This window comes from Apodemus sylvaticus, chromosome 3, assembly GCF_947179515.1.
Source record: "Apodemus sylvaticus chromosome 3, mApoSyl1.1, whole genome shotgun sequence".
Lineage (NCBI taxonomy): Eukaryota > Metazoa > Chordata > Mammalia > Rodentia > Muridae > Apodemus > Apodemus sylvaticus.
Window position 1 is genome coordinate 57,001,873 of NC_067474.1, and position 68,967 is coordinate 57,070,839.

The window sequence follows — 68,967 nt, forward strand, 5'->3', positions numbered from 1 at the left end:
AGGAAAGAGGCAGAGATAGGATGATGAGAAAGTGGGTAAGAGTTCGGACAAAAGTAGAGGATGTGCGGGGAGGGATAGATGGCGTTAGGAAAAGGGGCGGGGTAGAGGGCTGGGGTGGCGGGCTGTTTGAAAAACTACATACCTCTGAGCTTAGGCTTGGTGGTCCCAAGTCCTTAGGTCAGGATTTTTACCTGGGTTGGAGGGGAAAGTATTGATTCTGACCTAGGAAATGGTTTTGCTGTTGATGAGCCAGGTTGTAGGTGCTAAGTGAGAGGCCTTGTTAAGTTTGTTTGAGAAGACTTGGGCACCTACAGACCTTAGCAAAGGGACTCTGGCCTGAGTTGATTAAGGGCAGTAAAGGGAAGGAACAAGAGAGGTCCAGGGTCAAGGAAGGATGTGCTCTAGAACCCAGGGGAGGCTTCGATCACCAGGGCAACAGGAATGCTAAGTAGTTTCCAGGGCAACAGAGGTCTTCTGGTCATCTGCGTGGGTGACGTTTCCTGAGAGAGCTGCTCTGGATCGAGGTGGGATCAGAGTTGAGTGATCTCTCTGTAGGTTGTGCAAACATAGGAATGGGAGGAACACGGCCAGAGAGGAGCCTGGTTTTGTGAGTTTCTGGAAGGTTCCTGTACCATGTGTGAGCGGCGTTCACGGGAGTTGTGGACCTGAGAGGTCACCGCGGCTGGGTGGTCAGAGTGAACAGAGGCTCTCAGGTGGGCAGCGCAGCGGGCTCTAGTTAAGAGGCCAATAGAACTGGGTAGGGGCGGGCTTTGGTGAGAGGGACCAATCGCATGGGGCGCGGGGTGGGGCGCCAGGCGAGCGTCACGCCGAGGCCGCCGCGGGGCCTGCTTGTCGCCGGTTCAGCGCAGCCCGGAGTCGCCCAGGCCTGAATTCCTCTCCGGGTCCCTACCCGGGCCCCAAGCCCGCGAGGACGCCAGAGGCCACCCCCCGGGGGTGGGGAGCGGAGCCGCGGGTCAGCTCTACGAGCGTCCCGTGCTGGCCTGGCCGGCCCCGCCCCCGCCCCGGGCCATGGCCCAACCCTTGTCCCGGCCCCTCATCCTATCCCAATCTCAGCCTTGGCCTCCGGCCACGCCCTCGCCCCGCTTCCCAAACCTGTCCAGGCCCCGGACAGTGTCCCAGCGAATGCCCAGGTCCAGGTCCCCGCTTCAACCCCGGTCCCTGCCCCCAGCCTGGCCGCTCTCTCCGCCTCGGCCCTTGTTCCACTCCTTGTCACAATTCCCAGCCCAGCATCTCACCCTGCCCCATTCCCAGCGTTTGCTTAAGCCTCTGGCCCAGCCCCAGCCCCAGCCTTTGCTTCAATCTCCATCACACCCACTCCTTCCATCACACCTCCTGCCCTTGTTTGAGCCCCGGTGCTCAGTTCAGCGCCACCCAAAAGCTCAGTCTTTGCCCTCATCTCTGTGTTTGCCCAAGTCTCTTCCACTGGGCCCCCGCCTCTCTCATACTCTACCCCTCTCCCAGCCTCGACTCAGGTCTGGGCTCCAACTGCCGCCAGCCCTATTGCTGCTGTTGCTGTTTTCTGTCCTTGGTCCAGGGGCTGGTGAGTGCAGAAGCGGAAAGGTTTGAGACAGGATGGGATTGGGGGGGGGTGACTTGGAAGAGTCGGGAGAGGTGGGACTTGGTGAGCTCGGTCACTGGGGAAGAAATGTGTGTGTGTGTGTGTGTGTGTGTGGCGATAAAGGTGAGAAGGGTGCTTACACAAGAGATGGGTTGGCAGCCTTTAAGAGTGGGTGATACAGAGGCTCTCAGGTAGTTCAGCAGGTGGCTAATAGTCCTCAAGAGACGGGGAGATCGCCTTTCCAGGTGTCCACCCTGACTCCTTGTATCCGGCTTTCTCTGGGAAGTCTTGGGGACTTTGCTCCTTTTGTTTCCAAAGTTTTATGGAGATGACATAGTCCCACCATAGAAGCTTCTATTGTAGCCTGAGACGTGGAGACACTGTAGCCTAAACCTTTGAAATAACAAACACATTTTTTTTTAAAAAAAAAAGGGGGGGGGCTAAACAGCAGTTTTGAAGACAATATGTTGCATTAAATAGATGGGCATGGATTATTTGCCGATATAATGAGCTTTCTTCTTATGCTGGGCCTTTCCCAAGCAAGTATCGCTGACTATGGATAGTTCTTGATACTTTTAAAGCATGGCTGAACCTCAGCACAATACTGAAGATGGGGAAACTGAGGCTCAGCAAGGAAGCAGTTCAAAGTTGTATTCTACATAAATGGTCGTAGTGGGGCTAGAAAAAAGGTCTCCTATTCCCTGTGTCAGACCAGTTGTCTCCCTCCGCTCCTCCTCTGACCACAATACCCGACTGAAGAATTCCTTCATGGGCCCACGACATAATGTAATCTCTTTCATCAACTGTTTCTCACTTGCCAGGTGCCCACCTGCATGCATCATCCCGTCCAGGAAGCCACTAGGTTAGTTAGTAGAGCGGTCTGGCCTCTTAGTGGTTGGAGTGAGAGAAGCAGAGAGGGGCCCATCATGAAATGGCCTCAGCCCCACGCCGCCTTGCTGAGTGGCTCTGTAGAGAGTGGAGGCTGTGTCTCCACAGCCTTTGGCAATAACAGTTAGTTAGCCGCAGCTGTGGGTGGAGGAGGGTTCCAGTGATCTCCGTGGGCCTGCTCAGTGTACAGTCTTAGATCAGTGCCACCCTAGGGTCGCAGTCCTGTAGAGATGCGTGGGCACTGTGGGCTTGTGTGTATCATAGGGACCTGGGAATGGTGCATGTGTGCCATGGATGCATGCTTACGTGTTGGTGACATGCATTTTATCTCAATATTCATGAGCTGATATGTCTTTGGAGTGCATATCTTATGGTGTGAGGGTGAGGGAATGTTACATGGCCCCCACACTTCTCAGCTTGGCTCGCTCCTCTTAGGAACATCACCAGAGTGCTACTTTTAGAAGTAGGTAATTCCTAGGCTTGAAGGAAGCGTTAGAGGTGTGTGTGTGTGTGTGTGTGTGTGTGATATTTGTGTGAATGCTCACATCCATGTGTGTGTTTACTAAGGCCAGAGGCTACTTTATTCCCTGGAGACTCTCTCTCATTGAACCTGAAGCGCCTATTACCCACCTGCCTCTACTGCACATGCACAGGCACATATGGCCATGCTAGGCCCCCCTCCCCCTCCTCTTCCTCTCCTTTCTCTTTCTCCTCTTCCTCTCCTTCCTCCTCCTCCTCCCCCTCTCCTTCCTCCTCCTCCTCCCCCTCTCCTCTTTCCTTCTCTTCCTCCTCCTCCTCCTCCAAATGTGGGCATTGGGATTTCAACTCAGGTTTTCATACCTACATAGCAAATACTCTTACCCACTGATCATCTCCCTCGATCTTGAGAGCATCTTATTCATCGTCCACCAAGTCTCCTGGAAGGAAGGACCCAGGGTGGAGGGGTAGACATTCATTGTTGACTGCAGTGCAGGATCGACACTTGCAGAAGAAGCTGGCAATTAGCTTTTGGTTTTGGTTTTGATGAGGAGTTTGCACACACACACGCACACACACACACACACACACACACACAATTTAGGTGGTGGAGAGGCACCTTCACATTATTGTAGAAGGGACATCAGGACAAGCTCATTTAGTCTTGGATAGACATGCTTTCTCTGGGACATGGTTCAGGTAGGCCCTGTTAAAATTCCAACTCAAAGTGAGACGTTCCCAAGGACCCACCCTGCCTCCAACTCCTCCCGCACTACCCCCAACGCTCCAAGCGTCTACTAACTCCTTTTCCAGCAGGTACATCTTGTGACCCCCATAGCCTCTGCCTTCGTTGAGGTTGGCTTAGGCAGGTGGATTTTCCAAGGCCAAGCCAGCTTTGTGCTTGTCTCATGCTAACTTTAGGAGGATCCCTTCCCTAACGCCAGCAGAGGGCGCTCCAGAGCTCTTATTTCCTATAACAATAGCATTCTAGGCTATTGAATGCTGAGCCTCTGGCTCCCTGTTGTGAGAGGCAGGATCCCACAAGCTGTCTTCTGCATTACATCAGTTAGTCCACTGCACTGCCTTCTCCTTGAGAGCACCTCCCTGCTTTTATCTGAGTGCAGTTCTCTTTCATCACCCACATTTTTCCAGATGCCCCATCTCCTTTACTTTAAATACCTCGTTTGTGGGGTCATTGCTGCCATCTCCAGACAGAGAGGTTATCAGATTGGGAAAGCCTTGTGGGTGTTTCTCTAGTTTCTGTAGCTGAGAACCCTCCCTCCAATTTCTACTCTGTCTTGAAGATGATTGAATTTCCCCACTTTTTTACCTGTTTAGGGACATATTCCTGGGCTTCTTTGAAACTGTTCTGAATAAGAGAGGGGGAAGGGAGAGGAAGAGAAGAGAGAGAGGGAGATGAGTGAGCTCTGTGTGTGGGGGCAGTTTGTCTGCACGTTGGAGCACCCTCTCTTACCATCTGAGCTATGGATTACCGTCACTATGTGTCTGTCTGGCCAGGTCCTCTCCTGCCCACCCTGGCTCTGCTCCTGATAACAATGATCAGGGAATCAGCATTTGAGATAGAGATAACCCACCTCCTCCCCACCCCCAACCTGGCCTCCTCCAAATAGTTGCAAGTGACTTGGGTGCCACTGGGCCCCCAAATGACTGCCCTCCAGGACCTCCCTCGGGGAGAACGTCATTTTGACCCTAGAGAGTCTGATCACTCCTTTCTTGGGCACTGCCATGGTGGCCTGCCAGCCCCTGTTCTTGACTCTGCCACCCAAGCAGCTCCCTTGCCGCCTCACCACACCTCCCCTCCCTTCTGCCCTGAGCTGGTACACAGACAGCTCTTGTGCAGCTTCTGAGAATTTTTACTGCTCCTAACCACTGGGGAATAGAAAAGGGCAGAAAACAAACAAGTTACACAGTTCTGAGCTGACTCCCGAGCCCCACAGGTGGAGTTCTAGCTTGCTCAGCGGCTAGGAGCCTGTGCCAACATACACACACACACACACACACACACTGCACACACTGCACACACATGCACACAGTGCACACACACATGCACATGCACACATGCACACACATACACAGTGCACATATGTGCACAGTGCACATATGTGCACAGTGCACACACATGTACACAGTGCACACACATGCACAGTGCGCACACATGTACACAGTGCACACACATGCACACAGTGTACACACACACACTTGCACACTCTGTTTTGTTAGTCTTGGTGGGTGGAGTTCAATTCCTTCTAAGTGAGTGAGCTTCTGTGAAGTCAAACGAAGGGCTGTAGGTTTAAATCATCAGGGTTTCGCTTTTTGCAATATGAAGTTTTAAGAATGAGGCTTTTATGAGGAATAAGCCAGATGACTCTAGGGCAGCACAGGCCACAGCTCCTGGCCAACGGAAAGTGCTGTTGACTTGGTCCTGTTGCTGAGAACGTGGCCGAGCTGCTACCTGATGAACCCACTGCTTCCCTCCCCTCTGCTCCCAGGAGGCCTTTTCCTGACTGATTACTCCACCTGCTCACCCCGCAAGCTCAGCCCGTTTCGATCCTTTGCCAGCACCGAGCTCTTCCACTTCCACGTTCCTGAGGACACATTCTTGGCTGTTTGGAACCTCATCATCTTCAAGGAGCAGGGAGGAACCTTTGGGGACCACTGCCCAGACCAAAGCGTGACTGTGTGAGTGTGTGAATTACCCTTCTGTAACCCCACTCTCCAACCCTAGTTGTCTTCCAAATTGAATAAGACTTTAAGTGGTCTAACCATGCCCCTTGACCCTGACCTTGACCCATGTCCTGGTTGACGGTGCCTGGAGGTTATGACCTCTGTCACCTGAGCACTCATAACTGCTGTGAGTATCTCAGCTGACTTGTTGCCCTTATGGACTTGACCCTGACCTGCAATCATTTTGGGGTGTCTCAGTATAGGGCATCTGCTTGTTTCACTAGTGATGAGTGACAGTTCCTTTTTTAGCCTCTGTCTCCCAATTCCGACCCCTCTGTCTACCTTTCTCTCTTCCTACTCCTTGTCCCCAGGTATTTCCGATCTGGAGCACCTCCCGTCATCAACCCGCTGCACACCCACTTCCCAGCAGACACGGCTGTGCCTGGTGTTTTCTCACTGACCCTCAGCTGGACGCTGCCCAATAGGACCTCAGGCATCTTTAACGTCAGCAGCCCCTTACCCGGGGACTGGTTCTTGGCTGCCCACCTTCCCCAAGCCCATGGGCACATCTCCGTCAAGGTGGGTGGGTGCTGCCAGGGGCAGGACGAGTCCTATCTTACCCTTTGTCCCTGCTGAGTACTCACGACATCATAGCCCTGTTACCAGGGTGAGCAGCAGCACCGGGGTGGGGGTGGGGCCGTGGCGGGCTACTGTTGGAGGGAGGGGGTAGCTGATGGGATGGTCTATAGTAGGCAACTGGGACATAGTGATTCTAGGAAACTAGAGAGAAGTTACAGATTCTGGAACGAGGCCCTGGAACTGGGCAGCTGTATTCCTTCCTGTTGGAGGGCATTAATGTTAATGAAGGTGGTCACAACTATCTGGGCCTGTGGAATCTGCTGTACAAACCCAGCACTGGTTTATTTTGTATTTTGATTGATAATAGCCCTGGAACTTCTCTCCAGCCATATCCTCAGTCTAGCCCATGTATCCTGGTCTCAGGTCTCTGTCCTTTGCCCTTTGGGAAGCCATAAGAGAAGCTTTTCCTAATAAAAGCTTTGGATAGCTGATATCTTTCCTGGCCCTTGCCCCACTTTCCTCTGAATACCAGCACTGATTTTAACACAACAGAGATTGTCAGTCTGAAGGGCAGGTCCAAAGGTCAGGTTTGGAGTAAATGAAAACAGCACAATGTTTTCCTGCTGCTCTTGTGGAACCCTCCTTGTAATAAGGAAAAACATAGGTTTCCAACTGCTGCCTGTTTTGGTGGAGGGGCATCGTGAAGAGCTGGGCACTGTTGGTCGGGTAGCCTTGGCTTTGGTAAGAGGGAAGGGCAGAGCAAGAACGGAATAGGAACTGATAGAGACCAAGGGCGTCACAAAGCGAGGGAGCCAGTGCTGCTCGGTGCTGAATGAAGACGGCAGAAACGCCCAGCCAGGGGGTTGTTGGCTCTAAGTTGGTAAAATATCTAGCCTAGTGTAGGCTGAGTTTTGTGAAGTTGGGGGCCTGGGAGCCCTCTGGAGGAGGCCATGCTGGGGGCTCACCTGGGAAAGTCTCTGGGCTCGTGATTCATATCAGATAAAAAAGGACTTTTCCTCTAGGAGGAATGTCTTCATAGATCTTTGGCCAAATCTCAAAGAGCCTGCCAGGCTCTTGTCTCACTTTGTAAGAACTGACGGGAGAATCCCCTAGCCCCTGTGCGGGTTAGCCACCTTTCCAAGCGAGCAGGACGTACCCGCAGCCCCGATTGGGTAGGGATTGCTGAGCTGAGGCTGGGGAAGGAGTGCCCATGGTTGCTTGAGCATTGCAGGACAGAGCCAAGCTGCTCAGACCATCGCATGATTCACAACGTCTAGACCACTGGGTGGAGAGAAAGTAAGCAGGCCTGGCGCACATGCTCCCCTATCTAGAGGGAGTGTGCAGTGCCAGAGAGGCTAGATGGCCGCTCCCAGCAGTGCGTGGACACAGAGAGAACGTGCACAGTTGAGTCTTTCTCACTGGATGGACAAGGATCTTGGGGATGGTTCTTCTAAAATGTTGATTACCTTCTAAAATCTTACACGGCCTTCTGAGGATTCTTAAACCTAGAACATTCTTTTGCATTCCCAACTTGTACCTTCTTTGCATCATGGTTCTTCAGACTTACTGTAAGGCATAGCAAACAGAGGGAGTGGTGTGGGCTTAGGGATAACCTGGGTGGGGCAGGAAGAATTCCCGTGAGAAGAAGGCAGTACTGTTTCTGGAGTCCTCCTGACTTTGGGGATGAGCCTAGTTCTTTCTTTATCCCTTTGCCCTTCGGCTGCTGTGCACAGGCCTTGAGTTGGATGCCAGGAATACTGAGGTAAATAAGAGATGGCAAGATGTGGAGAGTGCTTTAAAAGCACAAAGAGAGGTGGCTAACTCGGTTTGGCAGTATGGCGGAGATGGTGTTCAGAGATTGTGAGGCAGTGAGGTCTGATGGGAGGAATAAGTATTTCAGAGGTGGGGGTAGCATGGCCGGAGTTGGGGAGGCATACTGAGGAGGGCAGCTCTGTGAAGAAGGTGGAAGGGTGGGCAGAAGCCAGACCAAAGACGGCCTAGAAGTGGGCACTGTACCCCGAGAGTGACAGGGAGCCCTGGGAGGCTGCTTTTCCTTATTCCTGACCCTCCCCTGAATCGTGTGTCCCCAGCACCAGCACAGCTGACACTCTGTAGTTCTGTGGCCTTTCTTCCACCTTCTTTGCTGCCCCAAGTGGACCTCACGGCTCCTCTTCTCCTTGCCCCGTCTTCCTGTCAGCCTCTCATCTCTTTCTAAGGCTCCTGTTTACCAGTCTGAGATGCTAGCTTTGGGGTTGTGGAACCAGCTAGCACCTAATAGTTCATAACAAGAAAGTTCTCCCAAATAGCTGGGCATAGGTCTTGAAGACCTTTTCTTTCCAGTCTAAGATCTGGGTGTAAATAAGATCAGGTAAAGTCATGAAAATGCCACGCTGGACAGCACAGATGCAGATAGTTTAGAGGCAGCATGCCGAGTCGGACCAAGCCTGTCAGCAGCTCAGCCACGCAGTAGGTAATATCCACCAGGCACCTCTGCTTCCTCTCCCATCTAAGTCATCTTATTTATATTTCAAATAGGTGACATATGTACCTGATACAGCCTTTGAAAGGCGCAAAAGACCCACAGTGGAAAGTAAGTCTGCCTTCCCACCTGCTAGTTCTGCATTTCTCTCCCTGTAGACACCCAGATTTCCACTCCTGCGTATGGTAGTCTTAGCTTCCTGATCTGCCTCTTGGCAGTTATGACCACTCTCCTGCTCTTCCCGATCACTGTCCACTCCTCTGGCTCTTTTCTATCATCTCTGCTTGATCTAAGTGTGCAGTCATGACTTGATGCTTGGCCCCAGGAGAACTCCTTTCTGAATTTTCATTCTCTTGTTGGCATCTATGGCACAGTTGTTTTAAATACCATGTATGGGTTGATGCCTCATAAGCTGGTCCTATATTCTTCAAATCTCAAACTTTATATCTATCAGCTTTCTGATATGTTCAATTGCTTGTCTAAAAAGTCTCAAGCTTAACACGTACAAAGCAGAGCAAAGGCCGGAACTCTCACTTCCCACTTCTTCCCAGTCTCAGCCTCTTCTTCCTGGCTGCTTCCTTCTCAGCGAGGACAGCTGCTACCCACCAGTTGCTCTGGTCTCAAATGTGTCAGTCCTGACTCTTCCTCTTCTCTGACGTCCCCATGACCAGTTCATAAAGCCTTGTTCCTCTGCACTGCCCATCCGCAGGTGTATCTCCACTTCTCCATGAAGCGCCTCCCTGTAGAGTTCCCTACCCACCACCGCAGTACAGCAACCTCCTAAACAGTCGCTCTGCTTCCTCTGCCCCAGTCACTTCCACAGGGATTCGTGCTGACTGACTGAGGGCCAGAGCGCTGTGCACTCCTGAGTGGGCATCTTCAGCTGTAAGCATGTCTTGGCGTTTCTACTGCGGTGAAAGAACACCATGACCAAAAGCAGCGTTGGGAGGAGTGGGTTTCTTTCAGTTTACAACTCTCAGGCCACACTCCATTGCCGAGGAAAGTGCGGGCAGGAGCTCAGACAAACCAGGAGCCTGGAGTCAGGAGCTGCTGCAGAGGTCCCGGAGCAGGGCTGCGTCCTGGCTTGCTCTTCACGGCTTGCTCAGCTTGCCTTCTTATAGAACCCAGGACCACCAGCCCAGGCTGCCCCCACCCACAAGTGATTGAACCCTCCCACATTAATCACCAATCCAGAAAATGTACCCCAGGCTTACCTATCTAGTCAGGGCATTTTATTAGTTGAGGTTTCTCTCTTCTAAAATGACTACTGTGTATCACATTGACATAAAACTAACCAGTACAAGCCCCCGTGGGGCCTGGAATTTCTTTAAAAAACTTAATCCAATTGGGCATGGCGACTCATATCTGTAATCCCATACCAGAGAGACTGCATGAATTGTAACCAGCCTGGACCACAAGGTGAGTTTAAGGCTAGCCTAGACTATAGAAAAGACCCTCTATGCTCTCTAAACAAAAAAGAGAAGATATTCTCTCTGTCCCACAAAGTATGAGGAGTTCTCCATAGCCCAGAGTCCGGCTACTAGGCCTTCTACCTTTCTTGGTCTCTGCTTCATGCTGAGGAAATCTGGATGTTGAAAGAACACACCAGAGTCACATGTGTCCTGATAGTTCCTGAAACCGGCAGTAAAAAATGGAAGTAGTGTTTCTTTCTCTAGACTGTGAGGCAGGGAAATGGGGTAATCCTGGGTGTGAGATTGGTACAGATCCCTGCATTGGTTTCTAGCCAGAGTGTTTCTGATTCACAGGGTTTTCCATCAGAAGTGAAGGACCTCTGCTTTGGATGTCAGAGATGAGAAATTCTGTACAATGGGGTGGCTCGAGGGAATGATCTTTTGACCCCCATCCTTCAGCTAATGGCTGGCTGTTGTTCTGCCCCTCAGATGTGCCAGGTGTTCTGCTGAGTGCTGAGCATTCAACCATGAGATGGCACAGAAAAGTGTGCGGCTCTGGGTGCGAGTCCTCCACTGACGTAGACCAAGGCCTCCTTACAGCACTGGGGACTTAGCCCAAAGTACATGATTTGGCTGACTTCCTCCATGGCATAAATGTCAGGCCTGGAGCTTCTCCCCAGGACAGGCTTCGGAGGCACATCTTCATCAGAGTGGCCAACAGAACGGGTGATAGTCTCCAGTTTATTGAGCCAACAGAAGGCCATTACCTCATTTAGAGAAGCCTTGTTAGGAGGTCTCATGTCCCTTAACCGATGGTTGTTAGGGCCTCTAAGATGTGGATGCTGTGGAAGGGTTAATTAACAGTGACACTAAGTATTGGGGTTTCTGGGAGTATGGCCTCAGGGCCGGAGAATGAAAGGGGCTTGTAGTTTGTCCAGTACAAGAGAAGCCTTGGAAAGTATGGTAGCTGTCCTTCAGTGTCTGAGGAAACAGGCTGAGGCTGAGGGTCATGTCAGAGGGGACAGATTTTGGCTTCATAAAGGTCAGTGCTGTCCACAGCTGGGCTGATTCATGTGTTTGGCAAACATTCATGGCAAGTTGCACACACCACATTAAGTCTGTGCGTGGAGAGCCAAGTCCTGTTCTCAAGTTTCAAATAGTCTGCAGGTTGGAGAGTAGTCCTTGCTGGTGTGACGCAGCAGAGGGCAGACAGGCACACACATATCAGGAGGGCAACCTGGCAGCAGGAACAGTTAAAGGCTTAGACTAGGGAGGGTTGGACCAGAGACCTAGACCAGGCTGCCCAGCTCCCCTAGAGCCAGTGTTCAGTTGCTGTTGTGGTGATGTGTGGGCAGACCAGGAATGTCTAAGGGGAGGGGTTGGCTTGGGCCTGCAGCAAAGCCCAGTTATCAGTTGGGTCTGAACTTGAGTCTCCAAGCTTCATTCAGTGCTGAGGCCTTGAAGACCTAGATAGGACAAAGGTGGTAAGAAAGGACTGTGCCGAGAGCGGAGGGATGGCTCAGTGGGTAACACACTTGCTTTATAAGCATGAGGACACGAGTTCAGATCTCCAGAACCCTCACCAAGCTGGGCAGAGTAGCCCACATCTGTAATCCCGTGCTTGGATGGCAAAGCAGGGCTGGGCGTAGGAAAACCTCCGGCAGGTCCTGCACCAGTTAGCCTGGCTCATCCGGCTCACAGAGCTGGTAAGCAAGGGCGGAGGCGGAGACTAAGGCCTGGGTTCCCCTCTGACCTATGTGAGCACACAGAGAGAGAAGGCACTTCTCCCTGAAGAGCCTGCGTCCATACTGGGGTATGTCTTTCTTCTGATTGCCTCTCTTTCTCCTAACCCTTGTAGTTAAGCCTGTTGCAAAATATTTTTTAATTCAGCACAATTGTTAATAAAATGACTACTCGGGTAGGAAAAGTTAGGAGCTTAGAGACCAGTGTGGGAGACCTGGGAGCCAGAGGCTAAAGAGATTTCTTCAAGACTCCTCCCGTGACTTCTGTGAGCCTTGGTTTGGTAGCGGCCTCAGCGTTTCTCCTGTTCCTGTGGCCTTTGTGTTTCAGGGTCTCCAGGATGAATGTCAGTACCTCCTTCAGCCGCAGCTGATTGTCCGACGACTGCTGGCCGTGGCTGTACTTGTTCCTGGTCGACCCTCAGAGCAAACCCTCTCCTCCCATAATCGTTCAGCCTTGTACAAGTAAGGAAACACTCCGAACCTGGCCCTGCCCTTTCCTCCTGTGATCTTACACAGGGACAGTCTTGCTTTCCCGTTAGCCAAAGTGACCCAGAATCCCCAGGGTGGATCCAGGGAGATATCTCAGTCTCCTCTCCCCTAGCACAGAGACACCTGAGCAGGCTCCTGTCCCCATGCCCTTTGCCCCCATTCACTCCCTTGCTTCCTCTTGTTGTCCTCCCCAGTGTCTCTTACCTCTCTGTCTTTTCTTGTCCCCAACCTTCCTCTGCCCAGGGTCTTTGTACCAAGTTTCACTTACAGGGTTTCAGCCCAGCTGGTGTGTGTAGGGGGTCGAGGGGCATCTGTCTGTCCCCTGACACTGCGCCTACGTCCCAAGGCTCCACCCCTACACAACTCAAGCTCCGTGGCCTGTGGAGGTGCCTCAGTATGCCAGCTGGAGCTGGCCTTGCCCCCCTGGGGCCACTGGGTCTATGTGCGTGTGGAGACACCATCCCGCGGTTCTGGCAGGGCCATCCGTTTCCAGTTGTGTGTGCGGTTACAAGGTCAGAGTCTTCACCACCTCAACTCCCTAAGCTATGTACTGACCCATGGCATGGGGCATGGGCATGGCTGTGCTCTGTGACCCTCAGCTAATCCCCACAGGTTCCCTCCCCGGCCCAGGTACCTCCCTACTCCTGACGTCCCACCTCTTTGCTGCTTCAGACCATGGGGCCCGCCTTCACAGTGTGTCTTAGACTAGGGCAGCTAAAGGCTGTATTATTTTTCTTGACTTAATCTCATTTTCAGTTTCCTGGGGTGGACAGGGACAGCCAGGACTTCCGGAACTGCCCTTGCATACAGTCGCAGGTCATTAGGCCAGCATGCCACATTAGCTTACATGGCAGTGTTTCAGCGCCTCCACCTTGGCAGTTGAATAACTGTGACAATCAGGAACCATCTGGGGTCTGCCTTTGACCCTGGCTGCCTCCCTTTCCAGGCCCACCATCTTCCATTTTACACTCCTTCCCCCCTCCACTAAGGCCTGTCGTACCTGGTTCTGGTGTCTGGTGGGGCCACATGGCTCTGCAGGTCACATGTCTCATCTTTGGTTTCCTCTATTTCACAGAGTGTCCACAACCCAGCCTGTCTCGTGCCTTGGTCCCTGGGGCTGCCATGAACATGCCCCAGTCACTGGGCACCCAGCCACTGTCCCCGGAGCCACCATCCCTGGGGGCTCCTGTAGAAGGGTCTGGAGCAGTAGCACCGGCCGAGCACTGCTGGCCAGTGCGTCCAACTTTGCGCAATGAGCTGGATACCTTCTCTGTCCACTTCTACATCTTTTTTGGTCCCAGCGTGGCCCTTCCACCTGAGCGCCCAGCTGTGTTTGCCCTGAGGCTGTTGCCAGTGCTGGACAGTGGGGGCGTCCTCAGCCTGGAGCTCCAGCTCAATGTGGTATGTCCTGGAAGGGGTGTGTCCCTGCTGGGGAGTCTGCTGGGGAGAGTGGCAGGAAGTCGCAGGCTCTTTTATGCTCTCCTTCAGTTGTCCACAGTTCTGGTCAACAAGTGGTCTGGGGATTCACTGCCCTGTGGTGGCTGCACCAACCGGGCCTCAGAGTGGCCAGGCCTGTGGGTGACCTCCTACTGGAGGCTGACCTCGGTGGTGGTTCACTTGTGTAACAAGAGGCTTATCCTTCGAGGCTGTGCGACCTGTGTTTAGACAGCTGATGCTATCCTGATGCTCCACCAGGGTTGCTTTCATGAACTCCCACTGAGCCATGTTTTGTCTAGAAGTTGTATCTAGCAAATCCACATGTGCTCTTGTTCTTGGTAGATTCTTCTAGAGTAGTTTTGTAGTTATAGAAACAGTGAGCAGTAAGTAACTGATTGGGTCTGGGAAACTAGCTCAGTGGATAAAATACTTGCCCTTCAAGCACAAGGACCTGACTGCATACATTTATAATCTCGGCACTGAGGAGGTAGAGCAGGATAGTCCCTAGGCCAGCCTGGCGTACTTGGTGAGTTCCAGGTCAAATCAGAGGCTGTGTTTTAAAACCAAGGTAGATAGCATTTGAAGGATGATACTTAACATTGACCTCAGACTTCCACATGCACATACACGAACCTGCACACACAAACACAGTTACACACACACATACACACATGCAAAGATAGTAGAGACTCCACATATGTCTCCCTTCCCCATGCAATTTCCCTTATTACTAACAAATTACCTTAAATCTGTGCATTGTACAACCCTATCCTATTTTAACAACCCTTCAGACATTTCCCATTGCTCCCAATAGCTGAAACCACCTCAGTGTCCTGGGGCCCTCGTGTTTGGACTTCTCTCCACCTGACACTCATTCCTTCACTTATACTTTGAGTGGTCATCCTGTCTCCGAAATTCAGTCTGTCTGTCTGTCTGTCTGTCCCACTATGTAGCCCTGCAGGCCTGCAACTTGCTACATAAACCAGGCTGGCCTCGAACTTACAAAATTCTGCCTGCTTCTGCCCTCTAAGCATTGGGATTGAAGGTGTACAACTGCACCCAGCTAAGTCTTGCATTCATGCTTCTTGATAACAAGTTTATCCCTGAGTTGTTGCATTCCTCTGAGCTCACCTAGGATTGTGGTGCATTGTGAACCCTGGGTCCTCTAGTCTCCTTTTTCCTAGGTATTTATCCCCCCCCACCCCCCGGACTATCTATCTGGAGACTGTCTTTGGCTAGTCCTGACTAATGGTTGCTGAGTATGCTTCTGCACCTTGCCCTTCCTGACCTCCACTTAAAGAAGCGACTGACACAGCAGTTGTGTGGTGCTCAGTCTTGCAGTGGAGGATGGGTGCACATACACAGAGAGGTGCACATACACAGCATTGTTTAGTGAGAATTTAGCTGATGAAGGGCACATGTGATGATGTACACAAGAAGGACATGTGTGATGGTGTACACAAGAAGGGCATGAGTGATGGTGATGGTGTACATAAGAAGGGCACGTGTGATGGTGTACATAAGAAGGGCACATGTGATGGTGTACACAAGAAGGGCACGTGTGATGGTGTACATAAGAAGGGCACATGTGATGGTGTACACAAGAAGGGCATGTGTGATGGTGTACACAAGAAGGGCACGTGTGATGGTGTACACAAGAAGGGCACGTGTGATGGTGTACACAAGAAGGGCACGTGTGATGGTGTACACAAGAAGGGCACGTGTGATGGTGTACACAAGAAGGGCACGTGTGATGGTGTACACAAGAAGGGCACTGTGATGGTGTACACAAGAAGGGCATGTGTGATGGTGTACATAAGAAGGGCACTGTGATGGTGTACACAAGAAGGGCACTGCGATGGTGTACATAAGAAGGGCACGTGTGATGGTGTACACAAGAAGGGCACGTGTGGTGGTGTACATAAGAAGGGCACGTGTGATGGTGTACACAAAAGGGCACGTGTGATGGTGTGCATAAGAAGGGCACGAGTGATGGTGTACACAAGAAGGGCATGTGTGATTGTGTACACAAGAAGGGCACGTGTGATGGTGTACACAAGAAGGGCACGTGTGATGGTGTACACAAGAAGGGCACGTGTGATGTGTACACAAGAAGGGCACGTGTGATGGTGTACACAAGAAGGGCACGTGTGATGGTGTACATAAGAAGGGCACGTGTGATGGTGTACACAAGAAGGGCACGTGTGATGGTGTACACAAGAAGGGCACTGTGATGGTGTACACAAGAAGGGCATGTGTGATGGTGTACATAAGGGCACTGTGATGGTGTACACAAGAAGGGCACTGCGATGGTGTACATAAGAAGGGCACGTGTGATGGTGTACACAAGAAGGGCACGTGTGATGGTGTACATAAGAAGGGCACGTGTGATGGTGTACACAAAAGGGCACGTGTGATGGTGTGCATAAGAAGGGCACGAGTGATGGTGTACACAAGAAGGGCATGTGTGATTGTGTACACAAGAAGGGCAAGTGTGATGGTGTACACAAGAAGGGCACTGTGATGGTGTACACAAGAAGGGCACTGTGATGGTGTACATAAGAAGGGCACTGTGATGGTGTACATAAGAAGGGCACGTGTGATGGTGTACATAAGAAGGGCACGTGTGATGGTGTACATAAGAAGGGCATGTGTGATGGTGTACATAAGAAGGGCATGTGTGATGGTGTACATAAGAAGGGCACGTGTGATGGTGTACATAAGAAGGGCACGTGTGATGGTGTACATAAGAAGGGCACGTGTGATGGTGTACATAAGAAGGGCATGTGTGATGGTGTACATAAGAAGGGCATGTGTGTTGGTGTACATAAGAAGGGCACGTATGATGGTGTACATAAGAAGGGCACGTGTGATGGTGTACATAAGAAGGGCACGTGTGATGGTGTACATACATAATCCCAGCACAGGAGGCAAGAGGATTAGAACCCCGGCCATTTTGTGAATTTCAGACTAGGACAGCCTGGGTTATGTGAAATGCTATCTCAGAAATTCCAAAAATAATAGTGAAGAATTTAACTGAAGTCCTCCCCACCCAGCTGCTGCTTCCCTGAAGACTAACACATTGAGGTGCGCTCACAAGTGTGGGACCTCCCTGCGGTTCCTTCTTCAATTATTTTTCTATCATGATTTAAAAATTTCTCATATGCATTTATTTTTATCCTGATTTAATGTATCAGACTGCCTCAAATCCTTCCTTAATGAGAGGAACTAATGGTATCCTGTTTCCTGTTTCTTCCTCATAGACTACTCCTTCCCTCCACACCTGGGCACCAGTGCCCAGTTCCTCCCATACACTAGATAGGATGAGCCAAGGTGCCTTTCCTTCCAAGGAGGAGATTCAGAGTCCGGGCTGTGAGGATCTGGTGGATTTCATAGGCCTAAATAAGAGCCCAGTTTGACGGGTTGATCCCGGAGAAGTGGGCCCACTGTCCAGGAGGAGAACCTGATTGTCTAGTCACAGGGAGTGGGGAGCTGATAGCAGGGTGGTGTGCCCACCCATCCCAGGGTCTGACAGCCTCATTTGCATACACACCTTGCTCAGACCTCTCTGCGCCAGGAGAATGTAACAGTGTTCGGATGCCTGACTCATGAGGTGCCCTTGAGCCTGGGGGATGCTGCTGTGACCTGTTCCAAAGGTGAGGAAGGGACTGGGGAGTAGGGGGGCTGGGTGTTCTCACAACAGGGGGCGGCAGCGGGGAGGGGGTAAGGCAGTTCGGGTGTTTCCAGAGGTGGGTCCTGACTCCTTGCTGACCACGCCTCCTCCTCTCTCCTGGGCTCTTCTACCTTTAGAGTCCCTGGCAGGTTTCCTTCTCTCGGTCAGTGTCACCTCCAGAGTGGCCAGGCTGCGAATCCCATTCCCACAGACGGGGACCTGGTTCCTCACCCTCCGTTCTCTGTGCGGGGTGGGACCTCGGTGAGCAACATGGGGCACAGTTGGGGCTGGGATGGGGCGGCCCTGGCCTCAAATAACCAGGAGTATGTCTGCTTGCAGGTTCGTGCGGTGCCGCAATGCCACGGCGGAAGTGCGGCTGCGCACCTTCTTGTCGCCATGTGTGGATGACTGTGGGCCCTATGGCCAGTGCAAGCTGCTGCGTACCCACAACTACCTGTACGCGGCCTGCGAGTGCAAGGCTGGTGAGCGGGCTGGGGCAGGGAGCAGGCCGGACTGGGGCTTCCTGGGCATCGGGGTGTCCAGCAAGGGCGCCCTGAGAGACTGGATATGGGGTCAGGGTGGGCACAGTTGTCTGCTGTACCCACGGGTGCCTTCTGTCCTCTCCTACCCTTCCCCCTCCCCCGGCAGGGTGGCGGGGCTGGGGCTGCACAGACAGTGCGGATGCGCTCACCTATGGATTCCAGCTGGTGTCCACACTCCTCCTCTGCCTGAGCAACCTCATGTTTCTGCCGCCCGTGGTCCTGGCCATTCGGAGCCGATACGTGCTGGAAGCTGCAGTCTACACCTTCACCATGTTCTTCTCCACGGTAGGCAGGGGGGGCATCGCGCCACTGTGGTATCTCTTTTTGAGATAGAGTTTTAATCTATAGCCAAGGTTAGCCCAAGCTCCCCATGTAGCCCAGGCTGGCTTTAAACTCTTAGTACTCCTACCTTAGCCCTTCTGAGCTGGGATTACAGGCATGTTCCAGTGATTTCTGTTTGTAGCATGTTCTTTTTTTTTTTTTTTTTTTTATATAGAATAGAGTTCATTCAGGGCAGAGGATGGGAGTTACAGAGGCAGAGAGAGAGAGAGAGAGAGAGAGAGAGAGAGAGAGAGAGAGAGAGAGAGCGAGAGAGAGCAGAGAGAGCAGAGGGCCGGCCATGACCACATGGAGAGAGGGGGGAGGGGAGGAGAGCCCCAGAGGGGCAGAGAGGTGAGAGTGCCAAGAGCAGCATGTTCATTTTTATGACATAAAAGCGTGTCCTCCCATTCAGTCACTTTGGCCTTTTTGATTTCCATGAGAACTTTTGGAAGGCAGAGGGGATCTTTATATTGAGGAGTTTATCAGAAACCTGCTTTAAAGTCTTGAGAACTTTGTCCTGAGGCATGGGAAATGGCAATGTGATATAAAATCCCAGCTCAAAGGGCTTATAGGGTGCTTGTTTGTTTTGAAACAAGGTATTGGTGTGTATAGCTCTGTCTAGCCTGAAACTCTCTGTAGACCAGGCTAGCCTCAAACTAGCAGATCCATATACCTTTGCCTCGCAGTGCTGAGGTTAGAGGTGTGCATCGCCACGCCCAGTTAGATGTATAGTTTTAAGTCTCCCTGTTCCCGTTATGGAATCCTAGCAGTTCCTGCTCTGAGATTTCCAGCTTCCTATAGGCAGAAAGGTCCATGCTACAAGCAAGCCTCTCTGATGGAGTGGCCGAAGTGCATCTCCTAGTAACTTAGCTCCCTAATAGGTTTGTCCCCAGCAGGGTCTGACACCTCTAGATCTTGTTTTTTGGCAACTTGTGACACACAAGGACTGCCTGTGAGCACTTTACAGTGCTTTACACTTTACACTTACTCTTAAATGGATTTTTATTCTCCATGAATTTTGGCAACAAGAATATCAGAAAAGATCTCATCGAAACGCTAGCTTAGGGAGCAAAGAGCCTGACAGCCTGAACCCCACCCCCGTGACCTACAGAGGAAGGAGGGAGTGGCTGCTGCGGCTTGTCCTACATACATACTGTGAAATAAGTATGTCATAAGCTCACACTCATGAACACACACACACACACCACTATAAAATGTAATTAAAAAAGCTGAGTATTGCAAGTGTCATTATGTGCTTCCTTGGTGTCCAGATCACAGAAATTGTATTCAAGGCAGAGGAGAAAACAGGGGACATATGTGTCTAAGCAAAGGTTGTGGGGTCTTCCTGGGTACTCAGCTACAGAGGAAGCTGTAGCCAGGGACCAGATGGGACCAGTGTACCCCAGTTTAGCTGGCTCCTTTTCAGGCCTGGTCTGATAGCTCCTCTCTCTGTATCAGATTCTGTTCCTCCTTAAAGCCAGGTGCCCTGCCACTGTTACTCACAGGCTCCTCCCCCAGCTGCTGCTCTGCGCACCCACTCTTGACATCATGGAGGTCTAAAGTGACTCGGAATTAATAAGAGCACCTTAATGTAGCAGTGCTGTAAAAGACACAGTCATTCCTTGTACTTTGTACAAGTATTCTGTCCTGGAATATTCTAGGCAGATGCCTTCTCCTTAGATATAATGGCATTTGAACCTGAAAAGAGGCCTTCCCTCTGGAGGGACTGGAGGAGCCTCACAGGCCTTTCATAGCACAAGAAGAACACCCACTTTTTTTTAAAAAAATGTATTGTTTTTATTTTGTGTGCATGAATGTTTGTGTACCATGCAGTCAGTGCCCATGGAGGCCAGGAGAGGGCATTGGGTCTTCTAGAACTGGAGTTGCAGGATATGTTGAGCAACCTTGGAGCTCCTGGGAACTGAACTGAGGTCCTTTGCAAGAGCAGCTTGTATGCTTAACTGCCAAACTACCTCTCCAGCCCCAACCCCCACCCGTCGTAAAAACAAACAAAACTCAGTGAGTGTGAGAGTAAGCTTTAGGTGCTGACAGGAAGTCCCTCCTCTAACTCAGTTCTTTCTGGGCACAGAGCCCTAGTGTCTTTTCTTTCCCATTCTAAACTAAGAGTGTAGACTTACTTCACAGATGTGCCTATTGAAGGACTCATGGGTTAGTTTGTAGTTGACGGTACAAGAATTGTCCATGAATGTTCTCTTCCTTGTCTTAAGACCTTCTAGGATAGCTCACCCCAGGAAGTGGTGTGCTGGTGCTTATCTGGGGCACAGGAGCTGGCAGCAAGTCTATGCATCAGGACTTTATAGATACAAACTATTCTCTTAAAAGTAGGCCCAAAACATAGCACGTGATTCTGTATATAGTCAAGCAACTCAGATAATGAGATCAGAAACCGATGGCGACTGAACACGTGCTTGTAACGTTGCTGATTAAGTCCCATGACTGCACCAAGACGATGCACGGGCATTCAGTTCTTGGGTTGTGTGGCAGATGAAGGGAAGTCAAGTGTGCTGCCCGAGGGGAAGTGAATGGTGGGGCCTAGGCTGGCACTCAGCCTGGCCCACAGCACTGACCCACAGCACACCCGTGTCGTCAGGCCCTGGACACGGGTCCACACGCTTCTCTTTGACTTCAGCTTCTCAGAACGCCTGGAGACTAGAGAAGTCTCAGGAGCTAAGCGTAGCTTCTGGCCAAGGTTTACAGCTGTCCCCCCTTGCTCCTCCTCCTCTCCTTCCCCCTTTCCCTGGAAAGTGAGCCTAAGCTCTAGCTGAGCCATATCCCAAACCTCGAGACTTATAAGATAAGAGTCAGTCACTTAGGAAACCTCACCAAATTAAAGCACGTCAATAAGTAAGTGTTACTTTAGCTGGGCAGTCCGTGCCACATTCTTTTACTGCTGCCTGAGTCCTATGATCAGGGCCTGAACGTGCGGATGGCACCCACATCCCAGAGCTGTGTCCAGCCTTGCTTGTTGACTGCTGACATCCTGGCTTCAAGCCCCACTCCTTGTCGCCCCTGCTGTTCCTCAGACCATCACAAATACTTCTCAGTGACTCTTGGTGAGTGGTCTTAGGACAAATTGACTTAGGACACAGAAAATAAGTGAGCAACACTTAATCTCCCCACAGCCTGAGTACAAATACCCTGGTCTCTGCATGGATTACAGATGTTTGTGCCTTTATGTTGATGTCTGATATATATTTATATCTAAAAAATGTAAAATTCTACAATTTAGTTAATTTTTCCAGATCACCTAGGCCCCTCCCCCACACCCCTGCAGAGAAGCCGTAGGAGAAAGGCCCCGAGGCTCCCTGAGGCATGTCCTCAGATCTGGGGCTCCCCTTGACTCTTTCTTGTCTTGCTGTGCTGTGTCCTCCCTTGTCTGATTCACCACAAGTCCCACTTCCTGAATCTGCTGAGCTTCTTTTCTGTGTGGTCCAAAGGGAGGTAGGTGCAAGACCTTGATGAGGCCTGAAGTGTAAAATTCCTGCTTGAAAAATAAAGCTAAGCCAGAAACCAGTGTCTGTCAGATCACCCAGGGGCTCAGAGTGTATTCATCTGATTTTGAAGGAAGAGACCAGCCAAATAGCTGCCTGTAATCCTAGCACACAGGACGCTGAGACAGGAGGATTGCTGCAAGTTTGAGGTTAGCTTGAGCTGCCTGGTAAGTTCTAGGCCAGTCTGAGCAACAGACTCAGATGCTGTTTCAGAATGGGTGAGACCTTGTTGGGGACAGATACTTAGGAAACAATACCCGGTCAATTCATAGTCAAGCGTTAATTCTTCGTGGTTGAGGGGAAGAAGGTCATGTCCCTTGCTGCATGGTATCCTAGAGAGCCACCCTGCTCCTCATGGCCACAGTGCCACTCTTCATAGCCCTGCCGTGCTGCTGTCCTTGGCCACAGGCACCACCTCATTTGCTTCCCGCCTGAGGCATTGGGATGGGGTGGGGGTGGGGTGGGGAGCTGTTGAAGTGTTCCTCCTGAGGTAAGCTATGAAGGTGCAGCCTAGGTCAGCCCTGAGGTTACCTAAGAGACCAGAGCCAGATACTGGGAGGCCTGAGAGGGGGCTGCTGATGAGAGTCTGTAAGTGTGAGGGTAAGGGGTGGGGCTGGCCTCACCTTGATATCTCAGCCCCTGGCTGGGTCCACACATATTCCAGAAGCAGGGCAAGGACAAGGACGATGAAGGGCCAGTGTCTGAGCTGCCTGACACATTTGGCTGCAAAGCAGACCAGACCTCGCTGCCATATTCTTCTCAAGGATGAGAAGAGTCAGGGCTGGAGAGATGGCTCAGTGGTAAGAGCCCTGGCCACTTTTACGGAGGACTGGGTTTGATTCCTAGCATCGCCATGGTGGCTCACAGCTAACTGTCTGCATTCTCTGCTCTCTTGTGCCACTGCATACATGTGATGCACAGATATACATACAGGCAAACGCCATACAGAGAAAATAAATCTAAAAAATAAAGGAAGGAATGAAAGAATCAGGCATTCTAGTGTTGCTCACCTGTGACCTCTGACCTCTGGATCGCTAACAGAGAAGTAGCTCTGTGGGGTCCTTCTTTGGTGTCCTAGCCCTGGACTTGTGGCCTTGAGGCCTAGTAACACCTGCTATGTCTTCTTACAGTTCTACCATGCCTGTGACCAGCCAGGCATTGTGGTTTTCTGTATCATGGACTACGATGTACTTCAGTTCTGTGACTTCCTGGGCTCCTTAATGTCTGTGTGGGTCACCGTCATTGCCATGGCTCGTCTGCAGCCTGTGGTCAAGCAGGTAAGTGCAGAGCCTGTCCTGGAGGCAGGCACAGCTAACTTGTTTAAAGCCCGCCCATGCCTGAGCCTTCCCCGTGGGCCACACTCCGGCCCAGCCCTGGAACCCTCTCTGTAGGTGCTCTATCTGCTGGGCGCTATGCTGCTGTCCATGGCTCTGCAGCTGGACCGCCACGGCCTTTGGAACCTGCTTGGACCCAGTCTCTTTGCCCTCGGGATCTTGGCCACAGCTTGGGTAAGAGTGGAAGGGCCAACGAGGGAGCAGGAGAAAATGCGGGGCGCTGGCTATTTGGTCCCCAGTTTAAGGTAGCCTTGCATTCTTTCACCATCACCTGCTGTCCACAGTGGCCACTCAAGTCTTGGCAGGTGCTACCTAGGGTTCATGGGAAGTCTGAACTGACTCTGGCTTGGATTCCAGGGCCTTGTAGTCCTGAATCCCACTTCTCTGCTTTCTCCAGACAGTTCGCAGCGTCCGGCGCCGGCACTGTTACCCGCCGACATGGCGCCGCTGGCTCTTCTACCTGTGCCCGGGCAGCCTGATTGCTGGCAGTGCCGTCTTATTGTATGCCTTCGTGGAGACCCGGGACAACTACTTCTACATTCATAGCATTTGGCATATGCTCATTGCTGGCAGTGTGGGCTTCCTGCTGCCTCCCCGTGCCAAGACTGACCGCCGGGTCCCTTCTGGAGCCCGGGCCCGGGGCTGCGGTTACCAGCTGTGCATCAATGAACAGGAGGAGCTGGGCCTTGTGGGCCCAGGAGGGACCACTGTCAGCAGCATCTGTGCCAGCTGAGAGGGGCTTTGGGCCAAGCTCTGAGGGGATGTGAACCCTGCCTAGGGTCCTCCTGGGGCTGTGGAGCCCACCTAGGTACAAGGGACAAGTTGTGTTTCTTAATGACACAGTCTTTCTCAAGGATGACTGTTTTCAGGGACCAGGAGGCTTTCCTAAGACATGGAGAGTTTCTTAAGAGCCTGGAGTCCTCCTGTGTTTATGGAGTCCTTTTTAAGAATGAGCTATGCAGGACACTGAGCCCCTGAGGACCAGGGAGTCCCTAGGGGTGTGGAGCCCTTCCCAGGGATAGGGGGCCCTCCCACAGACATGAGATGCTTCCCAAGGAGACACATTGTCATCAGCAATGTGTCATCAGTACAGGGCAGAAAGGAGTCCATCCTGGAGAAACAAGTCACCAGATTTTCCCAGTGGCTCAGCAATATTGGCCTTGGGCTGCTGTGCTAGACAGAAGGGCTGCGAGAGCGAGAGAGAGCGAGAGAGAGAGCGAGCTGGGACTGCCAGGAGCCGGTGGCCTGGTGTGGTGCAGGTGGAGTCTGCTGTGTCTCCAATGAAGTATGGACTAAGTCTGTGCTGCCTTTTTTTCCGTTATGGGGGTCAGGGTATGGGGAAATGGGGGGAAAGGGACACTGAGGAAATCCTGAGAGTGATAGGGACCTTCCTGGAGAAGATGCTGGAAGCTACTGTCTGTGGTTTCTGCCCTGTGGCTTGTACACCGGCATCCCTCTCATCTGGTCCCCCTGATTAATTCCAAATACTCCCTGATGCCCATTTCCCAATGGCTATGGATCCTAGTCTGGAGTAGTGAAGGGGTGTGTGCTTCATGTGTGTGTGTGTGCTTGCTGTGTAGACACAGAGATGAATTAGACTTCCCCCATGACGCCTACGCCCACAGACGAGGAAGCTGAAGTGCCAGGAAATTAGAGTAACAGGTACAAATTTCAGACGTAGAAGGCACCACAAGAATGGAACTACTATTTTAAGCTTCCATTTTTCTTGCATGCCAGAAATAATCTTGTATAAATTGAGATTTTTTTCTGTGTGTGTGTGTGTGTGTGTGTGTGTGTGTGTGTGTGTGTGAGAGAGAGAGAGAGAGAGAGAGAGAGAGAGAGAGAGAGACTCACTATGTATATAATTTGTTCTGGCTTAGATCTCAGGATCCTCTGGGCCCTGGGATTACAGACATGGACACCATACCTGGCAGTTGGACTTGTTTTCTTCCCATGGGTTTGTAACTGAGTTTTGAGGGTCTTGTTGTATGCTGAGATACTAGAACATTCTTTCTGGTCCCCAGTATCATACTTTCTGAGAGTGTCATCTTCTGAGAGTGCAGTCAACCCAGCTGGTTCCCAGTCATCAGTCAGACAGGCTGCTGAATGCTGAGAGGTTTCTTGTTCTGTCTGCATAGCCCCAAGTTCCTGCACCCCAGTTCTGTGCCACTTGAGATGTTCTTGATCGGCTGCCCAGACATTGCATGAAGCTGGTTCTCTTCCGGGGTCCTGTGCTAGGTTTTACTCGACAAGGCAAGAGATGAGTTGTTTCTTCCTTTAAGCTCCATAGATGGAACCAGGGGCTCTGCTCCTGTCTCCTTAGCAAACTGGGCCAGTGCTCACACGTCTTCCCCCCTCTTCTCCTCCCACATGTCTGTCAGTCTGGAGAAGGAGCCAGCCTCACCTTTCTACCAAATCTTCTCTCTGTGCCTTAAGTCCTTTCTATTCTCTTCACAGCCCAGGCCTTTGAAGCTCAAATCCTAGAAAATACCACTTTATTCTTTCCTCTCTGCAGTAAAATTTCTTCCCGAGGCACTGAGTACAGAGTAAAGTAGCTGCCCGAGTGCTGGAGTGAAGGTGTGCGGGCCGGGTGTCCATTCCTGTATGAAAAGTGCTATTCTTGGGCCAGGTATGGTGGTGCATGCCTCTAACCCCAGCACTCTGGGGCTAGGAGCTTGTGAGTTAACACGAGTAAGAGCCAGCCAAGGTTACATAGACCCTCTCTTAAAGAAAAATAAAGTAAAATAAAAAGGCTGGAGAAATGGCTCAGCAGTTAAGAGCATGCATTGCTGTTCCAGAAGACTCGAGTTTAATTCCCTGTATGCAGTTACTGGCTAAGATGCCTGTAACCACAGCTCCAGGAGATACACTACCTCTGGGCTCCACGGGCACCTCTCCACACAAGTGGCATACATTCACACAGACACAGACACACATATACATGATTAAAAATAATAAATTTTTTTTAAAAAGAAGGATTGCCGTTCCTTACTTTATATATGGCTGTACCACCCCTCAATACACTTGTGCTTGTCTAACCTTGGAGGCTAAGCAGGGCTGGGGCTGGGCACTGCTTGGGTGGGAGAGAAGCCATTCTCACCCTGAGATAGGCAGAACTAGTCATGAGGACAGCCGACCCAGTAGCCAGGGCTCGGGACTGACTCGACAGAAGGCAACGAAGAGGGAAGGGGGCTGGGACACCCTACTCTGTCTGGGGTTGGAAGGGACTTGTGAGGGGGGATCTTGAGTGAGAAAGAATTAAGTGGGTTGCCATGATGCCAAGATGTTGGGATCATTTCCCCGTGGTCATGAGTGCCCATCTTTTATTCCTGAGATACTCATTCCCTCTGGTCCCCGCTCACTGATGTACTTGGGGCACATGATATATTGTCCAGCCTGTTGCACACACTAGAGACTAAGGTCAGGGCATGTTTGGAAAAGGGTTACAGTGATGGGGAGAGAGAGGTAGGAAAGGGAGCTGTGCGGAGTGACGTGGTCTTGGGGAGGAAGGTAAGCAGCCAGTGGTGTTTGGTGCTCTTTACCTTTTGGGAGAAGGGAGTGAAACCATTCCCTTGCACACTGGAAGCATTTAAGCAGGAGAGCAGCATCACAAACTGGTTTGGAAGGCTGGGGTGAAGGGTGTGTCCGGGGGAGGAGAGTCAGTGAGAAAGGGGAATGGTGGGGCTTCTTACAGTGAGGGGAGGAGGCTAGTTTAAGAGCCCCAGGAGGCAGACATTAGAGCATTAGTGCATGTGTGGGCTGTGGGGTGCGGAAGGCTAGGACGACTGCTTTCTTTGACTTGGATTACAGCTCTAGTCCCTGAATTGGTGACACTCGGGATTGAGGATGATGACTACAGTTTGAGACATTTAGAGTTAGAGGTATTTGTTGGAGTACTGGGGAGTCAGCAGTAAGACAGGACATAGCAGCTGAACCAGGCCCGGAGTCCTCAGTTGTCTGGGACCATCTGAGACCCAGCAAGCCTGGTTCAGCTGCTATGTGCCCCAAAGGAGCTCACGCTCGTGCTGGTGACATGAACGTAAGCATGGGCTCAGTCCCAAATGATGACCCCTACAAAAGAAGACAGCCCCAGAACACATGGAAAACATGTGAGGGAGACAGTGTCTACGGTGGCCTGGAAACTTGCCCTTGGCATGATTCATGAACAGCATGTGCAAAGACCAGAGGGTGGGCGTGCACAGATGACGTAAGTAGAGGTTGCCCACGTAGAGGAGAGGAAGCCATGCTGTAGAAACAGGGCGGGGCCACACTCCTAAGGCCCTAAGGACTTAGCCATAGGATTTTAGACTTCATGTTGTGAGAGTGGGAAGCTGTGAATGGTGATACAAGAGGTTTATTGTAGAGATCATGCGTGGTTAACTTATTAACTACCCATGGGAAGATAACAAGTTAAACATGACCCCAAAGAGCACTAAACTGCATCGGCACTGCTTTAAGGAATGCAAACAAAAGCACTTTGTTTTGATTTTAAAAATTTCTTATTTGAGAAAGGGTCTCACTATGTAGCACTGGCTAGCCTGAAACTCACTATGTAGACCAGGCTGACCCCAAACCCATGGACATCTGCCTACCTCTTCTCCTGAGAGCTGAGATTAAAGAATGCACCACCATGCTTTTCTTTCTTGGAATGATTTGACCAACAGAGAGCCAAAATTTGAAACCTTCAGTGTCTTCCTGTGTCTTCTGTCTGTAGTCTGTGGTGGTTGGGCCTATCTATAGTCTGACTAGTATGGATGTGTGTCTGATGTCTGGCTGTCCTTGTTTTTTATCTGTTCTATGTCTGAATGTGTGCCTGTCCCTGTGTCTGTCTGCTCTCTGGCTGTCCTGTGTCTGTCTCTAAAAAACTGGCTTTGAAGTGTATTTCTAGACCAGCACAAACAATATGGCATGGGACACAAATGAGGAGTTCTTACCAAAATCTTAAACAGAGTTTTAAAAAGGAAGTAACTTTACTATTCCCAACTGACCCAGGAAAGTAGACAAAACCACACAGAGGTTATCAACCTGTAACCGCACAGAGGTCATCAACTTATAACCACACAGAGGTTATTAACCTATAACTGCACAGAGGTTATCAACCTGTAACCACATGTTGCTTTCAACATTTATGTCAGGCATGTGCTTTAAAGTTGCTTCCAACCTGTTAGCTGGTTTTAGCAAATGATTACCACAACATGCACACAGCATTCTGGGTCGAGGGCGTGGACAGACACATAAGATTAAAGCTATATATTAGGTTAGGTTGAAAAGCTGATTGCATGGGGAATCCAACACCTAGTAGACTAGTTAATTACATTGTTCTCTCAAAAGTCAAGTTAAACAAGCGGAGCACACAGTAGGACAGCAGGCTAAGTACACAGTCTGAAATAATCTCAAGGCATATTTACCATGAGATCTGTCAAAAGTTCAGTCTTTGGGGGGACTTGTGATATTTTCCTAAGATTGTATCAGTACGAGATTAGACTTACACAATCATGGGAGTGGTTAGATCCATTCGTGCTGGAATCTCTGTGTTTGGCACTGGGCCGGAAGCCTTTCCAGGCCTGATGGTCTGGCCATCAAGCCACGGTTGTGAGGGAAGAGTCAGAGTTGAGGAAACAAAACGAAAACTGTGTCTGACTCTCTCCAAGCTTAACTTCGCACGTGGCCTGCAGGGGAAGTGGGCTTTTAACCCAGAGCTGCCCTTGGCCCTGCCTGAGGACAGCTCAGGGAGGAGATCTGGCTACAACTGGATTGGCTGCTCACGGTTGTGACTGAGGGCTCCTGCAAGGGCTGGGTGTTGCCCACTTTGGCTTCCCAGTTTCTGTGCTGTTTCTCATGGGCCACTCTTAACCAAACCCATGCAAAGGCAAATTCTTGGAAGCACATTTCCAGCTTAGTTCCGCTGTCCTGGTACGAAGCTGCCCTTAGTTACTTTGCTGGGATCTTGAACCCTGCATGAGTCTGTGAAGGAGAAGTCAGGGCAAAGGAAATCGAGTCTATGTCCTCTTAGGCTGACTCCCCAGCATTTGGTGATCATTAAGGTTTCCAAACCTCTTGAGGCCTCTCCTTTCTTCCAGGCATGTGCCAGCCTGGGATTCCCCTCTCCCTTGCGTTAGTTGTGGCCCTGCATTGGCCACTGAGACCCAAGAGTGGAAGAGGCCCGTGTCACTTCTAGGTAGAGGCTGTGAGAGTCGTGCAGGCCTGTTTACTTCTCTTTTCCCTGGCCATGGTGATCGGCAGCGATCTGGATTGTAACTGTATTATCCACAGTCCCACAGAGTGATGCAGAGCAGAACCCCAGCCGAGCCCCAATAAACCCAAAGCAGGAGTGAGAGACAGGCCATAATGGTTTTTAAGCCACTGAAAAATTGAAGTAATTACCACAATAGAACCTATCCTCTGCTGACTGACAGAGATAGAGGCTAAGAGTTAAAAGAGGGACATTTTCCTGGTGAGTAGACCGCCCCGTACCAAGGCTGTGAAAGCAGCCTTCACCTCTGTGTTCCTCAGACTGTAGATGAAGGCGTTCAGTGAGGGCGCCACAATGGCATAGAGTAGCGTGATAATCTTATCCACGCTGGGGTCTTTATCTTTGGGCTTGAGGTACATAAAGGAGATGGTTCCATAGAAAATCACCACCACTGTGAGGTGGGCAGAGCAGGTGGAGAAGGCCTTGCTCCGGCCTGCAGCAGAGGGTACCCTAAGGATAGCAGCCAGGATGAAAATGTAGGAGAGGCATATGAGCAGGAGCGGGGTCATTGTCAGGACAGCCGTGGCCACCGTTAATATCAGTGCATTGAGAGAAATGTCCTCACAGGCCAGTTTTAGCACTGCCAAGATCTCACAGAAGAAATGGTTGATGATGTAATGACCACAGAAGGGGAGGCGCCAGGCAAGGATGGACTGCAGGAGCGAGTTGGCAAAGCCCGTGCCCCAGCTCATTACCGCCATCTGTATGCATAGCTGCCCATTCATGAGCTCTGAGTAGCGAAGTGGCTGGCAGATAGCCACGTACCGGTCGTATGCCATCACAGCCAGAAGCAGGCACTCAGTAGCACCTAGGGCTAGGGTCATGTACATCTGCAGGGCACAGCTGGGGAAGGAGATGGTCCTTTGGACATCCAGGAAGTTGAAGAGCATCATAGGTGTGAAGGAAGAGGTCCCACAGATGTCTATGAGAGAAAGGTTGCTGATGAAGAAGTACATAGGGCTGTGCAGGTGGGGGTCCAGCACGATCAGCCCCACAAGGAAGGAGTTCCCTAGTAGAGTTATACAGTAGATACCCAGACAAAGCACAAACAGAATGATCTCCAGGCTGTGGTGGCCCTGGAGTCCCAGCAGGATGTACTCTGTCACCACTGTGTGGTTTGTCTGATCCATGTCATGTCTTCTGTTGCCACTGGGACCACATAGCTCTGGCTGGATGGAAAAAGAGCAAGATGGATGTGGGACCCGCAGCGGGTCAGCCCCTCTCTCTAGTTCCACCCTCTGTATAATGAGAGAGTTGGACTTTAGGTCTCCAGCCTATCCTCTCAGCCTTCGTTCTACTGACATAGCTGGGGGGAGAGAACGTGGCGCATTTTGGTTTCCTAAACTCTTCACTGTTCTCCACAGAGGTGCTCAGAGGAGGCAGGAGACTTACGTTTGATGCCCAAGTCTCCGCCGTCCTCCTTCGTGCTAGTACCATAGGTGTGTATTGTCACACCCAGCTTGCCAAGTGTCCTTGACTGTTCAAAGGAATCCCTTTTCTAAATCATGACTTCCTATGACAGTGGTGTCTGTAGCCTTTCTGCTCCAGTCACCCACTGGGTATTTAGTGAGTACCTGCTCTGTGCTAGGTATTGTTTCAGAGGCTGGGGCTCCAAAAGAAAGATGAAGAGTGGGGGAAAAATTCATACCTGTCACAGTTATTGCCGGAGGCAAGAGGTACTGTGGAATTCGGGTGTTTGGTGGGTGCTGCTACCTAGCACAGGATGTTTTGGCTCCTGGGGGATGTGTAAATCGGATTGCTGGTCATCTCTCTTTAAGCTGTTGCAGAACAGGCACTTTGATTTTTGTAGTAGCAAGGTACAAGAGCATGCATGCTCAGGAGAGCTGCTGCCGGGTCACGGGGGTTAGCTTGGTTCTGCAAGCCTGCAAGCCTGTGCTACCCTATGGACGCAGCAGAGACAGCTGTGGCTTCTGCTTCCCTGATGTTTAAAAACATTTAACCTCTCGCTGTCAGCGGCCTTGGGCACGATGCTTCCTCTCTCTAGGTTTTGGTCCCTTGAGAGTCTCTCAAGAAGTCAAATCTGAACTCTGAAGAGACTAGTTAGCTTAGATCATTGGGTGTATGGTTACAAAACGGTCCGGTTCAGTTCAACTCCTGACGGTTGTAAATCGTGTGGAAGGCATAAACCCACCTCTCCGTGCTTTTCTTCATTACTCTCTCACAAAAGACCAGATGGGATGGCAGAGACATCTGAGGCTTTTATGGGCTCTCTGCAATACTCTCCTACCTCATGTGAACCGAATCTGTCCTACAGGTCCACCATTAGATAAAGTTCACATAACCCAGGCTCATTCCTTGGTCTGGACCAGCGTCTCTCGCCCATCCCTCGAGGCTTGGCTTGCACACCTGGGCGGCTGCCTCATGGCTCTGATCACCCCGAGGACAGGATGCTCGTCTGGCTGAGAGCAGATGTGTTTCACTGTACTGTGTTAATGCGCTCTCTCTCTCTCTTTCTCTCTCTCTCTCTCTCTCTCTCTCCAACTAGACTATTGAATAGTGAGTTATTGAAGTGAAAATGATACATCCAGTCTGTTACTGTGAGTTACTGGAGTGAAGGAGTACATCTAATTTGTTTCTGTGGTTCAGTTCCCAAGAAGACCAACGACTGACGTTCCATCTGAAGCATGTGTTGAGATGGCTGCTATCACCCTGCCCCACATGCTGATCTCTGATAAGAAGACTCCTCCCCCTCCACCAGAAAGATGCCGGTATTGAGATTGTTGGAAGAGGCTTTTGGGGAGTGGCAGTGCTGTCTTGGGAATAGTTGCTTTTTCTGGGAGGCTCACATCAGGAGCATTGTGGTCTCACCACAGCTTCATGGGCAGCTCATGATACATTAGCACAAATGAGAACTAATCCATTTTAAGAGGACACAATACTGGTTGCCAGGTAAGCAGCAGCTTTGACTCACAACTTGGGTACATAATGGGCTATATCAGTCAGGATGTCCTGGGCTGTACTGCAGTAACACACAACCTCATAATCTTAGCTATATTAACATGACGAATGTGTCTCTCTTAGTATTCACATACTGTAGATTCTGGAGGGTTCTTTTTAGAGACTGGCTAAGAGGAGGCTCTGCCACTTGGGATATCACCAGTTATTGCCAGGGAAGAACATTCTGGAATAGCTCTACCATCATTGAAATGCACATACCCAGAGGTGCTACACTGTATGTACACGCAGACTGTGTAGTCCCAACACATGTTCAGAAGAGAGAGCGAGCCGGTGAGGTCCCTGCATGGCAGCACTGCCTTTGGGTACCTTGGCATCTCCCAGCACACTCAGATCCGTTCTAAATCAGGCAAGGTCGTACATACCTATAAAAGCACAAGGGAGACCGAGGCATGAGAATCGAAGGTTTGAACTCAGTCTGGTCTATATGGAGGGTATCAGGTCAGATTTTCCTTTTCACAAGTGGTTCTAGCATCTGTCTAGATAACACTGTTATGTCTCAGAAACACCATATTCAAAGAGCTATGAGACACTGACGTCTTGAGAGCCACACCTCTGCTCTCTTCCTGTTGTCTGACATCTCGTGGAGGCAGAAGCAGAGCAGGGCTGGCTCCTGGAGTGGAAAGGAAGAGGCCTGGGCTTGATTTCTGGCCTTTTGTTCTTATTCTGCTCTGTGACCTGGGCCACGTTCTTCCAACTCAGAAAATAGAGCCGTTCAGTTAGCTGATCTCTGGTCCTCTGTGGCCTCCCAAACATCCCTGTGTTCTTCCAGAAACTTCTAACCCTGAGGCCTGGCAGACTAGTGTTAGTTTGCAAGGTAATTATGACATAAGTTTCATTGTGGGTGAGTCTAATGTTAACCACAACATTCTTAAAACTGCAGGCTTCAGACGTTATTTTTATAGAAAGGAAGGGACATAATAAATAGGAAGGTCCCTTTCTTTTAAATGCCTGGATTTCTAATCACTACTTCCAGCAGCACTGTGTGACAGGGTAGTGAGAGAGGCCTTGGAGTCAGGCTGGCCAGGGCTCACACACAGCTTTGCCTATTGCTAGCATCCAACAGAGAATGTGAAGGTCAGGCCTCGTTGTAGCCTTGCCCCGTGCATGCCACTGGCTCGGGCGGAGTGGTCCTATACTAGGCCTGGACACCTGCACAGGAGAATGAGTTGTCTGTTTTCATAATTGCTGTGTGGTGGCCTTGGGTGAGTCTGTCCATCCATCCATCCATCCATCCATCCATCCATCCTCCCTCTTGCTCTAACAGGCTTTTTTTGTGGGGTCATTTGTTTGAGACAGGGCCATTGACTAGCCTGGAATTTGCTATACAGACCAGGCTGGCCTCCATTTCTAGTGATCCTCCTGCCTCTGCCTCCCAAGTGCTGGGACAGCAAGTGTCATCACCATGCTTAGTTTGCTAACAGCTTTTGAGTCTTCATTTCCTTACCTCTCATAGATAGATAGTGGCGTTTTCATGGAAGTGGTGATATTTTAGGAAGGCAGTGTGTGTGTGTGTGTGTGTGTGTGTATGTGTGTGTGTGTGTGTGTGTGTGTGTGTGTGTGTGTGTGCGCGCGCGCGCGCGCGCGCGCGCGCGCAGTGAAACTTTTAGTACAGAGCCTGGCTCACAGCAAATCAGCTAGTGTAGATATTATTATTGTCATGTAGTAAGCACTTTACCTTTTAAATATTTTGAAGAAAACTTCCTGAGAATAGCATGCTGGGCGAATGCTCCTTACCACAGACTTGCTGACCCAGAGGCATAAGAATATGTTGGGATCTGGAGCCATGCTAGCTGACTGAAGATTGTGGGGCTGGTGGGGTAGTCCTGAGCTCATAGCTAGGAGGCACAGTGTGCTAAGGTGGGTCAGGCTGATGGGCCCCAAGGATCCGTGTCCTGGTCCCCTGTCACATGGCCTGCCTGCTCCCTTTCCAGGGACCACATGGTCCCTGTCCAATTTAAAGTTAAACTCTAAACTCACAAACTTTCAGGTCTGGCAGCTGAGGGACCTGAGCTCCTGGGAATCTCCTGATTCCTTGTCCTGTCCCAGGAGGTTCCTGCTGATAGGAGGTGGGCTGAGAATGTGGAGGGAGGGCCTTGTAGCCTTGCCCCGTGCATGCCACAGGCTCTGGGGCAGGAGTGGTCCTTTACTAGGCCTGGACACCTGCACAGGAGAATGAGTTATCTCCTTTTATGATTACTGAGTGGCCTTGAGTCTATTCACCCAACTTCGAGAAAGGCTGCCTCCTGGGGGGAGTGTGAGACTCCCCAGCTGTATGTGGGGGTGTTCCTGGGGGGAGTGTGAGACCCCCAGCTGTATGTAGGGGGGTATTAGAGGCAGGGCTTAGCTCAGACGTGGATTTTATTTTTTAAAGGTTTTCTCTTTCCTCTTCCCTTCCTGGCCTTCTACAATAAAGATACTATTTACAATTTGTATTACTAAAATACAAGTATAAATAAGACAGTAGAATTTATGATGTTTCATACTATGCCATAATCTATCTTCTGGGATTTTATCATGGATACAAGCCAAAGGAAGGAGTTACAGCACGACTGTCTCTTGGCTTCTTTCTGCCTCTGGGGTGGCCGAGCCTTGCTTGCTGCCTAGGGGGACGCCTAGACCCAAGAAGTCTGAGACCAGATCAGTGTTCCCTCAGTCCCAAACGGCAGAGGGTAAATCACAAATATTACCCCACACTGCCCTCCCCCCAGTGACTTTACTCCTGTGTGTCAAATGTTCCAACTGTTTCTGTTCCTCGCTGCCTCTCTCTCTGCTCCTGTGGCTGAGGGTGTGTCATCAGCTTCCTTACCGTCCCACCCCACCCCCAGAGCCTTCTACTCTGGAGCAATGAGATCGCCCACATCTTAAAAAAGAATACCATCATTTCTTAGACTCAATGTCAGATTTATTTAGAAATATTGAACAATATTGAAAGGACCGAGAGAACAATACTTATCTGTAACCCCATTGCCCAGAGAGGAAGCAACTGCTAATTAGCATCTCATCAGAGTTTTCCAGAATTTTCTACAGACTTAATCAAATATCCATGAGACGAATAATTAAAAAATAAGATTAGAGGCACTGAATGCAATGCTTTGTGGTCTATTTTTCTTCCCCACTCCTGTTTATTATATTGTGATAATTTCCTATCATCCAGTATTTCTCATGAAATGTTTTCTAGTGTCCGTATTGCATTACACCATTGAACTCCACCCAGATTTATTTAAACATTCTTTACCAATTGGACATCAACATTGGTATGTTTTGGTATTGTGAATTAATGTGTTTTGTGCTGTAATTTATATTCTTTTTTTTTTGGATATTTTTTTTTCAGACAGGGTTTCTCTGTATAGTCCTGCCTGTCCTGGAACTCACTCTGTAGACCAGGCTAGCCTCGAACTCAGAAATCCACCTGCCTCTGCCTCCCAGAGTGCTGGGATTACAGGCGTGTGCCACCACCACCCAGCTATATTCTTATATACCAATCTTAAAAATCCTTAGGGCTTTTTTTTGGGGGGGGGAGAAGGCATTGTATGTAGCCCAGGCTGACCTCAAACTTGCTATGAGGTTGAGAATTGCCTTTGATCTCTGTCTCTTTAAGTGCTAAGATTACAGGCATGACCCCTCATGGGCTGCAGCCCTTGGGAAACCTCTCCTCCCCCACCCCCACCAGTGCCTGAAGCAAGCTGTAGAGCTGGCCCGGGGTTGTGAGAGCTGGAGATCAGACCCTGCCCCTCCTCTGGGCAGCTAGAGCTAGGTGAGCCTGGTGAGGAGGGGCAGAGGAGCCGGCCCTGAGGGCATGAGAGTGGGAGAGCGGGCCCTGGCCCTTGCCAGCTGTAGCATTGGGTGGACTAGCTGGGGCAGTGCTAGAGAGCTCCCCCTGGTGGTGTGGGTGCTGCAGAGCTGTTGGGCTGACCAACTCAGCACCACCCAGACCCAGCTGCAGGGTTTTGAGTTGGCACACCTCAACATCTATCCTATGTATGAACTGCTGGAGCACTCGAAGGGGCCGGTCCTGCAGATCCAAAGCTGCAGGATCTCCATGATCCAGGGCAACAGCAGGAGAGGGGTCCCTATGAGGTCCATTTAAATGTTTGCCTGCTTGTCTGTATGTGTACCACGTGTGTAGTGCCCATGGAGTCTAGAAGGGGGCTCTGGATCCCCTGGACCTGGAGTGACAGTAGACAGCCGTGAGGCGCAGTGTGGGTGTGGATTTTCTGCAAGGGTGAGGAGCACTCTTACCTGCTGGGCCATCCCGCCGGCCCTCAGTTCTCATCCTCAAGTGTTTCTTTTGTAGATGGAATTGTCAGGTGTATTATTTAGAGTTAGGGGTGAGAAGGAAGTACTGAAACAGTTAAACTCAAGGCATGGACCTTCTGGCTCTATGTAACCAGGATTCTTGGTTGTTTTGAGATGTCTTTAGGAAAACAAGCACTGCCTCTGTGGGCAGTCTGGGCTTTATTATTTGTGTTGATGTTTCTTGACTCTTGGCCAGCCGGACGTGCAGACTAGATCCCAGGGGGAGCGGCTTCTGCCCCTGCCCTGCTCCTTAATGTCCCTCTCTTTCCAGCCTGCCTCATTGAGAGTCCCAGAGGAAGGAGGCAGGCCCAAAGCGGAATGGAAGGCTTGTGTGGGGTTGTGGTGGCCTGCGGCCAGCCAGCAGGAAGGCCGGATGCTACTTGGACTCACCATGGTGCAGATGATGCAGGGCACTGAGGCCAGTGTGGGGGGAGGGATGCCCTCTGTGGCTCTGGATTCATGTGCTCATAAGCTTCTCAGATAGGGAAACTGTGAGACCAAGCAGCCAGAGGCATCATCAGCTGTGGAGGGGTCAGGGGTAGGGTGATGAGGGACACAGCAGGCACCCCCAAATCAGATGAGGCAGGAATACCGGAAGCTGCAGCTGCTGTTGGAGGGGTTGGGGAGGAACCCCAGCTTGAGATCGCTCTGGCTGGTCAGTGCCCTGTGACCAGTCAGGTCTGGGCTCTTGTGCTTCGGACCTAACTCCTGTCTCTGCTGTCAACTCTCAGAGGACTAGGCCTTGCCTAACCTCTTTGGACTTCATCCCAGCTCTGTTCAGATTTGGGAAGGACTCTATACTACCACACGTGTCTCTACATTTTCTTTCTTTCTTTTTCTTTCTTTTTTTTTTTTTAAAGATTTATTCTTTGCATAGGAGTACACCCTAGCTGTCTTCAGACACACTGGAAGAGAACATGGGATCTCATTACAGATGGTTGTGAGCCACCATGTGGTTGCTGGGAGTTGAACGCAGGACCTCTGGGAGAGCAGTGTTCTTAACATCTGAGCTCTCTCTTCAGCCCTGTGTCTCTACATTTTCATGTTCATGTATGTACTTCATAAACAAATCCAGGGCTTGGAGTTGGGTCAGGCTGGGTGTTGGGCCAGCGTAGGACGTGATGCTCTTTGCTCTTGTACAGTACCCGAAACCAAGGCACAGGAGAGGAGCACATGGGTGTGAGCCTGAGGGGCAGGAAGTCCATCTGCACATGTGCTGTGTGCTGGACGGAGCTGCTTCATGGGGAGAACACAGAACTTGAGAGTGGCAGTGTGGGGGAGGGGAAGGCTCATGCTTGGCGGGCAGGTGGGCAGGCAGGAAAGTAGCTGAGTGGGCAGGCTGGTGGGCGGGGGTGGGGGAGCGGGCACCTGCAAGGCCCTGAAGAGCATCTGCATCATCCCGAGAGCAGTGAGGAGCTACTTATGGATGTCAGTCAGGAGAGTGATGCAATCTTAAGTGGTCCTTAAAATGGTCCTCCTGATGCTCCACCAGGGAGAATGAAGCAGGCAATTCCAGTGACCATGACCTATTTCTTCATTTTCACACTGGGTCTTACTATCACAGGCTGACATTAGACTGACCATCCTCCTGCCTCAGTTTCACAAATGCTGGTATTGTAGGTGTGGGCTGCTACTAACCAAAGACTCACTGGTATTGAGATCAGCCCAGAGGCTACTTGCTGTGGAGACTCAGGGACAGGTGCTGGGCCAGGCCCGTGCAGGTGCTGCGTCTCTGGAGTGCAGGTCCCCACAGCTCCGAGTTCTGACCCGCAGTGGTATTGGCACAGGATGACCCCACACAACAAGGTAAAACCCCTACCCATGCAGAGCCCTGCCCCCCTCACCTACAGGCCCGTCTGCTGCTCCAGGCTTTCCTGGCAGCCTCCTTCACTTCCTTGTTCCTCAGGCTGTAGATAATGGGGTTCAGCATGGGGGTCACCACAGCGTAGAGGACTGTAAAGACCTGGTCTGAGATCCGGGCCTCCTTGCTCTTGGGTTTCATGTACATGAAGATGATGGTGCTATAGAAAAGCAGGACCACAGCCAGGTGCGCAGAGCAGGTGGAGAAGGCTTTGCGGCGCCCGGTGGCTGAGGGCACTCTCAGGATGGTGGCCAGGATTAGCATGTAGGAGAGGCAGATGAGAGTCAGGGGTACAGGCAGCAGGAGGACAGCCCCCACCAGCAGGAAGGCATCGCTGACTGAGGTGTCGCCACAGGCCAGTTTCAGCACAGCCAGGATCTCACAGGTGAAGTGTCGGATCACGTGGTGGCCGCAGAAGGGCAGCCTCATGGCGATGACCGTCTCTGTCACTGACTTGAAGAGGCAGAGCACCCAGGAGGCTCCTGCCAGCGTCAGGCAGAGCCTGTGGCTCATGAGCACCGGGTACCTGAGTGGCTGGCAGATGGCCAGGTAGCGGTCATAGGCCATGATGGCGAGCAGCAGGCACTCGGTGGAGCCCGTGGAGAGGCTCAGACACATCTGGACGGCACAGCCAGTGAAGGAGATGGTCTTCCGGGACGATAGGAGGTGGATTAGCATCAGGGGGACAAAAGTAGATGTGTAGCAGATGTCCAAAACGGAAAGATTGCCCAGGAAAAAGTACATGGGCGTGTGTAGGCGGGCATCCAACACGCTCACCGCCACAATGGCCGTGTTCCCCAGCAGGGTCACCAGGTACATGACGGAGCACAGAGGAAAGAGCAGGTGCTCCAGCATCGGGTAGCCAGAAAACCCCTTCAAGATGAACTCAGAGACTGCTGTCCTGTTGCCGGCCTCCATACTGCAGCGTTCCGCCTGGAAACGCAGATGGGGGCACAAGGACAGGGGGTGCAGGTCGCAGGACCACAGCAGAAGTCGTTAAGGTCTTTTCCAGCTTGGCCACACTTTCCGTGACCTTGGGACGGACTCCTCACCCTCCCTGGGCTTCAGTTCATCCGTGTGAGAGAGGCCGATGGTTCAGAGCGGCGTTCCCTAAACAACTGTTCTTGGAAGTCTGAGCAGGCAGTCTGAAGGATCATGGGGAACCAGCGCTGAATGAGAAATAGAGGACTTGTCATGGTCTTTGAAAGACTAATGTTGATTGGTAGCTCTCCAAAAGCAATATAGACCACGTGCTCCCAAACTTATTTGACCCTAGGTCCCCTTGCCGCACTTAACCTATCAGAGTCGAGACGAACAGTTTGGGAGCTGATGAGCTGGGTCAGAGACCCGCACACTGGACTCACTTGGAAGGCTGTCAAAACACACCTTGCTCTCCTCGCATCGGTTCTGGCTCAGTGGGTCTGTGTGCGCGGCTGCAGCTCACTGGCCCAGGCACCACACTTTAAGCTAGGATGTCTCAGAAGGTCCCTTCCTGTCTCTGAGCCATGACTTACACTGTCCCCACTACCTGGAATGTCCGGTAGGGGTCTGGTTTGTCTCTTCTGGCTAGCTCTGGTCTCCACACACCCTAGGCTTTGTGTCTTGGGGAGCTGCTGCTGGTCGCTAAGCATGTGAGAGGGAACAGCCCTGTCCCCACATCAGAGATGCTCAGTTGGTGGGCTGAAGCTTTAGAAGATGCTTCCTTCGTGAGCTCTCTAGTGACAGGTATGTCAAAAGGACCCCGAGACCCCGCCTCTGGTCTCATTTCCTCCCAGCCTGAACAAAGGATGCGTTGACTTCCAAACCGCCAAGGCTCTTAACATGGGAGCTTCCCTGACAGGTTCGCTGGTGAGCTGTCTTGTGTCAGACAGGGAAACTGAGCTCACACAGTCGCCGCCAAGGGGCTATAAATCTCCAGTAGGGGTCTTCCCGGCATTATAACATCTAACCACATGGAGCCGACATTTGCCTCAAACAAGCCTCATACCTGCTGTGTTAGGTGGATACCCTCCTGCTTCCTCCCTGCAATCCCCTCACCAGCACAAAACAAGCAAAGCAAAGCAAAGCAAAGCAAACCAAAAACAATCCAACAAGATAAAACAACAACAACAACAAAACAGGTTTAAACCCCTCTTCAGTGTTGGAGTACCTGAGACGATGCTATGGTAGCCTGAGCCACAGTGCCCAGGCTCCTCCCTGCCTTGCTGGCTGGAGCCCGTCTGTCTCCTCCTTTTGTTTGCTCCTTGTTTAATCTTTCCAAAAACCAAGAAGTGACTTGGCCACCGTACCGCACTAGGCCTCAGGGGAACAACCAAGCGAATGGTTGCTTTCAGGCACTGACTCCAAACCCTTCCCAGGTAGACCTCTCCACTCTTCCACACCTGGCCTCTCCTCCCTCTGTCTGTATGCCCTACGAGGCAGACAAACTTCTTTTTGGTAAGGGGGCACTTGAAGGGCCTCTCTGGGCCTCTAACATACCTCAAGTGTCAAAGCTAAGTGAGTTACGCATTATTAACATAATGTCCAGAGCTTAGTTCTACATTGAGCCCCACCTCAAGAAATCAATGGTCACCTCTGCACCAAGGAGAGCTCTGATGTAGTCCCAGGGTCTCAGGTAGAAGCTCTGGTCTCAACCTGACTCTCCATCACCATGGGTCAGAAGGAGTATGAGCTGCGAGTTCCCCACTGAAGCCTGGTGGGGATTCTCTGAGGCTGGGTGTTTGGTGGCGTAACTCTTCTAGCAGAGCTCCACCAGAGACAAGCACCGTGTCAGGAGTGGGGCAAGGCACAGAGATGGTCCTGTCTTCTCTTGGAGCTCCAGTGACCGGAGTGAGTCTCGGTCTCCTCTTTGAATGGTTCATACACTGTAGTTCATCCCTTCAGTTGCTAGGCAACATCAGTAGCTGAGGCCCTGGGCTATGTGCTGGAACACACACACACACACACACACAAACATGGGGTCACCTCCTGTGCATACGTGCAACTGAGTGCACAGCACCTGTCTGTCTGACACACCAGTCCATGCTGATGTGTGCATGTATGGCCATTTACAAACTCACACGAGTGTATGCAAATAGAACTCTCTCTCTCTCTCTCTCTCTCTCTCTCTCTCTCTCTCTCTCTCTCTCACACACACACACACACACACACACACACACACACACGCCCCAGTACTGGCAGACTTACTTTGGACCTATGGCCAAAGTGCTTTACTGAGTGAGGCAAGATGACCTAGTTTCTAGAGGAAGCGCATGAAGCCGGCGGCTCGTCCAGGGGCGCAGGGGAGTCGTTAGGAAGGAGCAGCCCTGAGGATGGGGTTACAGAAAAGCCTGGGACAGGCTGGCCAGACCCACTGCGTGTTCTGTCTACTTCCCAGCCTTTGTGCCAAAGAAGAGTCTCACCAGCTCTGCCTTTTCTCCTACAACCGGGGAAGAAAGGAGGGAGACACAGGCCAGGCGGCTCTGTCTGCAGGGCCACAGTGTCCTTCCTGTCTTCTCCTCTCTCCTGATCCACTGCTTCCTAAAACCCAGTTCACAAAGTAAGCCATTCTTTACCTCTTAAGCCAGTCTGCTTCCCCCCTCGGAGTTCCACAGCCTGGTGTTGTAGCTTTGGGGTGACTCCCACCTCTCTCACTTCTTCCCTGCTGCCAGCCCTCCAAGGCCACAGGGATGTCACCTCCTTTCCTCTCCTCCCTTGGGTTCTGAAGACCAAGTCATGGCCCTAGGCAGCTTCTTGCAGACTTCTTACAGCAACTAGGACTAACGTGAATGGAAGGGCCAACTGGTCAATTCTGGACTGATTGCAGTCTAGGGAGCCACTCTTGCAGAACTTGCATATCAGCTGGATCCTTACATTTGGGGAAACCGAGGCTCAGAGATGGTCAGTAGCACAGTGAGTGAGAGTGGGACGCCAAGGCCCTGGTGGTTCCTCGGGGCTCCCCTCTCTTCACTTCCTCTGGCTAACCTGAATCTCACCTCCGGCCTCCTCCCGATCTGTGCTCTGGATCCCTGGAAGACGTTTCACTCCAGTCTGACTTTCCAAACCGTGGAAACATGCCTGGTTTTTAATTTTTATTTTTTTAGGAATTCATGAAGAGTTTGCAACTTGATAAAATTAAGTGTAACATTTAGAATTTGGCAGAATTATTTTAAGGGCTGAGGACTCAGCAGGAAGTCTCTGAAGTAGGTGGAATTAGTACATTCTGCTGCGATTAAGGCTGGATAAACCTCAGTGCTCACTGCAGGCAGGAGGGGCTCTCCATTCTGGGCAGATCTCAGCGTTCTCCTGAACACCCTTCTAGGGAGCAAGTGGGTCAAACGGAGGTGGCACCATTCGAAGTGCCCTGCATACCAAGGGATTGCACAATCCCCAAGGCACCTTCAAGAGAGGAGAGGAAATGCACCCAGCTAACAAACTTTGGGGTGCTTCAGGGAGGATGTCCCAAAGACCCAATTACACTAGCAAGGCTCCAGCCTAGTTAGAGAGCTTAATTAGTGTAAAAACAAAGTTGGAGAAAGTTATCAGGAATCCACACTTGCAGGTCAGTCCCCAGCCAGAATCGGCCCAGGGACACTTACAAGTAACTCAGTGAGTGGATACGTGCTTAAGGAATGAGTTCATAATTAATGAATACATAAGCAATTTGAATAAGTTCACAAATTAAATCAGAGAACAAGCGGGTAAAAAATAAACACTGCAGCCCGCCCCCCAGGTGGGCGTGAGGGGTCTTGGGTCAGCACCCATCCAGAGTTTACAATATTATAAAATCTGGGGTGTAAGAAGGCAGGTGCTGGACAGAGAGACAAGCACTGCGGTCTTGTTTTGGCTCTCTGACCGAGCCAGTGCCTGAAGACTGTCTCCACCGAGTCCCACTGTATAGACAAGAGATTGCAGTAGAGAGGTCCACAGTGTCATTTACTGAGGCAGAAGGATGGTCACGGTTCACTGTGTCACTTGTCCCCAGTCAGTACAGAATGGGTGTGCCCAGGTGGCGAGTGGCCGCCCAGGTGGCGAGTGACCGCCCAGGTGGCGAGTGACCGCTATCCTCTGGCTCCGCTTGGTCCCTCTTCCCTGCACTCAGGGCATCCGTGTGATCCCCGGAAGTTCCTAGCTTCCAGGGTCCACACCCCTGATGGCTTAAGGTCTCTTTAGATAGTGTTCCGGGGTGCGTGGGAGGACATAGCTAAAGCACAGCCTTCCCTCCTAGATACTGGGGGCGTGCGTAGGGGAGGGAGGGGCTTGATTGCCTGCCTCAGACAAAAACCCACATTATCATTTTATTTTGGAATTGGGTTTGGATTTTTTTTTGTCGTTGTTGGATTTTTTAAAAAACAGATTTGTTTCCTTTTTATTTTGTGCACATCGGTGTTTTGCCTGTGTGCGCATGTCTGTTCTTAATCTCTTTGCCTCATTTTTTTTTAACCTCCCACTGCTATACGATATTCAATTATTTGGAGCACTCAGCTTTCTCCTTTAGTTTTTGTCTGTTCATGTTCCAAGTTATAAATACATTTTGAAAGTATTTTTCCCTGATAACTTAAACCTTTTATTGTGTCTTTTTCAAGACAGGATCTCACTCTGTAACTAGCCCAGGCTAGCCTGGAACTCATGGTGATCTTTTCAACCTGTTTTCCACTTTGGCTCTCTTTTAGACCATATCTTCTCTGCACTGAGTTGGTACGCATATTTGCTTCCCGTAACAGGATTTATTATGAAGGCTGTCTTACCGCAGACCTTAAAAGGCCACTTTGGGGACGTTTGAAGCCAACCTGGACTGTATGTCAAGACCTTGGCTTCTTTTCTTTGTTATCTTCGTGTCTGTCTTTGGACACTCTGGTCGTTATAAAGAAATGCCTCTTCCTGCCCGCACACTGCACTGCCCGCACACTTCCTGCCCGCACACTGCACTGCCCGCACACTTCCTGCCCGCACACTGCACTGCCCGCACACTTCCTGCCCGCACACTGCACTGCCCGCACACTTCCTGCCCGCACACTGCACTGCCCGCACACTTCCTGCCCGCACACTGCACTGCCCGCACACTTCCTGCCCGCACACTTCCTGCCCGCACACTTCCTGCCCGCACACTGCACTGCCCGCACACTTCCTGCCCGCACACTTCCTGCCCGCACACTTCCTGCCCGCACACTGCACTGCCCGCACACTTCCTGCCCGCACACTTCCTGCCCGCACACTTCCTGCCCGCACACTGCACTGCCCGCACACTTCCTGCCCGCACACTGCACTGCCCGCACACTTCCTGCCCGCACACTGCACTGCCCGCACACTTCCTGCCCGCACACTGCACTGCCCGCACACTTCCTGCCCGCACACTGCACTGCCCGCACACTGCACTGCCCGCACACTGCACTGCCCGCACACTTCCTGCCCGCACACTGCACTGCCCGCACACTTCCTGCCCGCACACTTCCTGCCCGCACACTTCCTGCCCGCACACTGCACTGCCCGCACACTTCCTGCCCGCACACTGCACTGCCCGCACACTTCCTGCCCGCACACTTCCTGCCCGCACACTGCACTGCCCGCACACTTCCTGCCCGCACACTTCCTGCCCGCACACTTCCTGCCCGCACACTGCACTGCCCGCACACTTCCTGCCCGCACACTGCACTGCCCGCACACTTCCTGCCCGCACACTGCACTGCCCGCACACTTCCTGCCCGCACACTTCCTGCCCGCACACTTCCTGCCCGCACACTTCCTGCCCGCACACTTCCTGCCCGCACACTTCCTGCCCGCACACTGCACTGCCCGCACACTTCCTGCCCGCACACTGCACTGCCCGCACACTTCCTGCCCGCACACTTCCTGCCCGCACACTTCCTGCCCGCACACTGCACTGCCCGCACACTTCCTGCCCGCACACTGCACTGCCCGCACACTTCCTGCCCGCACACTGCACTGCCCGCACACTTCCTGCCCGCACACTTCCTGCCCGCACACTTCCTGCCCGCACACTTCCTGCCCGCACACTTCCTGCCCGCACACTTCCTGCCCGCACACTGCACTGCCCGCACACTTCCTGCCCGCACACTGCACTGCCCGCACACTTCCTGCGCGCACACTTCCTGCCCGCACACTTCCTGCCCGCACACTGACTGCACTGCTTTAACTGCTGTGGTCACCTCACAGGAAACAGACAGCTTTAAGCCTCCCTGAGCCAGCCCTCGGCCCTGTCAGCCCCTTTCAAGGGTTCTTTGGCTATTCTTGCACATTTCTTTCCCACAGGAATTTTGCAATCAGCTTGCCATATTTCATGAAAAGTCTTCTGGGACCTTGCTGGTGATTGACCAGCTGGTTTGGGGTAGGATTTGTTATCTTTACAAAATCGAGTTTTCTAATGCATGGACATTGTCCTTCTGTTAATACATGTCTTTGGCTTTTTTCTGATCACATGACTCTTCTTCTATGTCAACAACATAATTTACAGCAATATTTGTGTGTATGTGAATGAATCTCTATTTCCTCTTGCTGTTAAGTCTCATCTTGCAGATCAGTCGGAGAGGGGAGGTGAGTTGACCAGCTCCCAGGTTCCCCCTGGTGGCCACTGAGTCAATGCTCATGACTTTGAAGATTGAATCTTAGTAAAATCCTGGCCTGGGGTGCTCAGGTCTTACTACAGCAGAAGGCATCTTGAATCTAGGAATAAGGTAGACATAAAATCTGGGTATCCTTGGGTGATTTCCATATGACCTCTGGGGCTCTACTAGACTCTCAATACTAGGAAACCAGGAATAAAGATGTATCTGCAATCTGCACTCCAAAGAGTGCAGCCTTCTAGGAAGAGCTAGGGGTATAAAATGCAGTCGTCTAGAAACGTCGTGGCTGTTGCACTCATGAACTTGCTGTGGTTGTTACTCGCTCAAGACCTGTGCAAGATCAAGCCAGCTATATTAGTCAGCATTCCAGTAGACAGAGGGTGGGGGAGGAGTGGGAGAGACAAAGAAGGGTACGATAGGAGAGAGAGTTTCTGCAGGAAGGGCGGGAAGGACACGCACCAAGACACATCGTATGAGTAAATATAAGATTAAAAAAAATCTAAGTTCCCAACCCCCTCCCCTGCTCTCTAAACTTTATGATGATTTCACACCATTTTCCTTCTTCCCTTTCCTTTGCAGGGCTGCTGCTTGAGCCCCATGCACGCCGGCAAGTGCCCTTCCCCTGAGCTAAACAGCTAGCACACCAGATGTCATTTTCAATAAAGCAAACCCTCAAATGTAATTTCACTTTATGAACCAGGATGGCTTTTCCTATTAATAAACTCACAAATTAGACAACTATGTCTTGACTTTGGTTCAGAGAACAAGCTCTTGTGTCTGCTGCCCAGACTGTTTGGAAACCTTTCTGGAGAGCTGTAGAGGGTAGAATTTGTACCTAGTTAAACAAAGAGATTCCCAGAGAGTCTGAAAAACAAGAGACAGTGCTACCAGCCGGCCAGAAATACTGAGAAATTCCTGGGAGATGGTAACCAGATGGGTTGGAAAAAACCGTAGCCAAGGATGGAAGGAACTGCTGTGCAGGGCAGGTGGTGGTCAGCCTAGGGCGGCGGGGACCGGAAGGGCTTCAGTGGGTCATTGTCATCTGAGACCCAAGGGTCTCTGGAGGAAGGGAGAGCTCAGGTGATGCCCCCCCCCCAGGTTGCCCCTCCAGCCCCTCATCGTGCCTTCTGGAGACAATACATACAAATCACAGTCACAAAGAGGCACAAAGTCAGAGGTAGGGAATCCTAGATGAGAAAATACCCTACCAATAAGAAGCAGAACACACTCAAGAAAGTCAGCACCAGAGGAAGAAAACCAGACCCAACAAAGAATTAAGCATTGAAGAAGACAAGGCAAGCAGAAGACTTGAAGCCGTGTGATTGACACATCCTAGGGATAAGAATAGATATTTTTCACTCACAGTAATGAATCAGCAGGAAAGAAAAGCCAGCTAAAGAATGTGAGTCGGGCCATTTTGGCACACTCCTTTGGTCTCAGTGCTCGGGAGCCAGAGGCAGGTGGATCTCTGAGAGTTCCAGGCCAGCCTGGTCTACACAGCAGGGTCCAGGGCTTATGTTAAAAGCAGGTTACCAGATCAGAAGGCACAGTTGAGGAATACTCCGTAACAACCAGGTCTGTAATTCCTGCACTTGGGCAGGAGGATTGCCAGGTTCTAGGCCCACCCTAGCAATATAAAATAAAGAGGAAGAGGAAGGAGTGGTGAGAGGGGGGTGAGGTGGGAGGGAGGCAGGAAGATAGAAAGTGGGACGATGGCTCCTCAGGTGAGGGGCTTGCTGCAGGACAGTGCGGATTTCCATTGCTGGGACACACAGGGTGGACAAAGAAACCTGACTCCCACAAGTTGTCCTTTGACCTCGTGCAAGTGCTGCCTTGGCATGCTTGGCTAAACTACAGAAAAGAATTTCAGGAAAAGCCATTTGACTGGTTATTCATTAGCTTGGAGACCATTATAAACAATACCGCTATGGACTCTGTGCTTGCGGGGTGCTTGCTTCTAAGAGCAGAGCGGCAGTCATATGGAAATTTTTTCTTTCATGTGTATAGGAACTACTGGGCTCTTTTCCAAGGCAGCTGCCTAATTTTGCACCCCTGCAGCTGTGCACGAGGCTTCTGGCCATTTGGAATTCTTCTAATATCTGACTCCTCTCTCTCTCTCTCTCTCTCTCTCTCTCTCTCTCTCTCTCTCTCTCTCTCTCTCTCTCTCTCTCTCTCTCCTTCCTTCTCCTTCCCCTCCCCTTCCTCCTCCCCCCTCCTTCTAGCTGTGTGATAGAGGATGGGGTGGTCTCTCCTAGATTTTATTTCCCTCCCCATAAGTAATGACATCAGACATCTTTTCATGTGCTTATTGGTGATTTTTGTCTTTGAGGAAACAGTCCTTCAAACTTTATCTTAAAGTCGTGGTATCCATCTTCCTGTGAGTTCTTCATGTGTCCTAAGTGTGAGTCTCTTGTGAGTCCCTTGTCAGATGAATTCTTTGCGGCACCTTCATGCATCCTGTGAGTTGTCTTTAAATGCCCCTGTCCCTAATATTTTGAGCAGGTTATGAGGAGTTGCTATTGTTTCTTTAAATGTTTGGTAAATTGATCAGAAAAGCTACTGGCCTTGCACTTTTTCTTTTTACCAATTCAACCTCTTCACTGAGTACAAGTTGTTCTGGTCTGCTTTCTACTGTAGTGATAGGACGTCATGCCCAGACACCACCTGGGGAAGAGGGAGGGCTTATTTCACTTTACAGGGTATGAAGAGAAGTCAGGACAGGAACTTGAACAGGGCAGGAACTGATGCAGAGGCCATGCAGAGTGCTGCTGACTGGCTTGCTCCCCACAGCTTCCTTCCTCAGCCTGCTTTCCTATAGAACCCAGGCCCGCCAGCCCAGAGCTAGCCCCACCCACAATGGGCCAGGCCCTCCCATGTGAATCATTAATCAAGCAAATTCCCTACAAACTTGTCTACAATCAACCGATGGAGGTATTTTCTCAGTTGATGTTCCTCTTCTAGCTTGTATCAAATTGACAATAAGGATAAAAGTCTACTCAGAGTTTCTATTTTGGGGGGGGGGGGAGGGTGGGTTTGGGTATGTGCAACATGCACGCACACACATCTGTGAGCTTTCTTACTTGTGTGTATGCATGCTGATGCAGGTACACCATGACACAAGTGAGGAGGTCAAAGGACAACCTCAGGTCAAAGGGCAACCTCAGATGTCTTGACCTTCCACCTTGTTTGAGACGGGGCTTCCTGGTTGTTCTTCTGCTACATGTGCCATACCAGCTGGCTGACAAGCCTCCAGAGCTCCTCCTGCGCCCATCCCTATTTATCTGTAGGAATGCTGGGATTGGTGCACCGTGTTCCTGGTGCTCTGGGAAGAGACTCAGGATTCTTCTGCAGGTTGGCATCTAGCCTGTGCTCCCCATCGTTCCCTACCCGTCCCGTGCTTCAGCCAAGGCTTTCTAGGATCTGATGAGCTCCCCAGCTCCCACAGCTCCAGCCCCTGAGATTCAACCAGAAAGACATGTCATTTCCCCTGGGTGCTGTCCCTGAAAAAGCTCTGCTGTGGCATCTCATGTGGAACTCCAGGGACAACCTCCCAGAAGGCCAATTAGACGGAAGGTCAATTAGACTGGGCTAATTGAACATTTGGTGAGCTTCATAATCACACAGACGTTCTGATGGGATCCATGCTCTCCGGTGTTCTGACTGCCCTGAGGGTTCCTCCCCCCAGGGAGACTTATGTGAGCCTGAGTCCTAGGAGTTCCCTGCTTTTAGTACAAACAAACAAACAAACAAACAAACACACAAACACTGATTTCTCAGTAGAATTGGCTTCAGGGCCCTCAAGCAGGAGGCAGAAACAAATCTGTAGGCCTTCCCCTACCTTTCGGTTTCTCGACAGGTGCATCGGTGGCCCTTTGGAGAGGGAGCAGGCCTGCTCTCCTCTGCTGCACCCTCACAGCGTTGGAGGATACTGAGCCATCTCAGGCTCTTGCACACTAAGTGTGGACTCCATCCTCCTGACATGCCTAGATGTAGCTCACGTTTCCAAATGTGTCTAGGAAAGTGGCTGTGCCTAGGCCGTCTCCAAAGGCATCAGACGATGTCCTCAGTGAGGTAGTCACTGAGATCTCCAGTGATAAAGGTCGCCGGCTGTTACCAGGTCCACTTGGCTTGCTCCTGGATTGTCAGCTCTCTGACTTCAGTGGCTGTGTTGGACTTACCGTTGTTTCCCTCCAAACAGGACATAGATGGGAGCACCAGGTGTGAGTTGTGGTTCCGTCTGGTGGTGTGCCATTTATTTCTCTTTTTGGCTGTGTGACACAAGTTAGGGTCATCTGGGAAGAGTGACCCTCAACTGGGAAAATGCCTCCACCAGATTTGGCCCATAGGGGATATTTTATTGATTAATATTTTACGTGGGGACACCTAGGCCACCGTGGAGTGTGACAGCCTTGGGCAGGCTTAGGAAGCCATGAGGAGCAAGTCAGTGAACGGCATTAATTCCTCATGGTCTCTGTTTCAGTTCCTGTCCGGATTTCCTCAGTGATGGCATATATATATATATATATATATATATATATATATATATATATATATGCCAATGTGTGAACATAGTCAGAATAATTAGTAATGATATATTTGCACTAAGCCTTTGGAATACAGAATGCACACAACACACACAGCGTCTCAACTCAGACTAGCTGTGTTTCCTCACTGACCAAGTTGGCAGTGGCCACCAAACTGGGCAACACCAGAAGGTTCTACTTACCTACCAACCCCACAACAGTTGCCTAACTTGCTTTCAATTTTTGCCATTTGTTTCTTTGTTCCTTCCTTCCTTCCTTAAAAAATGTCACATATATAAAGAACATGAGATAAAGCTACAATAAATAGCTGTGTTGGCTGGATGGCGGTGGCGCACGCCTGTAATCCCAGCACTCTGGGAGGCAGAGGCAGGTGGATTTCTGAGTTTGAGGTCAGCCTGGTCTACAGAGCAAGTCCCAGGACAGCCAGGGCTACACAGAGAAACCTGTCTCGAAAAAAACCAAATAAATAAATAAATAAATAAATAAATAAATAAATAAATAAATAAATAAAATAATAATAAAAAATAGCTGTGTTGGTTGGGTTCCAGTAGCTGTGACAAAGATATCCTCAGAAACAACTCAAGGACAGAGAGAGATCAGAGTTTCGGAGGGTCCAGCTAATGGTTGTAACAATGCAAAAAACCACAGCTCTCACTCCAGCCTGTATCACCCCAGCCTGTATCACCCCAGCCCCTCCACAATGAAGACAATCCAATCCATTAATCAGCCTTGCAGAAGGCACACTGCACGTGTGGCTTCCTTACAGGTGTGAAGCCCGAGGGTGGCACTCCTGGGACCCCTTGAGGGAAGCTCCAGAGATGGCAGTCGATGCAATCACAAGAGGATTTTATTGTTCCAATGAGTTGGGGCCAGTCACTCACGCGGGAGAAGTGGCCACGAGCACACACTGGCAGAAGCTTATATGCAGTTTGAGCAGGACAGTTTTCAGTGACAGCAACTGGGATGTATACTATTGGTGGGACAGTTTAACCTTTGAACTGATTGGTTGGTGTTGGTGGGCTGCAGGGACCCTTCTAAGGGAGACCTGTTTGCTGCCAGGTGGCCCCACCAGACCGTTTTTTTCTTGGAACTGTGTAGCCTCACCCTTCTGGGGAGGGAGGGGCCCTCGGGCGAGGGGGTCAGGGCTAAGTTTCTATTGGCATAGACTTTGCACAGGAACTTCTGTTCACAGCTGCTTAGCCCTGCGTCTTGGTCGTGATGGCGAGTACTGAGGGGCTTCTGTTTGACATGGTGGTCAGAAAGCGCAGCAGAAAAGGAATAAAGGAAAGGCCGGGGAAAGATATAGCTTCTGAGGACACATCTCCAGTGACCTGCTTCCTCCAACAAGGCCCTACACTGCAAAGATTCCACAACCTCCCCAAACAGTGCCACCTTCTGGGAACCAGGCATTAAGCACGTGAGCCTCCTCTGGGGACACTTCACATTCAATCCAGAATGATGGCCATCCGCTCCACCCCGAGTTGCTACAGTCACGAACCCTTTAATACGTTTGTCTTATCACATATCCATCTGTTTATCCGACATCTACCTATCTGTTCACATTATTTCATTGTTGTCTTTTTTTAAAAAAATTATTATTTATTTTATGTGAGTACACTGTAACTGTAGCTGTTTTTAGACACACCAGAAGACGGAGGGCATTGGATCCCATTACAGGCGGTTGTGAGCCACCATGTGGTTGTTGGGAGTTGAACTCAGGACCCCTGGGAGAAGAGTCAGTGCTCTTAACCGCTGAGCCGTCTCTCCAGCCGTATTGTCAGGTTTTATATATATATATATATATATATATATATATATATATATATATATATATATATATATATATATATATATATTTAGTAGATGTCTGTGGTGATTGGGGAGATGACAGACATGGAGAGCTGATTTTGGAGTTCAAGCACCCACATTAAAGCCAGGTTGTGGTAGACTGCACCTGCAATCCCAGCTCAAGGCAGATGGAGACAAGATGAACCCTGGGGCTGTTGGCCAGTCAGAGTAGGAGAATCAGAGGTCCAGTGGAGACCCTGTCTTAAACAACAAACTAACAAACAAACATATATACAGTGGAGAGTGATTGGGAAAGACCTTCACATCAACCTCTAGTTTCTACACACATGTGGACACACACACACACGTACACACATACACATTCCTTCTCTCTCAAACATTCACACTTACCTCCTTGCTCTCTCACACCACACACTCTCAAACATACACACATGCCTGTTCGTGTGCTCTCTGTCTGTCTCTCTGTCTCTCTGCCTCTCTGTCTCTTTCTCTCTCTGTCTCTGTCTCTCTGTCTCTCTGTCTCTCTCTCTCTCTTTCACACACACACACACACACACACACACACACACACACACACACACACACACACACAGGGGGCACCATGCCTTGCCCAGTTCTGACTCTCAGCCTAGTGCCTGAATTCAGCGTGTGTATGTGTCACATGACGATGCCACTCTTGTTCTGAGGCTGGACTGAGGAAGATTGTGAAGCGTATTTAGAGAGTTTGAGTAGTTGGACCTGGGAGAGTGCTTTATTGCTTACAGATGATTTCTTTTGAGCTTTTCTTGTGACCACTTTGGTTCCGACATGCAGTGCGTTGTAATACTTGATATTTCTGTCTTCCGACTCAAGGAAAAGGCTCTGGAGGCAGCAAGGATCATGCCTCTGGCTTTCCTCCTCAGCGTTAGCACTACACATAGGCCAATCAAGAGATGTTGGTAGAACAAGTTAATAGAATCTAAGTTATAAAATTAGCTTAAAAAAAAGCCTTCAGAAAACTAGAACTACTTGGACAGAGAGGGAACAAGGAACCGTAGAGTGCGCCAACGCAGGCCGTCGCCAGTCTTTCCCCACTGCGCAACAGGGGAAACAGGGTCAGGGAAGCTGGCGGGAAGCCCGCGTTCATGTTCTATAAGCCCATGGGAGGTTCTATAAGCAACGAAGACTCCTAGGATTGAATCGTTCCCACCTAACCCTGCTAGCAGCTAATCTACCAAAAATTATATTATATACACACACATATGTATATATTATATACATATGTATAATACATTATATGTAAGTTATATATAATCTGTCTGTGTCTGTCTGTCTGTCTCTCTCTCTATATATGATCAAACTGAGGTCTTTATACACACACACACACATGCCACACACATGCATGTGTGGTATGTGTGTGTGTGTGTGTGTGTGTGTGTGTGTGTGTGTGTGTAACTCAGGCTGGCTTCAAACTTGAAATCTTCCTACCTCAGCCTCTTGATGCTGGGCACACAGCCCAGGCACACAGCCCAGGCACACAGCCCAGGCACACAGCACTACTCCTGACAGCTTTAAGAAGGGTAGCCTCGTCTGAGATTGCGATTCTGCTTTGGTGAATGAGGTTGGTCCTTGACTATGGTACTATATTTGAGTTGGAATTATTTCTGATCGTTTTCCTAGAGATGAAGTAATTTTTCTTTCATTATTGTACAGTAAAATGTTCATTGTTGCAAATTTAGAAATATAGAAATGCCAAGTGTAAATCATTCGCAGCCAGGGGTGGCAGTTACAGAGCCGTGATGTCACCAGGAGCCTCAGCTACCCTGCACTTTGGGGCCAGGCTCTAGGCTATGTGAGACTGTCTCAGAAAACCAAAGCATAGCGAAGCAACGCAACACAAAAACTGGAGTTGTGGACGGCTGAGAGGAGAACGGAGCTTGCTGGGCTCGCCTTGTGAGGGTAAGGACTTCAGTCTGAGCCCCAGAATAGGGAGGAAAGAAAGGGAGGAAAGAAAAAAGTGGTGGTGGCAGAACTTGTAATCCCAGCCATGTGACTGGGACATGGGGACAGGTGCATTCCTAGGGCTCGCTGAATGCGAGCTACTAGCAAGTTCTAGGGCAATCAGAGACCCTATCTCAAAAACGTAAATATAAAAGGTGACACCAGAGGAATGTGCCCTGTCCTCCACATGTACACATACACACATACACACAAACACAATTCACATGCACATACACACTCATGTTCACACACATACTCACACACTCACTTACACTCACTCACACACATGCTCACACACACTCACACTCACACACACACACACACATTCACACAACACTCACACTAACACCCGCAGGCACACATACAACCCTATGCACATACAAATTAATGTTGCTTATGTAGCTTTCTAAATGTGTATCTGTGCCTGTTTATTTTTGTAACAAGAACATTCCCAGCTAATGAGCAGTGTTTATGCAAAAATGAGGTCACAGTTTCACAAGTACCCAGGTTTTGTGTATTTTGTAGACCAGGTCTCCTTTCTAAGTTGCATCTGCGCTCTGGCTGAGTCTCTCACGCCATCCGCTGTTTATCTTTAGAGCTCAGAGCAGCTGCCACACACACACACATTTGCACTTCGCTCTCCTTCCACCATCCCTTGGGGCCAGAAATAGATCACGGCTTCCACCTCCCTACCTTGGGATGGCTTTCTACATCATGGGGGATGTCATGAGGCCTCAGCTTGGTTCTTTTCCTGCAGGCTGAAACGGAGAGAAGCAAGAACTTAGAAGCTCCTGAAGAGAGAGGCTTGAGTCTGTCAAAGTCTGGTTTTGACAGTGAAGAAGTCCTCAGTTCTGCTCAAGTCTGATCCCGATGGACGCCCTGGGCTATTTGGGAAAAAATTATGTATTTGGAGACATAAAACAGAAAAGCAGCCCTAGCTTTCAAACTATGACCTCTGTTACTTGGAACAATTCCTCCAGCAACGCTTGGAGCAAGCTGTTCCTGGTTTCACGTGACCAGCGCCATTTACGGTTTAAGGCCCTGAGTTTCCCATTGAAACTCAAGGTGGGTCACTTCAGCTGCTTGGGTTTTTTTCTTCGTGTCTCTTGACAAAGCATTGGATCCTACGCACAATATTTTGTAGTTTTAGATTTCATATTTACTTATTTATTTTCTTGACACCCGGTTTTGCTCAGCCCGGGCTGGTCTCAGATTCTCTCTAAATTTGAGGCTGACCTTGAATTTCCGGTTGTCCTGACTCTTCATCCAACTGCTGGATCTGCAGCTGCCTGCTTCCACACCTGCCTCGTTCCACATATCTCGTTAAGTTTATTAAACAATTTTACAGTTTTCATCACCAGCGTTGTCTTCATTTTAGCACATATATACACTAATTATTACTGCTGTGCAAGAAAATGACTGGTATTTACCTATTTAACTGTAAGTGATCTAATTCTGAGCTAGGGCTACAGTAACCTGATTGGTAACAAATGCTGGAGGCCCGGGCCTTGAGCTCCAGCAGGGCGTGAGCTGTGTTTGATAGCACAGGCCTGTGATCCTGGTGCTCAGGAGGTGGAGGAAAGAGGACCAGGATTTCCAGGCCACCCTTGGTTACGTAAGTTCAAGGCCAGCGTGTGATATAAAACATGTTGACTCAAAATAAATAAAGAAATGAACAAAACCTTAGTTCTTATTAGGATGGAAGGCTTTTCAGAAACTTCTTCTAAGTTTCTTGGACATGCAATTACACATCTTCCTACCTTTTCTAATATTCTCTGACTTAGCAGTTCTAAGCTGAGTAAAAACAATGGCTGTAAACAATTTGTTATTGATTTAAAAAGGAATGCTTATTTTAAAAATAATGATGTTATTTATTTGAACTAAGATATCTTTCCTTTTAACCGCATTAAGAATGCAGTCTCCTGGGGGCTGGAGAGGAAGCTCAGTGGGACTCACTGAGTCCTCTGACCCGGGTTCAATTCCCAAGGCCCACATGGTAGCTCAAAACTGTCTGTAACTACATGAAACAAAGTATTCCTGTAGAATAAATAAATTTCAAATAAAGAAATAAATTGTTTTTTTTTTTAAAAAAAGAATGTAGTTTTCCTTTTCTTGTTCATTTGTGATACTTATCAGGAATGCACAGCTAATTTTATCGGCTGCTTTTTTGGGGCCATCTGTCAGGATAATGATGTGTGGTCTCACTTTTTTATCCCACTTACAGAATTAATTACATCAGTAGATATTTTTAAAAAAGTATCAAACCGCCCTCGCCTTCCTAGAATACTCGTTACTTGTTCGTGGATATTTGTCTCTCAATATTCTAGGGATAGGAAGAGGCATATTTGATAGTTGGGACTCTGCACGGTTTGTCTGTGGCGCTCTGTACTGGCCATTGTTAGCCCTGGTGTGAGGGCTTGGTCGAGTCATAAAGTAAACAATGAATATTAAAAACTAAGCTGGCTGGGGGTGGCGGCTGGAGGGGGCATTGGGAGCTAGGAGTGGCGGCTGGAGGGGTAGTGCTGGCAGTTAGCGGTGTGTGGGTGTGTGTGTGCGCGCGCGTGTGCACATCTGCATGTGCGTGCGTGCGTGTGTGTGTGTGTGTGTGTGTGTGTGTGTGTGTGTGTGTATGCGCACGCGCAAGTACACTTGTAATCCCAACACCTGGAAGACTGAAGCAGAAGGATCACCACAAAATCAAGGCCAGCCAAGGCTGTAAAACGAGATGCTGTCAAAACTCTGAGACCAAGAGACCCATGAACAAGAAATCCTTCTTTCTCTATATTTAGCCGGCTTAGGGGCTTCCTACTGTTTGTGGGCATTTGTCACCGAAGACCAGTCTTTCCTTAGAAGAGTGGTGTGAGGACTGCAGGAAGCCTCAGTGGAGGAAGCAGAGACCCCCAAACCGTCCTGAGCCTTTTGTGCTCAGTCTTCCCTGCCAGCGCTCCCCAGCCCCGCCCCCACCACAGCAGGACAGTGTTAAGTCGATGAGCCTGCATTGACACATGGCTACTCAAAGTCATGGCGGTGTTAGGTCTCACTCTTGGTGGCACATGCCACACACATTTGTACAAAGGCAGGGTGCCACAAGCTCACCTTCATAGCGTCTTAAATACGATGCTACCTTAAGGACGTCTGTGATCCACTTTTCTTCCTTCTGTGCCCTAGTGCCCAGGCAACATGCATCTTTTGTTCTGTTCCCTCTGGGGTTTTCCACAGTGTCACAGAGTTGGGTCCATGTGGAGTCTTCATTTTGGCTTCTTTTACGTATTGAAAGATGCCCACTTTGTACATATCGGCTCATGAGTTGATAGCTCATTTCTTTCTAACCCTGAACAGCAGTGCAATATTTCCCTGCCCAGGGTTTCCTTGTGTACCACAGGAGGCTGATAGAGAATCATATGCAGGGCTTGGGGTGGGCATATTTTCAGATCACTTAGGTGAATTGTTGAATCGTTTGGCAGACTGTTTAGTTTTCAAATGAAACTGTCATTTTTTTTCCTATGGTGGTTTATCCTTGTCACTTTAAAAACTATCATCATCGTTGTGGTGATATTAAGAACTCATTGGTCTCACCTTTGTGGCTTGGCCTCCTTAGACAGTGTGTGAGGGTGGAAACTCTGACCCTCTTTCTTCCACCTCCTGAGTTGTCCAGGTCATCCAGCTGTTTGCCGCTGCAGCCTGCCTCTGGGCTGCTCCGTGACCCAGCTGCCCCTTGCATAGCTTTTGTTCAGCCCTGCTGGGACTTACCTCCAGCTCCTCCCCAGAAATGCCTTTCTTAGTCAGTGTGCCCACTGACTGGCTCCTGTGCACTGTACCCAGAGAAATTTACTATCAAGTTCCAGGGCCAAGGATGTGCTGTGGAATAGTATTTTCCCATTTTTAATTCTTTGGTCATGCTATTGATAGTTTGGAATGATGAGTTACTTAAATGCATGGCTGTTAAATATGGTCTACAAACCAAAGTCAGGATAACAGAAATTTTTGATGAGTTTTATTGAGGATATAAAAGTGATTTATTCACTGCCACCACTAGGTGGTGCTACCAATTAGTGAAAACAATGTGGTTGTTCTTGCTGGTCAATCAAGAAACCACTCATATAGCCTCGTGTGGAACGTGTATGAACATGTGTGTGTGTGCGTGTGTGTGTGTGTGTGTGTGCAACACTCCCACAAACACACAAATACAAGGCGATGAGTCCCCTCAGGGGACATTACTTTGAAAGTGTCTGTGTGCATGCGTTGACACTCGTTGAGGTGAAACATCCTGGAAAGCAAGTGAGATAGGAGGAATTTTCTCCTTTTCTTTTCTTTTCTTTTCTTCTCTTTTCTTTTCTTTGTTTCTTTCTTTTCTTTCTTTCTCTCTCTCTCTCTCTTTTTTTTTTTTTTTTTTTTTTTTTTTTTTTTTTTTTTTTGGTTTTTTGACACAGGGTTTCTCTGCATAGCTCTGGCTGTCCTGGAACTCACTCTGCAGACCAGGCTGGCCTCGAACTCAGAAATCCGCCTGCCTCTGCCTCCCAAGTGCTGGGATTACAGGCGTGCGCCACCACTGCCCGGCCATAGGAAGAATTTTCAAAGGCTTGCCCAGTAGTCGGTGGTCTAGGAAGGCTGCCTGTGGAGCCTTGTAGGGGGACATTCAATGACAGGACCACAGGACAGCTTTTAGGGTGGCTCTACTTCATCAGAGTCAGTCCCCCTAAGGTCATCTATCTAGCAGAGCCTGTGTCCAGTCAGGCCATTCAAAATGATCAGGGAAGCAGTCACAGGATTAAAAGTAGGAAGACAGTATTCCACAGGAGACATAAGTGGTTACTTCTGAAGCCCTGGAGACGTGCAGCCTGTCACCTCTAAGTACCCAAAACAGCTAATAAGATGGCCACTTCAAGGTCTATCTTTTATCCAAATGGGGAGAAAAATCTGTACCTCATAAAATCAATGTGTACTGCGTGCAGATGGGCATCTCTTCATCCCTGGCCCTCAAGCCTCCCTCCCCACACTGCGCATCATCTTCCTCTGTTTCTGGAAGGCCCCAGAAGCAGGTAGCGTCCCCAGCCCTGGACAGCTCTTCTCACCCCGACCAAAGGACTGGAGATTGCTTGTGGTACACACTAACCCACAAAGGTGACAGACTCAGGCAGGTTTCTTCCTGTCTTTGGCCTCAGTTTCTCCAATGTAGGGTGAGGCAGGATGATTCCCAGGGGTCCTTAGGAATGACGGCAGATCTTCAGATATGCACATTGCAGAGGGGTCCTCAGCTTGTGTGGGGGTGGGCATCTCCTTGGAGAAGTCCTGTAGAGGAAAGTTACGTTTAACCCTCTCTTCTTCGTGCCACTTCCTCTTCCTCCTCCCCTTTCCATCCTCCCTCGTCCCCTCTCTCCAGCTCCCATAGGGCTTTTTCTTCAATGTGCCTCTAGGGAAGGCAGCTGGCTCCAGTACTGTGCAGAAGGAGTTCTCTGTGCAAGCCTCATTAAAAGTTCAAGTGACTTCTCCGAAGGGCCAGGAAGCCTCTGGAGACCAGCCTTCCCTGAGAGCAGCTTGGCCAAAGGTGATGTTCAGCCCTTTGAGCTATTGCAGCTTTTCAGGAAAGATGTCAGAGAAGCAGGTGCGACTGGGATTAGAGCAGGGGAGGGTCCCTGGGGTTTACTCCTGCTGTGGGATCTTCAGAGAGGACACAGTGGGCTCGAGGAAGGGTCTTGCCCAACTTTACAGAGTGGAACTACTGCAGAGCTGTGAACCAGTCTGAGGTTTAGGGACTGACGGACCCCTGAGGGCCCCGGGCACAGACCTGGGGCTTCGAGGAGCTCAGCTGCACATAAGAGCCCAGTCAGCTTGCAAACAGAGATGCTAGGGACACCCTGAATCTCAGCCTCGTCCTTGGTGACTAGGGGACAGAGGATTCAGAACCAGGAATGAAACAGTTGAAGACTATATACATTGTGATCACTGAATAAGTCCCCAGTCGGGCAAGAACGGCCTGAGCTTTGTGGCAGGTCACATGACAGGGCAAAGAGATTGCCATCCATTGAGAATGGTGACCTGGCAGACAGGGGCTGGCCTGTGTGACCTCAAGTGGCTTCCTTTCTGCTTCCTATTGACCCAAGGCTGACACCCAGCCTCCTGGCTTCCTAGACCCAGCAGGGGAAGCATCCCTGAGTGGCCCTCCCTTATCTAGTTCCACACATCCCTGACTGACATTCACAGAACTTGGGCTGACTCACTGGGCATTCTGACCCTCAGCTGTGGAGGCTGCTGCAAGCTGCAGTCACAGAGCTAGAGAACTGTGTGCGTCCAAAGCCTACTCTTTTAATCTCCATACAGTGTTCCTAGGAGAAAAACGGAAGCCCCGAGGAGGGCCCTCCTCTGTCAGGAGGCAGGAATGGGTGGAATATTGACCTCTTAGCACTGAATTCAGGCCCTCCCTTCAAGGAAGCCAGTCCCACAGCTGCTTGGTCTCCACCCACTCCCCCTTCGTGGCCTCCCCCTCCCCACCCCAAACAGCCTTCTGGCTGTTGAGAAGCCTGTCCAAACAGGCCTCTCCCACATTCCCTGGCTGTTGTCCAGTCGGCAGGAGCGGAGACACCCTTGTTGTGTTCAGTGACTGTGAGGGCTGAGCAGAGGCTGCTGAAGGGAGGCCACTCTGTGAAGTGCGGGAGATCCTCTGGCTTCCAGATGTTAGGTCTTCTGGGGAGCACAACCCTTGTGTGCTGGATCACAGGCACGGCGCTGGCTTTTTTGATGCTGCTATGGCTGCTGGCCCTCTGTCTTTTCCACAGATCACAGGAGCATGACGTGGAGAGCAACCGAGTCCGTCGAGCCCGGCCTCGACTCTTCCATGGCCGGCCCCTGGGTCTCCCGAGAATCGTTCACCATCACCATCACCGTGGCCATGTGACTGGGATGACCAGTGTGGGCGTTCACCACCAGCACCACCATTCTCCCCATCGTCTCCACCAGCATCGCCACCACCGCCACCACCATACTCATAGAATCCACCACTAAGCATCTACCTGGCTCTGCATCCAGCAAAATGAGTGGACCCTGATGTTTCCAATGGAAAAAAATGTGTCTCTGGGGTCACTGGGGGTATTGGGACCCTGGTCCTGCTTGGGTTCATTTGCATATGAGCCCTTCTCCCTATGTGCAGTAGAGAACCACCTGGGTGGCCTTCTACACGATGCAGGGCTGGAGCTTGGAGCAGGGCTGGCTGAACGTCCCACCTTGTGACTGCAATTCCTGGTGACCCTGGAAGTAACAAGGTGTCTGGTAGAACCAGAGCCCAGGTGAAGATGGCGTGTTCTTCTGATTGGGGGGACCCTGTGATAGGATTCCGGGGGCCCGACTGTGGTGTGGGCATTCCACTGCTGCTTGGCTGTAAGAAATAAAAGCCACCAGAAAGCTTTTGTGTGTGTGTGTGTGTGTGAACTGGTTCTTGACTATAGCACACTGGGAGGGAGGAAGCTTTGAGGGCTGTGTCATGGGGCCCTGGGAACTCTGCTGGAAGAAGCTGAGTGTGTGTGTGTGTGGGTGTCTGGTTGTGGAACACGGAGAAAAAAGGGGTCCCTGCTTAAGCTCTGAGGAAAAATTCAGTGTAGACAGTCCAGAGCTTTGGAGAAGGGACAGTTGAGAGCACCTAGACTGGGTGCTAGCTCTCTGAGCACTCTACCTGAGTGCTCCTCCTTGCCTGGTCCAGGGAAGGCACCAATGCTGGGTTCAGTGTCTGGGGACTGAATAAGAGACTCTTATCCAGACTTTGAGTCTCCACCCAGCTTGTTTTCAGACGAACAGTAGCAACAGTAGCAGCTGATAAGACCAGAGGGAAGGAACAGTTAACTGCTTGGTGTGCCAGGGGGCCTCAAGAGAGTGTGCCTGGCCTGGGCCTCAGTTTTTCCTTCCTTAAAATGGAATGGATAGTAGAGACTCCTACCAGCGTCAACCGGCACGCAAAGGACCCACACACACGGTGAATAAACGGTTGGGTCCACGAAGGGGAGGAAATCTCATCCCAGCCTGAGCCTGAGAACAAGAGAGAAGCAGGGCAAGGCTCAGTGGAGGGAAACACCAGAAAGTCAGTGACTCACTGGAATAGAATGTCCTCTTCCCTTCCGTTTCCCAGGGGACTCTGTGAGGACTAGGCCAGGGGTGACCAGTGAGGACGGGAAGAGGCAAATCTACACTGACAGCTGCACTAGGATTCTGTGCTGGGAAAGTGGACCAGAGGTCTGACGACTGATCTCTCTCTCTCTCTCTCTCTGGAGTGTCCTCCACACCTGTCTCGCCTTCCTCACTGCCGGGACCAGCCTGGTCCAGCCCTCCGCCCTCCCCCCTCTCTAGCTACAGCCACCTGCCCACTTCAGCGTTGTGAACTTTACAGATACACTAAAGATGGGAGGGAGGGAAAAGGTTAGGCAGCAAAGGAACCGGGGCTGGACAAGCTTCCTGTGTTCCTGTCGAAAATGCCGGCCCGTTCTCCCCAGCACGCTCAAAGAACAGGGGAAGGAGAAGCAAGATAAAAGTTTGCAACAGTTTCTAGGGCCCATCTCCCAGCCCCACCCTGCGAGGTTGGGGATTCGGAGAGATACCCTGCGGTACCCATGTGGAGGATGAGCCCTGACTGTCAGAGCGGCTCAGCGGGGCTGTGGTAGAACAGGGCAGTGTATTGTTTGCTCTCCTGCCCAGTGAGTGGGCTGCTTGCTGAAACTGGAAAAGTTCCTGGCTGCATGACCTTGGGCACAGCTCTCTCTCTCTCTCTCTCTCTCTCTCTCTCTCTCTCTCTCTCTCTCTCTTCTTGGGGCATGGACTCCTGATCAGGCAAATGGCAGAATCAGGTGATCACTCTGACTGTATGGTCCCAGGAAGAGAGAGCTGGGGTCGAGAAAGGGAATCGATGTTCTGCCATTGGGTGCTGTGGTGCTGTCCTTACGGCTCACTAGCGGCAGATCTGGCCAGGCGTATCTGCTCTGTGACCATCGAGTCTGTCCCTGTCCCTGTCAAATGGAGGTCCTATTACTGCACAGGGCTGTGGGACCAATGTTTATGAGACAGTGCCTGGCTGAGTTCAGTACCCAGAAGTACTATTTCTTCAGGCTGATAGTACACTCCTCTCTGAACGTGGCATAGTCTCAAGCGGCACTGGTGTGAGTGGGCTCCGGCCCGGCTCCCTTCCCTGGTACTCTCAAGGGTCAGTTAATGAGCCGGCAAGTGTGTGGGGCGGGTTAAGTGCTGTAACTGGGGAGGTGGCGGCTGTGGGTCAGAGGCCCTCAATCACAATTGGAGGAAGAGATTCGGGAAGTACTCACAGCTGCTCACGCATCGCAGAGCCAAATTCCAGGCAGCACCAACAAAAAACGCTGCAGGCTTCAGAGGAAGAGTCAATGGCCACCTGGGGTGCTCACCAGACAAGGGTCTACCGCTCCAGATACAGTCAGGGATGGCATTACTGGAGTCCAGGGTAAGTCTTCACAGCACCCCACGTGAGTAGTGCCCCCCCCCATGCCAGCAAACGGGGGTGAGGCACACAGAAATGCAGAAGGGCCCTGTGACTCAGTGAAGGGGTTGGAGGAGGTCCTTCCGCATATACACCGCACTTCCCAACCCTGCGCAAATGAGGTCAAATACAACCGACTCTCACTCACTCACTCTCCTATCTCCCCTCCTGCAGGACCCTGTGTGCACTGCCCCTCCCCCCACCTGGCTGCCCCTCCCCCACCTGGCTGGCCCTCCCCCCACTTGCTCGGAGCTGGTGTGTATCTTTATCCACACCTGCCTCCCAGACTAGGTGCAGGCCCTGGGAAGGCAGCCGAGTGGTCACTTGCTGACCCTGGGTCCTTCTCAGGGAGGAGCCAGGCTCTTCCTGGGTCCTCCTAGAGGGGAGGAATTTTGTATCGTCTCTGTGCTTTTTTTTTTTAATCAGTAACTCTTGAAGTCCCAGGCGTTACTGGTGGGCCTGGCTTCCGTCTTAGCAATATCTTCTGCCCCTCCTTCCCTTACCCCCTCCATGTCCATCCAGGGAATCATTTGCTCACATCTTTCCTGATGGTGCTTCTAGCAACCGCCAGCAGCGTGGATCTCAGCTCTCGGAGGTCTGACCTGAGGTTAAAACTAGACCGAAGATCATCTGATTCCAGCAGAAGGGTTTGGTGGCCTACAGTGGCACAGTCCAAGGCCTCAGACCGGAGTCTTAGAAGGCGGAGGAGGAGAAGCAATCCCACACAGAGCCCCTGGCTGGTGGGCGCCAGCAGCCCCTGCTTCTGCTGGGACACTAAGGCTCAGAGACACCCACGGTGTTCGGTGTGCCAAGTGCCACTCAGAAATCATGGAGACAGCGGTGATTGGGGTGGTGGCCGTGCTGTTTGTCATCACCATGGCCATTACCTGCATCCTCTGCTACTTTAGCCGTGACTCCCACACCCGAGACCCAGAGAGCGGCCCCAGACGTAGCTTCACTGTGGCCACGTTTCACCAGGGGGCGTCGCTCTTCACGGGGCCAGCTCTCCAATCCCGGCCACTGCCGAGGGCCCAGAACTTCTGGACTGTCGTGTGAGGTTGGCAGTCCCTCGGCATTTACTCGGCTAGTGACTCGGGCCCATCTACCCGTTCCATAAGCAGTGTCTGGCGTCTCACTGGTCCAAGGCCTCCATCCTTATCCTTCTATGTTCCAGAAACTTCCTGCCTTCCCCCATTCTGGCTTGCTCTGCCGTCTATCCTGGGGGAGCCGAGGTGTTGGGAGCGATCAGGTGTGAGTTACCTCTAAAATGATCAATCAGTTTGGCCCTACTCACGATGGGGCTGAGGAGTCTGAGGAGATGTGGACGGATACTGTGTGGTATTCTATGGTGGAGTAGCTCTAGCCAGCTACGGTACCTCACCGGAAGTTAGCCCCCTCTCAGCAGGGTGCTGTGACGGAAGTCTATTTGCCACCCAAGGAACCAGAGCCCTCAAGTGGACATTTTGAAGACCTACGCATTTGTTAGTGTTTTTGGAGTTGCAATACTAACGTTTGTTAGTATTTTTGGAACCTGCAACCCTCAGGTTTGCTCCTGTTGCCTGAAACCAGCCCTGCAATTCTGAAAACAAAGGGCTGTTTTCTGGGAACAAGTGACTTATTTTGTAATTGAGGACGTATATCCTTTTATGGATTTTTCCAAATCTGCTCTGGAAAACCACAAAAGGAAGCAGAATAGAGAAAGAGCCACAGAAAAGCACAAGGTGTTTCATTAGCAGGAAGGCCGCCGAGGAGACTTTTAAACGTGTTTTGAACAAAACTTGCTTTATTGCTATCGTCCGACAGACGGTGTCTATTCTTAGCAGATGTGAGTGATTTGCGTCACTTAGGAATGATAGAAAGATTGTGAACGGAAAGATAATTCCAAAAAAAGTTAAAATGTTGTTACATTTCAGCGCATGGGAAGAAGTTGTTGATTTTAACACAAATAAAGGGACATTTGTTTTTATTAATAGAAAATCTGATCACGGAATAGATGCCATCTTGTTTTTAGAGACTATAATCCGAAGGATGGAAAATTAGCTTCCTGGCTTGTATGTCTGCATCTAACCTTGAACGGGAAATTCTTCCAGGACCTGCCTGTTGAGGGGACCAGACTGAGCCAGGGTCCTCTGGGATGTTAGGTTGTCCAGACATGTGACTGACACAGGGAGGATGCAGAGAGACAGGCTTGGGTCTGGAGGGATATGGGGTGGGGGTGGCTGGGAAGACGTGCAGGAAGGGAGTCGGGGTGCTGGGTGGGGTGGAGTGAATCTGGGGAGGTCGAGGCTCAGGAGGTAGAAGCTCTGGGAACATGTCCCTGTCCGTCTGGATACCGAGTCCCTGACTAGGGCTTTTACAGATAGGCCAGGAGGGAGGGCAGGGAGTCCTGGGCACTTGGTGAAGGACTCACAGCAACTCGGAAGAGTCAGTGTGGCTGAGGCCGGCTAGCGATGAGTGAGCATCTGAGGGGGAGAAAGAAGCAGCCAGACAGGCAGAGCCCGGCCGGCACCGACCCTCACTGCAGCTCCCCTGAGGGCCGGCTCCCCAGGGCGTTGTCTCCCCCTCAGGCAGAGCTCTGCCCTGAAGCAGGCTCTGAAGATCTTCCTTGAAAGGAATCTTGGCAGTGTATCTCCACAGTAACTGAGCAGAACTTTCTTCCCGGCAGCATGCAGACTGCTTGAAGGTGGGTGAGTCCCCAGACACAATGAGGCATCTGAGCACAGGGGCGTGTGCGTGTGCGTGTGCGTGTGCGTATGCGTACGTGTGCGTGCGTGTGCGTGTGTGTGTGTGTGCATGTGTGTGTGTGTGTGGTGTGTGCGTGTGTGTGTGTGTGCGTGTGTGTGTGTGTGTGTGTGTGCGTGTGTGTGTGTGTGTGTGTGCGGGTGTGTGCGCGTGTGTGTGTGTGCGTGTGTGTGCATGTGTGTGTGTGTGCGCGCGCGTGCGCGTGCGCATGTGTGTGTGTGTGCATGTGTGTGTGCACATGTGTGTGTATGAGCACGTGTGTGTATGTGTGCATGTGTGTGCCCGTGTGTATATGTGTGTGTGCATATATGTATGCACATGTGTGTGCACGTGTGTATATGTGCGTGTGCGCGTGTGCTTGAGGAGTTCTTCCAAAGTTGCTTTCGGTCACGTGTTTTTCTCACACCAGTAGAGGCCCTAAGGATGCCATGACCCGTCCATCTACTCACCACCAAGCCACGCACGCACCCACACAACCATGTCTTCCCTTACCCACAGGCTTTATTCCTTCATTCCATTGTTCAGTCACCTGGCCTCCATTTGGTGAGCATGGACAGAGCTCTGCTGTGTACCAGCTCCTGCTCAGAGAAGGTGAGAGTCAGTCAGACCCGGTCCCAGCACCTCAGGGTGCGCCTGACAGCAGACAACATGCTTTGGGTGCTGGGGTGGGGTGCGGAGAGCGAGAGAGGCAGGAGTTCAGGGAGGTTTGGGGGGAGGAGGAGGAGGAAGGCGATGAGGAGGAGGAAGGAGGAGGCCTCTGAGCTGGAATGGAAGCGGAGAATAGTCTTCCCTGAGCAGATCCAAGAAGGTGTTGGTGTAGAGAACCTGTGGGGCAGGGAGAAGAGCAGCTTGGCCTGGCCCGAAGGAGATGAGGCTGGACACCAGTCATCTCCCGAGGGAAGCGTATTCCCAGGCATTGGAGGCTAAATATAGTACTGAGTCAGCCTTGGATTTTCAGGCTGAGGAGGCCCAGGGTCAAGGGATGAATGAGTGCATGGCTACCTGCTGCTGCTGAGGTGGAGAGGTGGGTCTGAGGCAGGGCATGGGCCTCAGGCCCTCAGGACTGTGGAGGTGGGTCTGAGGCAGGGCCTGGGCCTCAGGCCCTCAGGACTGTGGAGGTGGGTCTGAGGCAGGGCATTGACCACAGGCTCTCAGGACTGTGGAGGTGGGTCTGAGGACAGGGAGATGCCGCTAGAAGAGTAGGACTTCTAACAAGAAAGGTGGTCTTCCCTGGGGCAATCTGGCAAAGGGCTGAGAGGTGCATCCAGAGCAGGGACAGGAGCTTGGGGAGAACGCAGACTAGAGACTCTGGGGAGTAGAGTCTCTACAATCAAAAGGACGCCAGGTAAGCTGGGATTTCACGCAGGTGATGAGTAATTCCTGGTTTGAATGTATTTCATGAACTAGTTGGAACATACACTGAAACGTTCACTGTCTATGTAAGATCAACTGTTATGGGGCATTTGTATTTTATCTGGCAGCCCTGTGAGTACAGGGGGAGTCTGAGAGGCTGGGTAGCTGGTTAAAGACAGCAGAGGGCTGTCAGAGGAGCGTACAGAGAAGAACTCCCTGAATTTTGTAACATAAGGGTTGACAATGACGTTGGTGAGGAGAGTGGACAGCCGCTCTGCAGGCTATGATGTGTGCATGGCTTGTGTATGTGCATGTGTGTGTGTGGTGGGTTGTATGTGTCTGGTGTGCAGTATGTATATGGTTGCTGATATGTGGTATGTGTAATGTGTACAATACCTGTGTAGTATATGTGGTGTCGTAGGTTTCATTGCTGTGATGAAATACCATGACCAGAGCAGCTTGGGGAGGACAGGGCTTGTTTAGCTCACGTTTCCACATCAGTGTTCATCATCAAAGGAAGCCAGGACAGGACCTCAAGCAGGCCAGGGACCTGGAGGCAGCAGCTGATGCAGAGGCCACGGAGGGGCGCAGCTTATTGGCTCTTTCATCATGGCCTGCTCAGCGTGCTTGCCCGCTTTCTTATGGAACCCTGGACCATCAGCCCAGAGAGGACCCCACCCACAATTGGCTGGCCCCTCCCATGTCGGTCACTAATTTAAGAAATGTTCTGCAGGCTTGCCTACAAACCACCTCTTTTTTTTTTTTCTTTTTTCTTTTGAGACAGGGTTTCTCTGTGTAGCCCTGGCTGTCCTGGAACTCACTCTGTAGACCAGGCTGGCCTCGAATTCAGAAATCTGCCTGCCTCTGCCTCCCAGAGTGCTGGGATTACAGGTGTGCGTCACCACTGCCCAGCCAACCCACTCCTTTTTATTTTTATTTTTTTTAACTTTTTATGGAT

General features: G+C 50.8%; 5 protein-coding genes and 1 long non-coding RNA gene across 11 annotated transcripts; 3 read left to right on the plus strand and 3 right to left on the minus strand.

Annotated features, from left to right (window-relative positions):
• The first annotated feature begins 829 nt into the window (after positions 1-829).
• On the plus strand, positions 830-24,448 carry Tmem8b (transmembrane protein 8B). Of its 4 annotated transcripts, XM_052176365.1 has the most exons (13): positions 830-1,561; positions 5,455-5,644; positions 6,001-6,208; positions 12,170-12,303; positions 12,574-12,842; positions 13,406-13,731; positions 17,330-17,423; positions 17,578-17,701; positions 17,780-17,922; positions 18,089-18,267; positions 22,946-23,092; positions 23,207-23,323; positions 23,547-24,448. In XM_052176365.1, exons 1-13 carry the CDS (start codon positions 1,030-1,032, stop codon positions 23,880-23,882), a joined length of 2,799 nt encoding a protein of 932 aa, XP_052032325.1. In that variant the 5' UTR covers positions 830-1,029; the 3' UTR covers positions 23,883-24,448. The 4 variants fall into 4 exon arrangements, with proteins under 4 accessions (XP_052032325.1, XP_052032326.1, XP_052032327.1 ...); XM_052176366.1 differs by lacking the exons at positions 830-1,561; positions 5,455-5,644 and adding an exon at positions 8,744-8,798 and having other exon boundaries at positions 6,123-6,208; XM_052176367.1 differs by lacking the exons at positions 830-1,561; positions 5,455-5,644; positions 6,001-6,208; positions 12,574-12,842 and adding an exon at positions 9,596-11,912.
• Positions 24,449-29,581: 5,133 nt separating this feature from the next.
• Positions 29,582-30,532, minus strand: LOC127679876 (olfactory receptor 13C7-like). The gene has a single exon (XM_052175464.1). It carries the CDS (start codon positions 30,530-30,532, stop codon positions 29,582-29,584), a length of 951 nt encoding a protein of 316 aa, XP_052031424.1.
• Positions 30,533-38,517: 7,985 nt separating this feature from the next.
• LOC127679877 (olfactory receptor 13J1-like) lies at positions 38,518-39,456 on the minus strand. The gene has a single exon (XM_052175465.1). It carries the CDS (start codon positions 39,454-39,456, stop codon positions 38,518-38,520), a length of 939 nt encoding a protein of 312 aa, XP_052031425.1.
• A 19,384-nt stretch (positions 39,457-58,840) lies between these two features.
• On the minus strand, positions 58,841-63,791 carry LOC127680728 (uncharacterized). Its single transcript, XR_007977008.1, has 3 exons — positions 63,727-63,791; positions 62,355-62,443; positions 58,841-59,719 (listed from the first exon to the last, which is right to left on the minus strand). It is a non-coding gene; the product is annotated as an uncharacterized LOC127680728 (long non-coding RNA).
• Hrct1 (histidine rich carboxyl terminus 1) lies at positions 60,947-61,830 on the plus strand. Its single transcript, XM_052176369.1, has one exon. It carries the CDS (start codon positions 61,100-61,102, stop codon positions 61,427-61,429), a length of 330 nt encoding a protein of 109 aa, XP_052032329.1. The 5' UTR covers positions 60,947-61,099; the 3' UTR covers positions 61,430-61,830.
• Positions 62,437-65,896, plus strand: Spaar (small regulatory polypeptide of amino acid response). Of its 3 annotated transcripts, XR_007977007.1 has the most exons (3): positions 62,437-62,647; positions 63,746-63,878; positions 64,437-64,740. XR_007977007.1 is itself a non-coding variant. In XM_052176371.1 (2 exons), exon 2 carries the CDS (start codon positions 64,743-64,745, stop codon positions 64,968-64,970), a length of 228 nt encoding a protein of 75 aa, XP_052032331.1. In that variant the 5' UTR covers positions 63,783-63,878; positions 64,437-64,742; the 3' UTR covers positions 64,971-65,896. The 3 variants fall into 3 exon arrangements, 2 of the variants coding, with proteins under 2 accessions (XP_052032331.1, XP_052032332.1); XM_052176371.1 differs by lacking the exon at positions 62,437-62,647 and having other exon boundaries at positions 63,783-63,878; positions 64,437-65,896; XM_052176372.1 differs by lacking the exon at positions 62,437-62,647 and having other exon boundaries at positions 63,785-63,878; positions 64,476-65,896.
• The last annotated feature ends 3,071 nt before the right edge of the window (positions 65,897-68,967 follow it).

What these genes read in the sequence shown, in the direction of transcription:
- Tmem8b (XM_052176365.1), top strand. Translation starts at nt 1,030, where the DNA reads ATGGCCCAACCCTTGTCCCGGCCCCTCATCCTATCCCAATCTCAGCCT. An exon ending in GTTGTGTGTGCGGTTACAAG is followed by an intron (nt 12,843 to 13,405) that starts GTCAGAGTCTTC and finishes TCTATTTCACAG; the next exon opens with AGTGTCCACAACCCAGCCTG. An exon ending in TGCTGTGACCTGTTCCAAAG is followed by an intron (nt 17,424 to 17,577) that starts GTGAGGAAGGGA and finishes TTCTACCTTTAG; the next exon opens with AGTCCCTGGCAGGTTTCCTT.
- LOC127679876 (XM_052175464.1), bottom strand. Translation starts at nt 30,532, where the DNA reads ATGGATCAGACAAACCACACAGTGGTGACAGAGTACATCCTGCTGGGA.
- LOC127679877 (XM_052175465.1), bottom strand. Translation starts at nt 39,456, where the DNA reads ATGGAGGCCGGCAACAGGACAGCAGTCTCTGAGTTCATCTTGAAGGGG.
- Hrct1 (XM_052176369.1), top strand. Translation starts at nt 61,100, where the DNA reads ATGTTAGGTCTTCTGGGGAGCACAACCCTTGTGTGCTGGATCACAGGC.
- Spaar (XM_052176371.1), top strand. Translation starts at nt 64,743, where the DNA reads ATGGAGACAGCGGTGATTGGGGTGGTGGCCGTGCTGTTTGTCATCACC.